The 72089-nt window shown below is 44.6% G+C and overlaps 2 protein-coding genes across 2 annotated transcripts; one reads left to right on the plus strand and one right to left on the minus strand.

Annotated features, from left to right (window-relative positions):
* The first annotated feature begins 954 nt into the window (after window positions 1-954).
* On the plus strand, window positions 955-9202 carry Gzf1 (GDNF inducible zinc finger protein 1). The gene is given in 8 exon segments (XM_051144793.1): window positions 955-2182; window positions 2184-2485; window positions 4645-4655; window positions 4658-4684; window positions 4687-4765; window positions 6074-6240; window positions 7973-8130; window positions 8657-9202. Coding segments are annotated over 8 exon segments (2193 nt in total). The 5' UTR covers window positions 955-1075; the 3' UTR covers window positions 8999-9202.
* A 5721-nt stretch (window positions 9203-14923) lies between these two features.
* Window positions 14924-59075, minus strand: Napb (NSF attachment protein beta). Its single transcript, XM_051144794.1, has 11 exons — window positions 58966-59075; window positions 38968-39047; window positions 34730-34846; window positions 32907-32953; window positions 32696-32773; window positions 27471-27526; window positions 27254-27338; window positions 18706-18810; window positions 17229-17297; window positions 16495-16545; window positions 14924-15361 (listed from the first exon to the last, which is right to left on the minus strand). The coding sequence occupies exons 1-11, from the start codon at window positions 59061-59063 to the stop codon at window positions 15251-15253; spliced, it is 897 nt and encodes a 298-aa protein (XP_051000751.1). The 5' UTR covers window positions 59064-59075; the 3' UTR covers window positions 14924-15250.
* Between the last annotated feature and the right edge of the window lie 13014 nt (window positions 59076-72089).

Raw genomic sequence — 72089 nt, forward strand, 5'->3', positions numbered from 1 at the left:
CAGCTGGAAGTATTTACTATCTTGCTCTCCTTAAAGCCTCAGGCTAACTGGGCCTTCCAAGAGGAGGCAGTGAGTGTTCAGAGAGGCTCTAACCTGCTCAAGGTAACACAGTTTGACAGTTTGTAGAAGCTCTGGGATTTGAATTATTTCAGGAGAGTAACACCATCTACCAGGTGTTTAAGGATATTGCAAATGAGGATGAGGTTTTGAACTATTTTTCCAGGAAGCACTCACTGTTTTCAGAGGTAGAAGTGATTATCAAATGACTTTTCTTGCTTAAAAAGCAAAAAACAAAAATAAAAAACCAAACCAAAGCAACAACAAAAAAAACTTAGACATAAAATTTCCTCTATCTTTAGAATGTATTTGAGTAGATTAGGAAATGACCTTGATAAGCAAATTATTGCCTTAATGAATTTTGCTAAAGGTAAATTAATAATTTGTGCTTATCACTGGGGAAGTCTTGCCAGTATTGTTTTCATGAGAGTATTTCTTCCAAAAGCCTTTCTGGAACTTTTGGAACTGCTAAGAAATGAACTGGAATTTGACTCCGTGTATCTATGTGTGGTTTTTTGTTTTGTTTTGTTTTTTAGATTCATTTTGTTTTTAATAATGTGCATGCGCCTTCGTTAGGGTATGTGCACGTGAGTACAGTGTCTGAGAAGTCAGACCCCCTAGAACTGTAGTTAGAGACAGTGAGTCACCCAGTGCGGGTGCTGGGAATTAAGCTTGGGTCCTCTGCAAGAGCAGTATGTTGTCTAAACTGCTGAGCCATCTCTCCCTCCCTGCCTTCTTGTTTTGTTTGCTTTTGTTGTTTTGAGATAGGATCCCCTATAGTTCATGCTGGCCTCAAAGTTGCCATGTGGCTGAGATCGGTTTTGAACTCCTGATCTTCCTGTCTCTGCCCTCTAAGTGCTGGCTTTGTACCTGGCAGTGTTGGGGCTATAGATGCTACCACATCCAGCTGTGATTTGAATCTTTCAATGGGAAAAGTTGGGTTTTTAGTTACTACTTATCTTCTCAAGAACTAGTGTAACCCTCATAATTTCAAGTCCTTTTTCTTCAGAGATTCTTCATGCATGAGCTAATTAGTTCCTGTTTTTGTTCCAAAGCTGTTTATAGAAGGAAGATGGAAAGCGGCACCGTTTTGCTGGAATCCAAATCTTCACCGTTGAACCTTCTGCACGAGATGCACGAGCTCCAGCTCCTGGGCCACCTGTGTGACGTCACAGTCAGCGTAGAGTACCAAGGTGTCCGTGAAGACTTCATGGCCCATAAAGCAGTGCTGGCAGCAACCAGCAAGTTTTTTAAGGAGGTGTTCCTGAACGACAACAGCACAGATGGCACCAGGACTAATGTCCACTTAAAAGAAGTTCAGGTCGTTGACTTTGCTTCGTTTTTGGAGTTTGTCTACACCGCCAGGGTGCAGGTGGAAGAAGACCGTGTGCAGCGCATGCTGGAAGTGGCTGACAAGCTCAAGTGTTTGGACCTGTCTGAGACATGCTTTCAGCTGAAGAAGCAGATGCTGGAGTCGGTCCTTTTGGAATTGCAGAGTTTCTCTGAGTCTCAGGAGGTGGAGGCCAGCAGTGGCCCCCAGGAGAGTGTGACCCCCAGCTCCAAAGCAAGCGTACCAGGGGAGGATGCTCACGCCAATGGCCTTGTGGATTCCTTTGACTGCCCAATAGAGAGACTTGGCAATAGCCTTTCACCAGAAATGCCGTCCAAGAAGTGCAAGGACAAACTGGACAAGAAGAAAGACGTGGCTAAGCCTCCCTACCCTAAACTCAGAAGAGCCAGCGGGAGACTGGCTGGAAAAAAGGTGTTTGTGGAAATCCCTAAAAAGAAGTATACACGAAGGCTCCGAGAACAGCAGAAAAGTGCTGAGGAAGCCGTAGAGAATGACAGCTGTGTCCAGGACCCGGACAATGAGAGGATGGAGTCCGAGCCGGCGTCTAAAAGTGCAGCTTGCCCTGCTAGTGTGGAACAGGAGGAAGGCCTGCAGAAAGAGGAAGGAGAGAAGGAGGAGGAGGAAGGGAAGGATGGGGAGGAGAAGAAGAAGAAGAATAACTTCCAGTGCACAGTCTGTGAGAAGGCCTTCCTGTATGAGAAGAGCTTCTTGAAACATGTCAGGTACCACCACGGTGTGGCCACTGAGGTGGTGTACCGCTGTGACACCTGTGGCCCAGACCTTTGCCAACCGCTGCAACCTGAAGAGCCACCAGCGCCATGTGCACAGCAGTGAGCGCCACTTCCCGTGTGAAATGTGTGCCAAAAAGTTCAAGCGCAAGAAGGACGTGAAACGGCATGTGCTGCAGGTGCATGAGGGTGGCGGCGAGCGGCACCACTGTGACCAGTGTGGCAAGGGCCTGAGCTCTAAGACTGCCCTGCGGCTGCACGAGCGCACACACACAGGCGACAAGCCCTACGGCTGCACCAAGTGTGATGCCAAGTTCTCACAGCCCTCAGCGCTCAAGACCCACATGAGGTGCGGCTGCCTGGGAAGGTTGCTATGTGGAGCAGGGCTAGCCTGCATGCAGGGACGTGGATTCCCAGTGCTGACGTGCACTGACCAGTTGGAGGTGGCTTTAGGACTTGGACCAACAATGTCTATGTCTATAGCTCTTTGTTTCCCCACTGGTACCTTCGAGGACTTGGGAAACTGAGGCAATTTTGAATCTTCTTTGAAGGTGGAAGTCAGGGAAATGGCTCTTCAACTTCTCAGAGACCCGTTGGCCCCGCCTCCCCTGTATAGAGGCCAGTGCACGGCAGAGCCATCCAAAACTCTGGGTGCTGTGTGCCTGGCCTCTGGGCGGCCTGAGGTCTCATGGTACTCTGTACTTGAGCAGGCTGGGCGTTTCCTGCCACAGCAGTATTGAGGTTGTGTGAGGTGATATGTACTGCTGCAGGACTCTTCCCTATGGTCTGTCAGTTCTCGGGGCTTGGAAGTGCCATTCATTGGCTGATCTAAGAATTAGAATCTAAGAATCAGGCAACAGTTGCTATGCTTTTTAAAGATGTATTTATTTATTTATTTATTTATTTTTGTATATGATGTTTTGCCTGGATGTATGTATGTTTACCGTGCCTGGTGCCCTAAGAGATCGGAATGTAAATGTCAGATACCCTGGAACTGAAGTAACCAATGGTTGTGAGCCACTTAGGGATGCTGGGAGCCAAATGCTGGTCCTCTGCAAAAGCAGCAAGTGCTCTTAACCACTGAGCCATCCCTCCAGCCTCTGCATGATGCTTTCTAATTATTTTCAGACTGTAAGAGAGTAGCAACTTTTCTTTCTTTCTTTCCTTCTTTCTTTTTCTTCTTTTCCTTCTTTCTTCTTCTCATCCTCCTTTCTTTCTTTCTTTCTTTCTTTCTTTCTTTCTTTCTTTCTTTCTTTCTTTCTTTCTAAGTCAGGGTTTCTCTGTGTAGTTTGGCTGTCTTGGAACTTACTTTATAGACCAGGCTGGCCTTGAATTCACAGAGCTCCACCTGCCTCTGCCTCTTGAGTGCTGGGATTGGAGGCGTGTGCCACCACACAGTTTTCATCCTGTGAATTGGGACCATTTTGGGGGTTGAACGACCCTTTCACAGGGGTCACAGGTCGGATATCTTGCTTATCAGATAGTCACATTATACTTCATAACAGTAGCAAAATTACACTTATGAAGTAGCAGCAAAACTAAGGGTTGGGGCACCACAGCATGCGAAACTGCATTAAAGGGCCGCAGGGTTAGGAAGGCTGAGAATCACTGTGTCAGGCAGTGGCTCACTGTGTAGTCCCTGTTGGTCTTTGGCAGTATAGGCTGTGCTTGCTTTGCATTTTCCGAGATGTGCCTGCCTCTGCCTCCCAAGTGCTGGCATCCAAGGCATGTGTCATGTTGTAATTTTTTGGTATATATGTTGTCATTCCAGACAAGCAGTTGCATTTTCTACTGTATTCTACCTTTGCCCTCTAAGACTGGGGAGAGAACATGGTGGTAGTCATCTTTCAGTTTACCTGAGTTCAAAGTATTTGTGCAGGAAGCACTCAGCAGACATGGCTGATGGCTGCATCATGCTGGTTGTGAAGCTGAAATACTCTTGTGTGGTCCTCAGCAATTTAAGAGCAGATTTCTCTCAGACTGACTGGTCATGTTAGGAAGTGACAGTAAAATGTTTGGTGACATGGTACTTTGACTGTAAATTCCTAAGGTTATTCAAATGAGGAAGCTTTTTCAAATATTAAATGATGCCCTTTAATATTAAAATACATGAAGGCCCAGTCTGGCCCAGGAGAGATGTAGGACCTCTCAGTGGCCAATTCCGTTGCGGTGTGTGGAACTGGGTGGAGATATCAATCATTGGGTCTCACACAGAAACTCCATTTGTGGTGGGGCGAACCCTGGCCATGAGCAGGGTCTCTCTCTGTTTATCTCTGGCCATCTTGGAACTTGCTCTGTAGACCAGACTGGTAATATTTCACCCCCCTCTGCCTTCCAAGTGGGTCACCACTGCCTGGGCTGTGGTAACTCTTGATCTGTCCCATTAGTCCTTTTCCCAGCACTCTTGGAGTAAATGGTTTTTGCACAATACAGAGGAATTTGGAAATTGTATTGCAAAGTGACCTTTGAAATATACCCTGAGTTATCATCTGAATGTTGTACTTTCAGAGTTCATACAGGGAAAGACCTTTTGTCTGTGATGAATGTGGTGCAGATTCACTCAGAACCACATGCTGATTTATCATAAAAGGTGCCACACAGGTAAATACCCACACTCTTGTGATTGACTGTCTTTCCTAGCTATAGGAGAAAACTGCAGTTGCATCATTAGAAGTTGGATCCTCCACAGCAGTGAGTGCAGGTTATGGCCAGGGTTTCAGCTTTCCATCTAGTAAGAGCAGATTACAGACGCACCTGCTGTCTGCAGTGCTTCTGTACAAATGGCCACCGTCTGGGACCACTGGGCACTAAAACAGGGCACATAGGGCTTAGATATCTAGAGGTATAAAACAGTTGCTACTGTTGTAACCCTAAGTCTATTTTCAGGAGTCCTAAAGAAATTATCTGAAATCTGAGAAAAGCTGTGTGATCAGCTTTCTTCTTGCTGTGTTTAATAACAGAATCAGGAGTGGCATGATGGGCCAACCACAGGGCGTGCTTCAGTAGGCTGGAAATCCACACCCCAGCTCATGGTGTGGCCCTTTGGAGGAAGGACTCTAGAATTGCATGGGCACATCTGTGCTTGAATGAACAATTAGGCATGGTCAGTGCCAACTGTTGAAAACCTGGACAGTAACCAGGAGCAAATACTCACATGAGAAATAATGATATTTAGATATGAGCTTATCTCTACTTCTAAAAATATTTGTGATAGTTTTCCATGAGAGGGAAAGTTAAAGGTGGCTGTATTCTGGTACAGCATTACACTCCTGTGGTTGAAACCTTTGATGTAAACAATACAGGATATGGAGCCTGTATAGTGCACTGTACTCACTCACCCAGGTCTTCCTTTGCTTATGTATTTTACCTCTAAACACTCACACAGGCCCAAGGATCAAGTATAGTCCAGATAGATGAGGTATGGACCATTTGTTACTGGAACGCAGAGCTCCAGAGGATCTCTGGGGAGGCAGTACCATAGACTTAGAGTTGGTCTTTGCACATGACTATTACTGTATTAAAATTTTATGAAAGCCGTATTTTTAATGTGTGTAAAATTGGGGATCACACCAGTTGACTATATGAGTGAGTTGGGAGAATCAACAAAGAACTTAAAACAACAAAAAGTGAGGCTTTGAAATTGCCCTGCAGCCCAGTGAAGTTGGCTGGTGCCACTAGCCTAGAAGTTACTTAATTTGCAATACTAAATTTCTTGAATTAATCAGGACAGTAGTCATTGATTCTTGTTCGATGGAATGCTGTTTGGATTTTCCAGGATATTCACCCCTTTTATCAAGTAGCAAGTAGGTATGTTTGATGTTTAATTAGAAAGTGTTTGGCTGCTGCTTTCAAAGGTGTAGAAAGAAGAGCAGCTCTTCCTCTTCCAGTTTTTTTAATGCCGCTGTTGTTTGTATTTTTGTGTCATCTTTTCATGTAGTGAAAGGCCTTTTATGTGCGAGACATGTGGCAAGAGTTTTGCTTCTAAGGAGTACTTAAAACATCACAATAGAATCCACACTGGATCTAAACCCTTTAAATGTGAAGTGTGTTTTCGGACCTTTGCCCAGCGGAATTCCCTTTACCAGCATGCTAAAGTCCACACAGGTATGGCAGCATACTTCAATCTGGCGAGGAAAACAGTTCAGTTTTAGTTCTATTAAAAAGTCTTTTGGAGAATGTTTTTGGTGTCACCACGACTATGATAACTTCCCAGGGATGGCTCATAGTGGCTCCGTATTTCATAGGGTTCATTTTCTCACTGGTGGGGAAAGCACGTCCAGGTCCATGGCAGCAGGAACTTACAGAAGTTCTTCACACTCTGGTAAACCAGAGAGGGCTAGCAGGAACCAGGGGCTGCTATAATCTTAAGGGTCTGCTCTACTAACCTACTTCAAGCACACTAGGAAGTAGCCAGTTCCAGAAAGATTCCAAAGCCTTCAAAATAGCGAGCAGCTTGAGCGTTAAGAATGTGACCCTGAACCGGGTACAGTGGCGCACGCCTGTAATCCCAGCACTTGGGGAGGCAGAGGCAGGCGGATCTCTGTGAGTTCAAGGCTAGCCTGGTCTACAAAGTGGGTCCAGGACAGCCAAGGCTACACAGAGAAAAAAACCCTGTCTCGAAAAACAAAAAGGATGTGACCCTGTGAGGTGCATTTCAAATTCATTCTGAACCAGAAGCTTTAGGAGGAAAAAAAAATGATCAAACTTATTATAGTAGCATTTTAAAAGTAGTTTTAAAGTTAAAATGATACTATTTTTAAACCTTTTTACCTACTCCAGGGCTTTTGATTGAACATACAGCCTTGTGCGTGCTGTGTGAATGCTGTAACATTCGTTAATTCGTGGACCCTATTGTTGTTTTCTTTTCTGAGAGAAGATTTTCATATAGTCCTTGAACTTGCTATGTAGCCCAGGATGCTCCTCTCTCTACATCTCAAATGCTAGGAACCAGTCTAGCTTCCTACCCAGTTTTGATACTTTTGAGTTTGTAGTTTATTTTTAATTACATTTATTTATTAATCACATTTATTTGTTTGTTTGTTTGGAATTTTTCAAGACAGAGTTGTATAGCCAAGAATGTCCTGGAATTCACTCTGTAGACCAGGCTGACCTTGAACTCAGAGATCTACCTACCTCTGCCTCCTCAGTGCTGGGACTAAAGGCTTAAGTCACTGCTGCCTGGCTAATGACATATATTTTAATTAGTTAGGCTTATTTTGTGCATGTATGTGCATGGGTGACTAGGTGCACTGACGTGTGTGGAGGTCAGAGGACAGCTTGTGGGAGTTGGTTCTCACCTGTTCCATGTGGGTCCTGGAGACTGAATTCAGATCCTCAGGCTGGTGGCAGGCGCCTTTACTCACTGAGCCACCCTGTAGGCCCAGTTTCTGATTTTGACAAAATGAAAAGTGAGAACACTTTAGTATGCAAGAGGGGAAGTCTGTTCGCAGCATGGGGCTTACTGAAAGGACACATAACTTCCTGTGGTGTGACGGCTTGAGTATGGATGTTTGTATGGATCCACATCTTTCCGATATACACAGGGATAAAGAATGGAATGGTAGTGTACATATGTGCACACACATGGTATGCTATTAGGACAGTCTATTACTATGGATAGGAGGTTTGTATTTCAGATACAGTGTCAGCTGCACACACAGAATTGACCTATTTTTAGTACACTCGGTGCCTCTGCAGGTAGCCCTTGAGTCATTGGAATGTAACTTTTCCTTTTGGGGAGTGCTCAGACTATGCTGGGTGTGCAGATGTGTATCGAGAGTTAAATAAAGTGGACTGAAGATGTCATTGAGTAGTTTCCTTCTCTTTCTTTGTTCAGGAGAGAGGCCTTATTGTTGTGACCAGTGTGGGAAGCAGTTCACCCAGATAAACGCCCTCCAGCGCCATCATCGAATCCACACAGGAGAGAAGCCGTTCATGTGCAATGCGTGTGGACGGACATTTACTGACAAGTCCACTCTCCGGAGGCACACCTCAGTAAGCGATAAGTAGTCTGCTTGAAAACAAAGCCCTTCTGGCCTGTAGGTTGCTAACCCTGAATACCTGTCATTATTTTAGTCCGGGTCAGAGGTGGTAGCAGGTCTGTCCTGGGCGTCCTGCAGTGACACCCAGCAAATAAAGTGAAGCCTCCTATAGCCAAGTCTGTTAAACCCTTGCACACAGTGGCTACTGTTCAAGGCAGATATTTGGTAATTAGTACAGGGGTGACTCATTAGAAAGAAGATTTAAAAGGCAGGGAGATCTTTTGTTTCTTTTTTTTTAATATTTACTTTTTGATTGAGACACATTCTGGCTCTGTAGTGCAGGCTGACCTTGGACCTGTGACCCTCCCATCTCTGCCTCCTATGTGCTAGGATTATGGGTTTTTTAGTGGTTGTATGCTATGGTGCCTGGCCTTGAGGAGAACCTGTTCTTTTAAAAGATCCATGTGTTATTAATAAGTATCTATAAATTGGGAAACTTAGAGACACATGCAGTGACTCGTGTTTTGTTTTATTTGTAGATACATGATAAGAATACGCCATGGAAGTCTTTCCTTGTCATTGTAGATGGCTCACTCAAGAATGATGAAGGGCATAAGACAGAACACCCCGATGATGAATACGCATCGACCAAACTTTCAGATAGATTACTATCTTTTGGTGAAAATAGCCATTTTAACAACCTACTGGAAGTCCAAGGCAATGTGCCTGCCATGCAGGAGAACGGTTCCACAGATGCTGCTTGCAAAGCAGTGCTGTCTCAGGATGCTCTGCTTAGCACTTCCATCAGTGAGCTTGGTGAGCTGGCGCCACAGACAGGCTCAGTGCCTGCACACCTTCCCTCGCTGACCACCATGGAGTGAGAACTTGACGTTGTGTGTCAAGAAGCATGTGTGACTGCTATATTTCAAGTGATGCCAGGGCCTAAGGAAAAAAAGTTGTCTGTGCGAGGATGGAGGCAAGACTGGCCTTCCAGATTTCCCTAAACTTCCATGAGCTTGCACGTCTATATCACACTTAATCGTTTTCCCGTTAACATTTTGATCTGCATGATCTCAACTACATTTCATCAGCCAAACATGGCAGTTAGCATAGCTCACTTAACCCTGGTGTAACCGTACATGTCAATCACACGAATGCTTGATTCTCTTGCCGTCTAAGCCACTGCTTGTCTTAATCAGAGTACACAGCATTGACCCGACTTGGGAAGGTGCTTTTCGTGGTCTCCTGGTCTCACCCTGCCTTATATTTCCATGTGTGTTTACTTCATCTGGTCCTTTTAGGGCATTTTTCTACAAAGTTAAAGTACAAGTGGGGCCACTTGTTTTTAGCCGTTTCTTCCTTACTGAGATAAAGGCAAATCAGATTTGTTCTGGGGAACCTAGAATGGGACTGAAGAAGTAGATGATTCCATTTGTTTCTCCCTCACCTCTTTTCAGAGGCACGAAAAGGAATGGTACATTTTCAGTATAGTACCTCAGCTTGTGTCCAGGTAAGGAGTTGTCATACAATTCAATCTGGGATGAGATGTGGCTGTTCAGTTTCATTCCCTAAATCAGATTAAGTCAAAGCTGTCCTACCAAAGAATCTAGCAAACAGTTTTCTCTTTTGCAAAAGTGTGAGAAATAAAGCGGAGGTGTCAGAGCATTTAGCTGACTGCATTTTCACAAACGGCATGATCAGGGAGTCTAGCAAACCTCTGCCAGGCTTCTACCACGTCCACAGCCCCCAAAGCACCCATTTCCAAAGCAGAAGGTGACAAGAGTTAGTAACTGCTGCCACGCCACCTCCTTAGGAGCATGTAAGAATCTAGAGCAGCGGTTCTCAATGGCCTTTTCACAGGGGTTGCCTGAGAGCATCAGAAAACAGACATTTAATTACAATTCATAACAGTAGCAGGATAGTTATAAAGTAGCAATGAAAATAACTTTGTGGTCGGAGTTACCACAACACGAGGTATCAAAGGGTCACAGCATTACGAAGGTTGAGAACCACTGATCCAGAGGGGACCAGAAGCCTTGGCATGCTCAACTTCTATGCCTTAACAAGTGGATCATAAAGAAGCAGGAATGTTGTCTCAAATGTTCCTTTGGCTTTCTCATGCTGAATTTAATTACTGCTCAACAAACTCATATGAAAAAATGCATTTAGTGGCACTTGCTATTTCTGATGTATGGTTGCAGGGCCGTGGGTATGTGGACACTGCCACCCGTGACCCTTAAGCATTAATTTTTATGAGCGCCTTAAAAGGAGAATTCTTACGCCTTCTAGTGCTGGTTTCTAAGAGGAAGGCACCTTACGTTCAGGGTGAAGACAGATGGCACTATGGTGGAAACTGAGGGCGCTTCCTCAGCACTCACTTTGTGGTGACACCTTCAAGTAGTTGGTGAAGCCATCAAAAGGAGTTCTAGGCGCTGGTAATATTTCCCACTTGCTCTTGAAGGTTCAGGGCTGAATTCTTTCATTCGGTTGTGACCTGGCAGCCTAGTTTTGTTTACAGACAAAAACTAACAAAGCAAAAGCCTAGTGACTGGCACATGACCATTTCAATTGGAAGAGCAAACCTGCTCAGCTGACATACTGTGTTATGGAATAAAGTCATCTTGATGAGAAGGTATTTAAACAATAGATTATTTTGTTACCTACTGGAAGAATTGTCTTGAATTTGTTTCTTTAGAAGTTCTAAATAAAATTGTCTAATGTGTTAATAAATGTCTGCTTTGTAAAATTTCTGCAGTTCTAAATTTATTTACATCATAATTTAGGGTTTGTGAAAAAGATTCTTAACTGAAATTAGTCTAACTTTAGTAGTATAAATCTTGAAACTTAAAACCAGGTTTATAAACCTTTATGCAGTTACCACAGGTGGCTTAAATTCTTGAAATCCACAGTGGCATGACCTCTGCTCAGCAGTGGCCAATGTTGATCTGGGGCATGTGCACCATAAGGGCATTCCGCTCTTCTCTGCAATGCAAAGTCACGGCAGGCATCAGTGACCCCTTTGCTATATACATTGTTGTCTCTTCCCAGTAGAAGACAGTGTCCCTTAAGGACATAAACTCTGGAATTATCACCGCTTTGTGGTGTCTCCCATACTTCTAATACACACACAGTTATGCTGTGAGAAAGCAAGTCTGATACCAGTCAGTTTGTCCCAGGTGTGTTCTGGCAGCACACTACTCTGAGGGCATTGATAAGGGATACTGAACAGGAGACCTGCTGCCATCCCAACCATTCTGTTTCACAACATAGTCCAAACAATGGAAGGCTCCATAACCTTTGGTTTTACTAAGGTTTTCTGTAGTTTAAAAAGTGGGCCAAGAAGTAGTGAGAACCTTTGCATTTTTGCTGTTGGTAATTACCTAAACAAGTGTGGAGATTATAGTTGTTTAACTTTCTAAAGATTTTTACATGTATGGGAATTTTCACTGCATGTTTGTATGTCTGTGTACTACATGCATGCCTGGTGCCCAAGGAGACATCGGATACACTGGAACTGGAGTTACACAGTTGTGAGCCACCATGTGGATGCTAGGATTTCAACCAGGGTCCTCCAGAAGAGGAGCCAGTCCCCTTAATCACCAAGCCTTGCCTCCAGCCACAACCTTAACTTGTTAAATGTCACACCCCTTGAGCAGAGCTGTCAGGTGAGCTTGGGGTAAAGAACCTTGCCACAGTAAGATCAGTGCTGTGAACCTTGTGGGAACCACTTGAAGGCGGCCAGTTCTGACCTGAGTCAATTTCCCTAGCAAAGACTGGTCAAAATATTACCGATAATTTCCACTTTATTTACTGTACAAGTTCACATAAAACAAACATTCTTTCAGCTAAGGTAGATTTATTGTTACATGGTTTTTATAATGTACTCCCTTGCCTGAGAGCCACTCAGGACTTCACAGGGGCCTGCTACTGGTCACAGCTCACACCGCAGCAGGCAGGTCACGGGCATGCTGTGCTGCCAGATCCTCCACAGTCACAAAGGTTTGTATTTGGACATTTTAAGTGCAGAATACCAGAGGGACAATAAATGCACAAGGGCTGGTGCAGATGCTTTGGTTACAGTGACACCACCACACATGGTTACAACTGTGCAAAAATACTGTTTTATGTCATTAAATAAAAAAGGAATTCACACAAGCTATCAAAATGTTGCCACAAAAGGAAAGCTTTTCTGTAAGAAATTTCGACTGACATAACTATCAACTATCACCAGATGCACACAAACATGAGAACTATAACAAAGGATCACTGTGTCCTGTTCATAATATTCTAGAGACTGAAAGCCTAAAGCCTACAATGCACTGCCCCGTGTCCACAGGACATTTGGAGGAAGTAAGCTTGCATATGACATTTTCTTCATTCTTTTATCTTCTAGGTCTGTTCTTGACAGTTTTTATTTGGAATCCTACCATGTAGCTCAGACTATTCTGAACATGCTCCTCCTGCCTCAGCCGCCCAAGTGCTGGGACAAAAATAACCCAAGCACTGAGTTATCTCAGCCTTCTTTTTTTTTTCCTTCTTCTTCTGGTTGGTTGGTTGGTTGGTTTGATTTTTGAGATAGAGGCTCACATTGTGACCTTGGCTGGCCTGGAATTCACTAGGTTGCCCAGGCTGGCCTCTAGCTCACAGCAACCCTTCTGCATTAACCTCCTAAATACTATAGGATTACAAGTGTTCACGGTCCTGGCTCCAGGACTTAACTTCAGTAAAAGCAAACAACTGATTGAAGGAAACAGCAAAGAAATACACTACTTTAAAAACCCAAGGTGTTGGATATCATGATGAAAGGTAAACCCAAGTGTCCTACAAGACACCATGTGGGTTTCATTTCAAATGGGCACACCAGAAGACTGAATTAGTGACGGCAGAGTACAGAGGCTGTCTATGAAGAAAACAGAAACTCACTTTTCTATAAACCAGAGTCTTACATTTTTAAGTGTGTGTGTTTTGTCTGCATGTATGTTTGTGCAACACATACATGCTTGGTGTAAGTGGAGGCAAAAAGATGATGGTGGATCCCTTTGGACTGGAGTTACAGGAAGCTGTGAGCCCCCTCCCAAGTGCTGGGACTTTAACCCTGGGTCTTCTGGAAGAGCAGACGAGGCATCTCTCCAGCCGTAATAACTCCCTGTTCTCTGTTCACTTTTACATCAGAGATTCTAATGGAGTCAAGAAGACTCGATTAGGCTCCGTGGCAAAATTTACCTTTGGTACAGCCAGCTATCATTCAGAAACCAAAAGGCATTGAAGGACAAAGGGACTCATCAGATTCTAGGGCACATTCCCTCTTTTCCAGACATGCAGAGGCCTCTGGGCTTATACACACCCTGTTACCACCATGCCAGGGGCCTGACAGACACCTTCCACTTGTCCTCAAGGAACTAGTTTTAACATCATCTCCTTTTTCTCTTTTTAAAAAAATAATAAAAAGATTATTTTACATCTCTGAGTGTCATGCCTGCATGTATGTATATATTCATTTGCCTGTGTTTATCTGTATGCATGTGCTTGTGGAGAGCAGAAGAGGCCCCTGAACTCCTTGGGGAACTGGAGTTAAAGGTGCTCTGGAGCCACCCAACATGGGTGCCGGGAATCAAACCGAGTCCCCCGGAAGAGGAACCATCTCTCTAGCCCCTCCTGCTACTTCCTTTCTCTTCTGAAAGATCTGACTTTCTCATCAGTCCCCAAACTCTCCTCATTCAGCCCTGGGCCTGGGCACAGCCACTCTATGGCACAGTAAGAGCCACCAACCCTAGTCTAGGGCCATCCGAAGATGAAAACATGTTAGAACTAGGAGATACATCTAGTAACTCATGCTTTTCAAGCACAAATCATCTCAGCATAAAAGTATGCACAAGAGACTCAGGAAGCAAGGCCATGTCTACAGTACTGTATCAGCACATAAGGTAGCAGCAGGGAGGGTCAAAATCTGAAATAACAAAGCATACATCGTGCGTAAACCAAATAGAACAACAGAGTTTATACATACAAGTGAAATCACTTTACCACTTAGGAAATACACCAGGGGCCCTCAGACACAGGTGAGGTTCTCATCTGACCAGGTATAACATAAACCCTTATGCCACACTGACACCACGTACCCAACACCACGTCCAACTGACACCACTAACCCAACACCACGTCCAACTGACACCACATATCCAACACCACGTCCAACAAATGGACGCTTAGCCACACACAGTCTCAAGCTTCAGCTGGGATTTTCTGTCCAGCTCCGCTCAAGCTCGGCATGACTGGGACCCGGAAGACAGTGTGAGGAGTGTATAAATGTATGAATCAGAGAGATGCCAGTTAAGTCACTTTTATACAAATATGAAGGGGTTCCCATTGCAACTAAAAATGGTGACTCTAAAGAAGGGGAATATTCTGTTTCTTATAGGTTGTATGTGAGTGTAAGTTCAAAAAACCAAAAACAAAAACAAAACCCAAACCCAATGAAATCCGCCTTGACATCCATTCACACAAGACACGGGACCACAGGGCCCGCCAGCAAGTCTCTTCCCCTTATGATGCAAGTGATGCCAACAGATCTCGGCTCTTCTCAGTGTCTGCCATGCACATGGGAACATATGCAGCAAAATAAAAAGCAAAGGAATTCATTGCTAGCACCATCAAAATAACTATAAAAGAAAGCCAAACATTTTCTACTAAATTACAAACTTATCCCTAATAACCACCCTAAACGAAGCCACTTGTACAAAAGGTCCATCCAGATACCAACACATATGGTCTTTGCTAAGCATCTATAAAACTGGGTTGAGTACCAGAGTTCGAGAAAAAAGAAAACACAAAACATGTGGCAACATTAAACACAGGCCTTGAAAACGTCAAAAGAATAGGACTAGGATTCGGCAGTACTTCTCAGAAAGCTGAGGACTCGGATAAGCATGATATGCTTTGGTTGTCATAACCACAAACTGAATAGATGCCTCCCATTCTCACAGTGGCACAGACATGGCGAGCTAAAACAATACATAAACTGTGTGGCTTATTTACAACAAAACTAAGTCAGTAAATGGGCATCCCAGAAAGACAGTCTTGCCCGAGGACAAAACTAAAAAGAACGAGCTGCATGCCACAAAGATGTCAACGCTTCACTTGAGGTCTCCATCTCCTTCTCCATCCCCTTGGATAGACTTCTTGATACGAAGCAACATGGTGGTCAGCCACTGATCCAAGCGGGATATTGAGTCAAACTCCTTCACCTGGTTTAAGGAACAAAGAACAGGAATTATACCAAAAAATACTGAAAACACAAGGCGATAGTGACCTAAGCTTTTGAAGATGTTACTATAATAACCCACTGTGATTAGAAATTATTCATTCTAATTTATAACTTCTCTTACTAAGATAGTTTTTCTTTTCCTTTATCCCATAATCTTGTACATTTAATTTTTCTATGTAGGTGAACATATGTATGACAAAACTCCAGAAAAACCATTATAAATGAAAAAGTGAATTCTATGTGACAGAGGACAAGTGGGTATGGTAAAGAATTAGTAAGGCATAAGAAAATCACTATTTAGTATGGGGAAAAGATACACTCAAATAGGGAATGGGGAGCAGAATCCCCTCGACTGATTTCAGCACATGCAATGACGTCAGTGGCATTTGGGAAAGCAGTTTTGAGAATAAAAATTAAGACATTCCCTTTCGCTGTCACTCTAGGGCTGTAGCTGAACTCACTCCAGGCTACTCAAAAGTCTGCTTGACTCTAAACACAAGATTTTGAAAGATTAAAAATAAAAATAGAAATAAGGTAAGAGAGTAACCTGTGTCATGAACACACCAATGGCCTAGTTTTGACACTTCAATTGTAATCATGAACCCTGCTTTACGCTTTGGGGTCAGACTGTTTTCAGAACACCAAAACTGCATGCCACAACTCTTGCCAATTCTCTTCTCACAGGAAATCAAGAATCAGGGCTCAGTACAGCTAGGGTTTCTGCACGGTGACTGCTTAATGGAACTAACTTAAAAAAAAAAACCCAGGCTGATTTATTTTATGTGTATGAATGCATGTGCACAATGTGTATGCCTGGTGCTCTTGGAGGTCAGGAGAGGGCGCTGATCCCCTGAAACTCGAGTTACAGATGGTCCTGAGCTGTGGAGCGCTGGGAACCCAACTGTGGTCCTCTGCAAATGTTCGAAACCACAGAGCCATCTTTCCAAAGCTTAATGGAACTAATCTGTGGGACACGCAAGACATTGTCTTTGAAAAATACAAGCAAGTTGAACCACATTCAAATAAATGTTCAGAATTTATCAATGCAAAGAAAAAGAAATTTTTATACTGTCAACCTTTAAAAATGCAACATGTCTTAAAGGTGTAACTTACTGCTTCAGTGTAAGCTTCACTGTTCTGTTCTTCATGAGCTTCTAGAAGTTTCTAGTAGCATTAAAAATAAAATCAAGAAAACACTTTAGACTAGAAAGTCCTATTCCTGAAGGAATACTTGAAACACAAATCACCATAGTATCTCATGAACTGATGGTGCTTGTATCTCATAAAACAAGATATACCCAAATACAAGAATTACCCAAGAAAAGGCTTGCTCTGTATCACTATTCAGAGGCTGCCTTCCTCAGAACAGTGTTAAAGACACTAACCCTCTTGGCATACGGGTATCTATAATGAAAAAGTAGCCAAGTCCAAGGTACACATGAGATGACTAGACTTCACTGTCAAGTGGACAGATTTGGAATCACTATTCAATCACAGGCTTAACTGAAGAAGGAAGAACTAAAGGAAGGCCCACCACCACCTCTCGGGTCCTGGACTGAATGAGAGGAAGGAACAAGTGGGCACCAGGACTCCTTTCTCTCGCCGTAGACACACATGACCAGTTGCCTCATGCCCCTGGACAGAATGACTGTCCAACGAAACTGTAGCCAAAGCATGCTTCCTCTATTAGGTTGTCTATGGTTGGACAATTTTGTTGCAGCAATTAATCCAGTAACCAAGACACCCTCAGAATATTTACTGATTAAAAATTCACCATCACTAGCCTCATGTGGGTGCTGTCACCCAAAAGAAAAGGCTTTTGTCATCAAAGTTGTTTCAGTACTTACTTTCAATAATTTGCATTCTCTGGAGTCAGTAAATGCTGGAAACATTTCCTCATATTTTTCAAGAGCAAGCTGAGGGAGAGAAAACAACCAGTCACTGAGAAACATAATGAACCAGGAAAGTTGTCCATGTTCTATTTGTTCAAAAAATTTATTTCCATTCCACTTAACTGTTGAAGAAATATAATGTTAAACTCCATATCATAACATAGGAAACCTATTTATTTTGAATATTCAATTTCAATTGAGAATAAAATTTCTAAAATATTATATTTTAGGTTGTGCTGAAGAGAAGAAATGGAATAAAATCTAATTTACCGCCAGGATCTATGCATATCTGGTTAACGGAGAAGACCTCCATTCATACCCCCAAATGTTAAACGCCCATGGGGTAGGATGAACTCTAGAGCAGTGTTTCTTTCTGGCTCTTTGATCTCCAGACGGCCAGTGCCCAGTCTGCGCAGGTTCCATCTTACTTTCTGTCATCATCTTGCTCTGCATCCTTCTTGACTTTCATCCTATTCTAACTCCGCTGCCGAGGCTTGTTGTTTGCGCTTTTTTTTTTAAGACTGAGAAGCTGGGTATGGTGGTCCACACCTGTATAATCCCCCAACTCGGGAGGCAGAGGCAGGTAGAGCTCTGTGAGTTTGAGGTTATCCTAGTCTACACAGCAAGTATCAGGACAACCAGGGCCACATAGTGACGCTCTGTCTCAAAAGTGTCACAGAAAGAACAGAATGCACTGCTTGCGCTGTGTCTCTTCGTTCCCTACTCTATCTGAAGCAACCAGTGAAGGAAATTTGAACAGGACAGCACTGCAGATGTCTAAAGACTCAAACTCACACATCATGGAAGAACTATTACTTTTAGTTTGTATGTGTTGGGGGCAAATAAGTGTGTGTTCATGTGGCTGTGTGCTCAAGTAAGTTACAGAGTGTGAATAAGGCGGCCAGAGGTCAATATCAAATATCTCTCTCAATCATCTTCTACCTCATTTGCGTGCGTGTGTGCGTGTGTGTGTGTATGTGTTTACAGACAGGCCTTCTCTGTGTAGCCTTGGCTGCTGTAGGTTTGCTTTGTAGACTAGGCTGGCTTTGAACTCACAGCGATCTGCCTGCCTCTGCCTCCTCCTGAGTGGTGGGATTACAGGCCTGTGCTACCATGCCTGGCTCTGAACCTTGTTTTTTAGATGGGTCCTCTCCCTGAACCTGAAGCCCATCACTTGGCTAGACTGGCTGGCCAGTGAGCTCCAGGGATTTGTTTATCTCTGCTTTGCTCCTCAATGCTGGAGTTAGAGATGTGGGCCACTGCAAGTGGCTTTTACATGGTGCTGGGCATCTGAACTCAGGTCTAACGGTCTGTGAGATGCTTTATCAACTGAGCCACTTCCACAACTCTTAACACCCGCATGAAAAGACATCAGTGATGACAAAGCATCTCTTCTCAGTGGTAAAGTCATCGGAAAGGAGCATGTTCTCACCTTGGCATTCAGCTCATCCACTATAAAGTGACAGAGCGCTGCCTTGAAGAAGTAATCCTTCGCACTGTACTTCAGCAAGGGGTTATCCATAGTGTTTGTTCCTACCTAGGCAGAGAAGACAGCGAGTTACTACCGTAGGCAAAGTAAATCTACTCCCTGTTTTACCCTTGACTTTTCAGCACCTCCTGCTGATGGACTTAATACCAAGTAGTGTAAGGTTTGACTAGAGAAGAAATAGTTATTAGACACGTAAACTGTTGGAAATGGAGCCTGATGCCTGGAAGAGGACAGAGAGGAGCCTGATCTCCCCCAGTTCCTCCGACAAAGTACAGCTAGAGATTTGCTGTTTTAAGGAAAACCAGTGTCTGTGCAGAGAGGGCGCAGGAGAGCCAGTCAGGCAGGGCTTTCAGATCCAGGAAAATCACCCAGGATGAGGGAGGGGGCTACTGGGTTTGATTCTCTTTTTTTTGGTTTTTCGAGACAGGGTTTCTCTGTGCAGCCTTGGCTGTCCTGGACTCACTTTGTAGACGAGGCTGGCCTCAAACTCACAGAGATCTGTCTGCCTCTGCCTTTCAAGTTTATTCTTTTTATTTTATCCCCAACATGAAAATAAGCCAGCATCCAGAAGTTCCATGAGGAGCCAATTAAAAGAGAAGAGCAAAAGTCACAAGAGGCCTAACAGGGGTGGGCCTTCCATACCATAATGGTAATGCTGCCCTCTTCTCACCAGCAAGCATGTCCTTCCCAAGTATTAACAAAGGCCAAAGGGGAACCTGAGCCTCTTGACCAATGCCCCTCGCTTTCCAGTTATTAAAGAGGGGCCATTTAACAGATGCAGCCCTGGAGTACAGTGTAAAAGTCACCAATCAGGGCACGGTCGGGAGCTGAGCACAGAAGCAGCAGGCAGCTTCCGGTGACAGAAATAACAGACCCATCTAAGTTTGCTTAAAGGAGCTCTCTCAGAAAAAAAAAAATTCCTCAACAGCTTACAAAAATGCTTGACACACACACACACACACACACACACACACACACACAAAAAAAAAAAAAAAAAAAAAAAAAAAAAAAAAAAAAAAGAAAGAAAAAAGAAAAGAAAAACCAGGGACAGTGATAAAATGTAGTGATGGAACTTTAGTGGCAGTGTTTATGACTCTGGGTTCAAGCCCCAGAATCACAGAAAAAAAAAAAAAATCAATAATGAACCACTTGGAGCTAGAGAGATGGCTCAGCACTTAGGAGCCCCAGAGCACCCAAGGTCAGCTGCCAGCACTAACATCAGGCGGCTCACAACCATGGGGAACTCCAGTAAACCCCTCTAATCTAGGAATCTGGGACTTTCCCATGGCCTCCCTGACACCTGCACACAATACACATACACACAGGTATACACATAATAAAAATACATCTTAAAAAAGAAAAAAAGAAATTCACAAAACAAAGATGTGAAAGAAAAAACAAAATGAAGGAATGGTTTGGGGGTCCTGGGGAGATTGCTCAGCTGGTAAAGCACTGGCTGTGCAGGCTCAAGGGCCTGAGTCAGGACTGGGACTAGACTCCACAGACACACACAGACCCATGCATAGACACACGTCACATACACAAAAGAATGAAAAACACAAATGGAGGACTACTCTGTGTGTATTGAGTGAGCTTAAGGGCAGGGAGGATAGGACACAAGGAAGCAGTGAACTGGATGGCAGAAGAACAGGAGTTTCTCAGATGGAGCAACAGAGAAGCAACAGGGCTATCCTTCATGCCGTCTGCTGGAAGTGCAGGGCGAAAAAAGTGCTGGAAAGTACTTGAAGATATGACAAACTAACACTCAGCCAATCTGGGGAAAAAACAAACCACAGATTCAGTAAAGCAAAAATAAAACAGTAGATCCAAGCAGCATTGGAGTTAAACTTCATACATCTGAAGACAAGGAATTATCAACCCATGGTCTTACCTTCAGGAAAAATGTTTCCAGAATGGAGGGGGGAAAATCAAATATTACCAGATAGACAGAAATTAAGATAATTTGTTAGGAGCCGGGCGTGGAGGTGCACGCCTTTAATCCCAGCACTTGGAAGGCAGAGGTGGGCAGATCTCTGTAAGTTTGAGGCCAGCCTGGTCTACAAAGTGAGTCCGAGACAGCTAGGGCTACACGGAGAATCCTGCCTCAGAAAAAAACAAAAACAAAAAACAAAAAACAAACAAACAAACAAAAACAACCCCAAAAACAAAAACAAAAAGGACAAATTGTTAGCAACAGAGCTGCCTTAAAAAATGGCACAAGTAGGCAGTGTACATAGAACAGGGTTGGGAAGGAAGACACGGTCAGGACAAACCTCACAGACTGTCCTTCTTCCTGCCTCTGAACTATGTTTGATGGCGGCTAATGACAAATCCCAGCATTGCTGAGTGAGGGCCTAACACATCCATAGCAAACAGTCAATTCAATTACAAATCAGGGAGCATCAAATGAGGCAAGATTTTATATTTCAACAGGGCTCATAAGATCATGACTCTAATAGTCTGTGACATGTAAACGTCATGACACCCAGAGGGCACCTGATTAAGAAAATGCCATTGGAAGAAACATATCTTAAAAACATAACAGCTAAGCAAGTAATCCACATGAGGTCAGGGACGAGAAAATGAAAACAAAAACTAGTCACAGTTAGAAAACAAAATATAAAATAGTAGAATTAAGCTCTAATATCCCAATAATTACATTAAACATGTAAGCTATAAGCACAACAATGAAAGGACAGATTTGGGCTGGGAAAATAATTCATGCCTTGTAACCATGAGGTCTGGAGTTCAATTCTCAGGCCTTGAGGGGGGAAAAAGGACAGATTGCAGAGCAGATTTAAAAATTTATCCCAATTATAAGAAACTCAAAAAAACTTACTTGCATTATAATGATAGGGAAGGAGGGGAAATGTATAAACATCAACCGAAAGAAAAATAGAAAGGAAACAGAAGAGGATAAGGTATTACCAAAGATATTGGGTGATACGGAACGGAAACAGGGTTGATGTGCTGAGAACCGTGACTTAGGCACACAGAAGCCAAGGAGGACATAGTGAGAAGAGTGCTGGGTAAGGCCACACCGACAGCTGAAGCCTTCAGTAATACAGCTCACACAATGTGCAGAACTAGACAGAAAACCAGCAAGCCATGGAACCCACTGATTCTATTAGCCAACAACATCTCATCCACACAGACTGCAGGCCACACAGCTAGGGCAGAACCGCAAAGCACAAGCCAAGCCAGGCCACGACCTGCATCCTTCAACAAATTTCTAAAGGAAAGCACACATAGCATGTTCTCCAGTTTCAATAGAATCGAAGAGAAAGATTGATTTCAGGAAAATGTGCAAACACTTAGTATTAAATACTTCTGAAAGGCTATGGGTCAGCAAAGTCTCAAGGGAAAGTTATAGGTACAATGAGTTGAATTAGAAAGAAAACACAACAAAGCTATCATGAGACACCTTTAAGAAATCCATGAAGAGATAATCCCATCAGGAGAAACACACATACCATATAGGAAAACCAGTAAGCATCTATGATTCCATCTCAAATGTCCAGGAAGAAAGACACACAGAGAGGAATACATTTGAAGAAACCAGAGAGGATACACAGAAATACATAAACATGAAAATGTAAAAACAAAAGAGAAAAACGGTTCAATAATTAAAACCAATCATCAAATACTTCCAAAACCAAGAAAGACTGGCTGGAGCAATGGCTTTGTGGTTGAGCACTCTAGCTGATCTTCAGGGGACCTGGGTTTGATGTGCAGTGCTACATGTGGCTCACAGGCATCTACAACCATCAGGCTCTGGGAACTGCCCTGGCTGGCAAGAGCAAGGCTCACTTCCACGCCTCTGGAAGTGGAAGTGGAGAGACAACAGGACACTCTGACCTGGCCTCCCAGGCCGCCTTACGTCCAAGCAACTCTTGCTGCTGTCAGCTGTGTCCCCAGGCGTGGTAAGTGGCAGCTATCAGTGTTAGTGGGGTTAGAGTCTCTTTAGTAAATTGCCAAAGTGAATGAACGCTTAGAGGCCCTGAAACTTTTCAATGATCAAGTAGGATTTATCCTAGATTGAATGATTGACTTAAAACACACTTTATTAATGGAGTAGAGAACAAAGCTGTATGCTATTTTTAATAGATGTGCAAAAGGACCTAACAAAATCCAACATCCTTTGACAGAAAATGCACTGAATTAAAAAAAGGAGCCGAGCGTGGTGGCACTCACCTTTAATCCCAGCACTTGGGAGGCAGAGGCAGGCAGATCGATGTGAGTTCAATGCCAGCCTGGTCTACAAAGTAAGTCCACGACAGCCAAGACTGTCAGGTTTACACAGAAAAACCCTGTCTCGAAAAACAAAACAAAACAAAAAAACAAAAAACAAAAAAAGAAAGAGACAAGATCTTGCTTAGATTGATATAAAGCGTTAACAGCACCTGGCAGCACACTTAAGGAGAGACCAGAGTGCGTCCTCTGCAATCAGGAACAAGAAAGACAAGCATTTCTATATCAAGTGCAGTAATGGAGATTCCAATCAGAGTAATTGACAAGAAATGGTATAAAAGATATTGGGGAGGAAAAACTAAATATCTTGTATATAGAAAATTCTATGAAATCAATAAAATAATTAGAGGTAATAAATGAGCACAGCACAGTGACAGCATAAAAAATAAACAAGCAAAACACCAACTGTCTGAACAATCTGAGGAGGATATTTAACTATAAAACATAACTGAACAAAGTTACAAAAGTATCCTGTGTGAATACTGTGATGGTTAATATGATTGTCAACTTGGGACTAGAGCAATGGCTTGGTATCTTAGAGTTCCTGCTGCTCTTGCAGAGGACCAGCATTCAATTCTCAGCATCCACATGGCAGCTCACAACCACCTGTAATTCTAGTTCCTGGGAAGCCTATGCCCTTTTCTATGGGAATAAATACCAGGTATGCATGTGGTACACATATATACAGTCAGCCAAAGCATTCATATACATAAAATAGGTAGATAGATAGATAAATAGATAGATGATAGATTAGATAGATAGATAGATAGATAAAAATATGACTTTCTACTTGACAGGATCCATAATTATCTAGGCAGCACGCCCTTGGCCTTGCCTGTGATAGATTACCTAGCTTAGCCTAGTCTCTGAGCATGTCTATGAGACTTTCTAAATTAGGTGAACTGACATTGGTAAACCCACCCTATGTGACATAAATAAAGAGGAAGTGAGTTGACTATGAGCCTTCAGTGCTCTCTGCCTCCTGATTGTGGACACCACGTGACCAGCTGTGTCAAATCCTGCTGCCGTGAGTTCCCAACCATAGAATTCTCCTGAAGTATAAGCCGAAATAAACCTTCCCTCCTCTTCTTTCTTAATTTTTTTTTTGGGGGGAGGGAGATTGTTTGTTTGATTTTGGTTTTTTTGAGACAGGGTTTCTCTGTGTAGGCCTTGCTGTCCTGAATCTCTGTCTGTAGACCAGGCTGGCCTCAAATTCAGAGATCTGCCTGCCTCTGTCTCCCAAGTGCTGGAACTAAAGGCATGTATCACCAACATCTGGTTAAACCTTTCCTTCTTTAAATTATTTTTGCCAGGCATTTACTCACAGCAACACAAAAAGTAAGTAATTTATGTCTAGACCGAAGACTACATATTCACAATTGACAATGTTCTCTGAGGATGCTGAATAGACCATGGGTGCCAATACCACCCTGAATGTTTTTGAATAAGATTAGCAGCATTTCAATCGCAGAGGAGAAAAGCAGACTTCCCTCCCCCAACAGAGACAGGCCTCAGTCCAGACCAATTACAAGGCTAAGCAGCGAGGCTAGTGAGATGGGTGGCTCAGAGGGAAAAGGTACTTGTCACCAAGCCTGGCAGCATGCTCATTTCCTGGATTCACAGGGTGGAGGGAACTGACTTCTGTAAGTTGTCCTGGCATTTGACAATCTGCCCCAATAAAGAAATTAATGTATTAAAAAGATTTTTGTTTTTTAAGTTTAAGCAGAGGACGGCTGATTCTCCTCATCTGGCATGGCAGACCTAGATCCAAAACACTGCCCGTCTGTATTTGGGCTCACACCATCTGTTCTCATGACAGATCTGGGCCATGTCAACCTCTACCACTGAGAGTGAACCCATAAAAATCATCCCTCTCTTTTTTTCTTGTACCCCAATCTGTTGGCTCTATCTCTCTAGAGAACTTTGTGATTTGAATTGTTCTACACACTCAGCTCAAGTCCTGCTAATGGAGAAGCTAGCCACACACTGATCTGCAGTTGTTACTTTGAGGCGCCCAGCAGAAGAACAGTCTGGAGAAAGAAGAGTCAACTGCAAGACTGAGAGTCCGTGATTTCAAATTTCCCTATAAAGACATAGTTGTTAGAACACCGTGATACTGGCATAAAGCTAAACAGATGGATGGAGTACAGAGCCCAGAATTAATTCCTCTGTATCAGTGAGAAAACTTCCAGCAGGAGTCCCAGACCAGTCATTTGCAAGATGCCAATGAGAAAAGTGATGTCCCTGTGTCAGAGGGAGGGGTATCTCTGCCTAACATGCACTCAATGGCTTAACTCAGAATGGATAAGACTTAACCCTAAGTTTTGGCTATTCCGGCTGACTCTGACTCGGGCACCTCGCTGTGAAGCCACTGCACCTGAGGAGCGCCAACAGGCAGGCCCCGACCATTAGACTTCCCTAGCAGACAGTGGTAACTGTCACTCACAGCCCCGAGGTGGGAGAGTATACAGATCCTGCCCCACAAGAAAAGAATCGCACCAATGCTGAACAGGAAAACCCACCAGTCCCTGGGCTCCCACAGACTTCAGGACGCGAAATCCCACCAATTCTCACCTTAAAAAAATCTCCACCCCCCTAAAAAAATCCTGTATAAGCCCCACCTGCTTTTCAGTTCTCATTCTCCCTGAGCAGAGGCACCTGCCCCTAGAATGGGCCCTCCCAATAAATCTCTTGTTATGAGATTTGACTCTCATTGGAAGAAGCAAAGAAGAAAGAAAAAAGGGAAGAAGCAAAGAAGTGGAGCAGGGCTGAGGCCTGTATAAGTCCCACCTGCTTTTCAGTTCTGCATTCTCCCGGAGCAGAGGCAGCCACCCCTAGGGAAGAAGCAGCTGGGGAGAGCCTCCCCTGGGAGTTGCAATGCCCCTCAGAGATGTGGCTCCTGGGCTCCCAGCTCCCAGGACACCTTTCCATGCAAGCAGGGCCGCCAACACTAAGGGCAAAAATCTCAAGAGTCTTAGAAAAAAATCACAGGTTAAAAAGATTCATGATGTTCAATTTGGCTATACATAGACATGATACCAAAAGCACAGAGAGCAAAAAGGGTAAGACAAAGGAGAGCTCATAAAGATTAAACATGTAGAGGCTGGCACAATGGCTCACTTGGTAAAGTCCTCGTTGCTAAGCCTTAAGACCAGAGTTTGGCCAGGTGGTGGTGGTGCACGCCAATAATGCCCAGCTCACTGTGAGTTTGAAGCCCGTCTGGTCTACCGAGCTAGTTCCAGGAGATCCAGGCTTAAACACAGAGAAACCCTATCTCAAAAAAACAAAAAACAGAACACCTGAGTCTGGTCCCTGAGACCCACATAGTAAGGGGAGAGAACCAACTCCTTCCAGCTGTTCTCTGTTTACAACAGGTGGCACTCACATACTTACACACAATAAATAAATGCAAGATTTTATCTTAAAAACTGAAAAAACGACGTCAAGGGACACAACAGAATGAAAAGGAAATCCATAAAATGGAGGGGGGGCGATGCTTGAAAGTAAATTTATTCCTAACCATAAAGGACTTGTATCCTAAGGTCTAAGAATAAAGAACACCTAAATCTCAAAATAAAGAAGTACTCAGAAATTTTGCCAGAGATGCAAAGTGGCGGTGAGCACATTCAAATGAATATCACTCATCATGAGAGGAAGAACTTATGACCCTGCACCTTCATTAGGGATCACAGAAAGATGCTGCGAGGTCTGGAGAGGCTGAGCCCTGGGTCCGGAGCTGGGAATATTCAATGATCCTGCTCTCTGTGAGGGTCTGGTAGCTCCTCAGCAAGGTGGGCGTGGCTATACCAATGTGGGCGTGGCTATGCCAATGTGGGCGTGGCTATACCAAGAAGCCCAACAATCCTGATTCCACGTACATGCATGTGGCCAAGACAACTGAGAACACACTCCCACACGCGTCAAGTACAAATGCTCACAGCAGTTTACCCTCAGTAGCCCCCAAGTGGAAGCTCCCCAAATGCCTATCAACAGATGAACATATAAGCCGGAGTATTATTCAGTCATGAAGTCAATGAAACACTGACATATGTTACAATATGAAGAACCAAGTCAGTCAAATGTGCGGTATCCCATATATGTGAAAGCATCATGAACGGCAAGTCAGGGAAAGAGGATGCTGGCTGTGTTTCCAAGCCTCTCTTGGGAGTGAGGGGCAGGCTCTGGCAGTAGGTAGTGGTGATGGTTACAAACTTTGCCAAGGTGACAACAGTGTCCTCACCTGCTCGTAGATCTCGATGGCTTTCTGGTACTGCTCCAGCTGTGCAGCGTAGGCTGCCACCTTCAGCAGACACTTGTTAGCAGAGCTGAAAGTAGGACAGTGCAGAGTAAGTGACAGTACTGAGGGGACACGGCCTGAGAACACTTGCTTCTGGCAGAGATGTTCAGACGACATAGGCTTGTCCTTTATCACTACTGATATGAAGAGCAGCACTTACCTGTTAGATTCCTCTCCTTTGTAATAATCAGCAGATTGTTCATAATGTGCAATAGCCTGAAAGAACACACCCTTACTTTACAAACAATTCATTCAAAGGATTGCATTAAAAACTACGTGCGGGGCTGGTAGGGTGGCTGCAGGGGCTGGTAGGGGGCTGGTAGGGGGCTGGTAGGGTGGCTGGTAGGGGGCTGGTAGGGTGGCTGCGGGGGCTGGTAGGGGGCTGGTAGGGGGCTGGTAGGGTGGCTGGTAGAGGGCTGGTAGGGGGCTGGTAGGGGGCTGGTAGGGGGCTGGTAGGGTGGCTGCTTTACCCTGGCTTACATGCTCATCTGTTGACAGGCATTTGGGGAGCTTCCACTTGGGGCATACTGAGGGTAAACTGCTGTGACCAACTGCACTTGACAAGTGTGGTAGCGTGCTCTCAGCAGTAGGTAAGGCACCTGCCACCAAGCCTGACAATCCCAGTTTGATTCCTGGGACTCTCACAGTGGAAGGAAGAAGGATTTCCACAAGGTGTCCCCTGACCTTCACAAGTGTGTCATGGCACACATGTGCACATACAAAATAAATGAATGAATGTAAACCATAATTTAAAACTACATGTACACAATTTTCCCCCTGTTGGTTAAGCTCATTCCAGTGACAAATCTTTCAGAATTTGGCCTCCTCAGTAAATACAGTAAAGCCTATAGCCTTAAAGCCCCCTGCAGACAGAATGCTTGGATCCATCAGAATCCATCTGTGGTGGATTGAATGAGAAATGTCCCTCTTAGGCTCACGTATTCAACAACTTGGTCCTGGTTGGTGGTGCTGTAGGCGAGGTTATGGGGAAGTACAGGTGTGCTGGAGGAAGCACATCACTGGGGTGCTCCGTGAGTTTATGGCCTCACCCCACTTCTAGTTGCTTCTCCTCTGTGTGAGGTTGAGGATGTGGTCTCTTGGCTTATTGCTTCTGCCACAGTGCCTGTCGTTTGCGCTCATGTCTTCCTGACATGGTGGACTCTATCCTGTAGACCTCTAAGCCAAAATAAGTTCTTTGTTTCAAAAATTGCTTTTGGCCATGCTGTTTTATTTAGACAAACAAAAAGAAACCAATAGCTTCCCCCACTCACAGCAAACAGACCGGCTTCCACTGCAGGACCAGTTCTCTGATGGACTATGAACAACCTGATGTCTTATTCAGTACTCTTCTCTTTTCCATTTCCCCAAAGCTAAAAGGCATGGCGAGTCTGGGGTGACTGATACCTCAACTGAAGACAACAGAATTCTGTCAACTTGCTTCCTAACCGACCTCTTACCCCAACATACTCACCACTTAGCGAACTCTGAAGCAGTTAGTCTACAACTTAACTGCAGCAGCTTCGACTGCGCCTACAAGTGTCACCTGACAAAGTGTTCCTTCCATTTAAAATGTGGGATGCCCATACCACACTCAAACGGAGAAAGCAGAAAGCAGAAGCTAGAACCCATGAGGGTGTGACAGGATTAGGGAAATCAGAACGCAGGACACTTCAGAAGGCTCTATAGCTCTCTTAGGGACCCAAACAACGCAAAGCAGCTCCCAGAGCAGGAGGCCACATACCGCTCTGCTCTAAGAAGCCTGATGAGGGCATGTTCTGGGAACAATTGGCGGCTTTGTAGGCAGGTGTGGGGGAAACAGAGCCCGCACACAGGTAAGGCCTGTAAACCAACGGAGTCTACCACCCAAGTGGCAGCAGGTAGTCTGAGGAGGCTTTAAGGCAGGGATGAGGCAAGCATTTTCAGTAGTGCCTCAAACCATAGTTTGGGGTGTAGGAGCTGATCGAGCTCTCCTGGCAAGCACTCAGAGATCCCGGAACAACAAGGGTACCAACAATGTAGGAATGAGTGCTGTGTGTCCAGGAGACTGACAGCAAACTTCAGGTTTGCATGATTTAAACACTTTAAAATTTTGTTTCTTTGGGGAGGAGGGCTACAAGCACGAAGAAGTAAGTGGACACTTGGTGGAGTTGGTTTTCTCCTCTGCTTTGTCTTGGTTCTGGGGATCTGACTAGTTCTTCATGCTGTATAAGTGCTTTACCCCTGAGCCGTCCCACTGCCCGATTTCATGATTTTTATGTGCCACGGTGATTTTTCTTCTGATGGTTAAACAGTGAAACACTGCCGTTGGCTTGCCAACATACAGAAGCAAGCAGTCCTTTGCCTTAATTTACAAAGTTTTCCCAATAAGCTCAAAAGACACAACTAGTGGCATATAAAAATCAGACTAAAGGTGCTAGGCATAGAAATAAGAAAACAAATAGAACATAACAGGCCTGGGAAATATAGTTGACTATCCTTTTAAAGCCCATGGCCTATGCCTATCTATAATGCAGTGATCACACCAAAGCCAATGCTACTGAGGTCTTTGGGTTGCGGAGAAACCCATGAACACACAACTTAAGCAATTCTGCAATAAGACATCTCTACAGTGTGTTTCATCCACACTGCCTGCCTACCTGATATGCCCCACAAATAGATTTCCTTTTAACAGGAAAAGATAAAAACAACTTCACTGGTTAACCATGTGAGGGACAATTAGAGGTAATGAGTACAAGCACCAAGACAGAAGACCAACAGGTGCACTATGAGCGCTTTTAACAAATATGAAACTCCATACAGAAAGCAGCAGGACAAGACAATCCTTTGGAATCCTTCTCAGCACGGTCACACACATGGTTCCGTCTCTCACAGAAAGGGGAGGACCAGGACTGCTGTCAATCATAGCATCCCTGAACCCAGGATAATGGCTACCAAATGACAGGTGCTCAGTAAACTGAAGCAAATGAACAAAAGTACGGCATAAACAAATGCCCCTAATACACCACTGGCAATATTCCAAGTAATACAAAGGACCAAAGAACAAGATTTTCAGCAAATTTATCATTGGAAGAGAAAACAAAAAGCTCTTGGGACTGGGGTGTAGCCAGATGGAGCCGCTACCTCAGACAGGAGTGGGAGAGGTGTTAACAATTTGTTCTAGCTTAATATTTATTGGGAGCATATCCATTATAAGCTGGGGTTTTTTTTGTTTGTTTTATTTTTATATTTGTGGCTTTGTTTTTGACAAGGTCACTGGAATTGGCCTGAAACTTGCTATGTAGACCAGTATGGCTGTGAACTTACAAAGATTTCATTGCTTCTGCCTCCTGAATGCTGAGACAAAGTCACATCTAGCAGTAAGGTTTAATTATGTATTTTTTGAGAGTATAATTACATCATTCTCCCCATCCCTTCTTTTCCTCCAGACCCTCTCTGCTCTCTTTCAAATCCATGGTCTATTTTTTGATTAATTGTTGTTACACATATATTCCTAAATACATAAATACAAGCTGCTCACGGTCTAGCAAGGCCGATGTTTTGGTATTGATAACTAATTGATGTGATTGTCCCCGGGGAGACTATTGCTCCTGCTCTCGGCATCCTTTTGCTGCCAGCAGTTCTCCGTCTAGGGCTGAGGCCTCCTGGGCTTTTCCTCGCTCCATGCTCGCATACCTATTGCTGCCGCCCCTGTTCAGCTCATGTTTGAGCACTCCTGGTGGCAAGGGTTTATGGACGTATCCTCCAGGGAGACACAACCTCACAGCAACCTCCCTGTTCCCCTGACTCTCACATTTTTCCACTTTCTCTTTTGAAAAGACCTTAGTGCTAAAGTTGCATCATAAGTTTTTTTTGTTTTTGTTTTTTTGACAATGCTAATCAAACCAAATGCCTGACTTGATGTTTCTCCAAGTTTGAGCAGAGAGACTCAGGAAAGGAGAGCAGTTAGTTAGCAATGGATCTTCATTCCAGTGGCATTTTAACTTACCAGGCACTTGCAGGCCCTGGTGCTGAACGGGAGCCCACTGTGTCTCATCATTTCAACCCTGAGAGTTCATTCTGCAGATGGAACTGCTAATGAACCTTACGATAGGCTCACTTCCCTTAGAACAGGTGGCCTCGAGCCCAAGACAAAGCTACTGGTATGTGCCCATCCTACGCTGTAAGCAACACTGTTACATCAGGTTTTTCAGCAGACAAACCAGAAACAACCCATGTCTCCCTGGGCCGTGTAGGACCACCTATGTGTGTAGGACCTGTTTACATGTAGGTGAGTATTTTACCTCAGGGAGCTACGCGACCTCATGTGGATGCATGATGGCACGTCTCTCGCAGCCTAATGGCTGAAATATGTGAATTAATCAAGAGAATGAATAGGCATCTGTCATATGACAGTAAATAATATCTGGGACAAACCAGTACTTTGGGTTAATTGATTTCTCAAACGTAAATTTCACACTTCACTGACCATTACCCTGTGAATCCAATCGGGGAAGAGAAGACAAGGATGGCTCATAAGATGTAAGAGCCTCAAAGTCAGGGAGTGTGACAAGCTAGCTCTCTCTCTCGTGTGTGTGTGTGTGTGTGTGTGTGTAAAATATATATAACTTTTTATTTTGAGACAGTGCTTTGTTAGGCAGCCATACTGGCATCCTACATGCAGACAAAACACCCATACATATAAAAACGAATCTTTAAAAAAAAAAAAAACAAACCAAAAACTCAAAGCAGTGGATACAGACTGACTCACTAGCATCAAGGCTCACTGTGGCTGCTCTACTCCTTGAGAGTCTGAGACGAGGGGATGAGGAAGCAAATGTGGGAGACCAACTGGGGGCTCTGGCACTAATCACATGAAACTGGGGACAAGGAACTGAGAAAGGCTGAGACACAGGAGTAGTGAGAACAGTACCCAAAGAAACTCTTCACCAGCTGGGTGGCACTAGAGAAAGCACAGGGACACCTGCTGACCAGAGTGGGGTGTGGGAGATCGGGGTGGCAAGTGAAAAGAGAATCCAGTCTAAGACCCGCTGGCTCAGAGATAATGAAGAAAAGCTGGCAAGCAGGCCAGATGAGAGCAGCGACATTGAGTGAGCGATGCTGACTGAGGGCGCAGGGTTTGCCTTCAGCTTCTCCAGAGCCTTAGAGAACTTCACAAGCAGGTGGGAAGTCTTCTCACCACTCTGACACCCACAGGTGAGCTAAGTAAATCTCAGGCGCTCCAGCAAAAAGCCACTTTACTCAGCTAACCAAGTGGAGGCAGTTTCCTCCAGGGCTCCTGTAATGATTCTGGACCCCTCAAGTCAGCTGAGAAAGGGGAGGAGAGGATTCCTAAGAGGCCACATGTCCACCTTCTGCACCAAGCTCATGGGCATGGTCAGTGCTCACCTTCTCAATGTCCACAAGCTCAGTCTCATAGATCTCAGCAATGGTGATGTGATGCTTGGCTGCGATTGTAAACCTTCCCTAGGGGAGAAAACAGAGTTGTACGCCTGTTTTACCTATGCAAACACCATCTGTTAGGGAACAGGAAGAAATACAACTGTCAAGCAGCTCCAGGCCTCCACCCCACAGCCACTCAAGCAATGCAAGGTCTTACCATGTCTGTGTAAATGTCGATGGCTGCGTTTAAGCAGTTGATAGCCTCTGAAGCGTGGGCATTTAAGAAAAACAACGAGAAGTCCATTCAGTGAAAGAGGGTTCAGCTGAGCCTGATCCCTGGCTGCTACTGGTGGTAAGGAGGTACAGTTTGGGGTGGAGGGCGGGCAGGCTGGTTAGGAGGAGCGGACACAATCATGCAGGGTCCAGATTCATTAGTGTGGCATCATTCCCAGCAGCTGCACCAGTATTTAAAGCAGTGTGGCTGCAGTAACGCTGGTTCCGCAACTCTCGGCGGGTCCGCCCTGAGGCAGAGTGTACTAACAAATGAAACAAGACCACAGGGATTGCCACCAACATTGATAAATCACACTTGCACTATGCAAGGTAAATGCAGTCTTCATTAATATTATGCATATCTATATTAATTTTGGAAAATATCACTTCTTCACGAGATAAAGACCATTTCAGCAGTCTCTACTCTTCAGGCGGCCAACATCTAAAGCACTTTAAAATGCTCGCTCACCTCCTAAGCCAAATGTAGAAATGTGTATGCGGCTCAAAGTGTAACTTTTGGTAGACTAACATTAAGAAAATGGGATTGGTATTCCATGTAACAAAGGGAAACTTTACAACGCCAATGCCAAACGATGTCTGCTTCCTATAACCGAGAGCCAGGAAGTTTCCTTCCACACAACGGAATGGCTGGCAGTGCCAAGCTTGCTTTCAGTTTGAAAGAGGGAGCAAGGAGGCAAAGCCTAATGGAGGAAACAGAAATATGACCAGAACAGCAAACATGGGAAGTGAGTTCTCCCTAAGTGCCTTCACCTTACAGATTACAGGAAGACAGGCAGAGCACGTCTGTCTCACCACTCAGGAACACGCAGCCTTCCTGCGGCAGCACTTTCTTTTCCAGTGTTTTAGATGTGTTTCCACAGGCACAAACGTTTTTTATCAGAAATTGTAGCCTTACCATTCAGCTCCTTAATTTAATTAGCAAGTGAGCATTTAACAGGTCAACAAACAATCTATTAAGGTACAGAATGTCACTCCGTATAGCCCAGGCTGGACTGCAACTCCCAAGGGCTGGGACCACAGGTGTACATCACCACAACCAGCCCCAAGCCAGCACCTGGGATGCCTGTGTGGTCCTCTCCACACGAAGGCACCGTGATCTACCGCGCTGCCTGTTCAACTCATACCTGCTACACTCAGATTAATCTTTATACAAAAAAGCTTGAAGTTTAAATTTGTGTGTTAAACAAATAGACTACAAAAGATAAGAAGACTCAAAGACTCCTATGTGTATGGAATTTTATTACCCTTAATACTTCTCCAAAAAGAAGTAACATTTGCAAAATTTAACTAATTTAAAGTCCAATATTCTTTCTTCAAAAAGAGAATGCTTTGAAAACAGTGAAAAGTAGTACAGTGTGGTTAAAACACCTTTTACCTGCCTGGCAAAGTGAAACACCCCCAGGAGGACAGGAACAGCAAGACTTCCTTCTTAGTTCAAGAATATATTCCATGAAGCTGAGATAAGGCGCCCGTAATCTCACACTTGGGAAGCAGAGATGGGAGAGGGCAGAGCTGCGAGTCTGAGGCCAGCTTTAGCTATATGGTAAAAACTAAAAACAAAAAATCCCCCCCAAAAAACTGTCTCAAATATCCCTTAACCCCTCCAAGTTGATGTGCTGATGATTAAAGAGTTGACATTATTAAATACACCAAAATTTCTTTTTTAAAATCCCACAATGCAAGAATTCTTAGCACAGGCCTTGGCGTGGCACACCGGCCAGTCACAGAGCTGCCTGGTGGCCTTACCTTGAGGGTCCGCCTTCTTGTAAGCATTCCCAGCATCCACAAAGCTGGTAGCCGAGTCGTGTTTGCTCTGAAGCTGCATGTGGAGTTTGGCGGCTTGACAAAATGCATTTCCTGCAGCTGAAGAAGATACCACAGTTAAGGGTGAGGAACAGTTGCCCAAAGAAGAGTCCCACACAGAAGAGGTCCAGGTCTCTAAAGAGAAGGCCTGCAGCCAGAGACAAGTACAGCTGGGTGTTGTTCGCTCTTCCCTGACTGTCCTAGAGGGCCTGCCAAGCATCCCGGACACTGAGCCTCCTTTCTCTGGCCCCCACTCAACGACAGGTAGCAAGCAGTTAGGCTCTTGAGCTCTATCACACACCATAAGATCAGCCAACAAGGGGTGCCCCAGCCTCAAGGCAAAGCACTGAAGCCAAGGGAATTCATCTATTAATTTCTCAATCCCAGTACCCATAGTGTCACTGTGGAATCTGCTCCATGAGGAAAAACATGACTTAGAATAGCAAAGAGCCTTAGGGTTTAAAATACTTGCAGGGAAGTGGAGGTTTGCTAAGATAGGATCCTACATCCCCCGAAGCTGAGCTTACAGTCCTCTCCTGCCTCAGCCTCCCAAGACTCAGGACCACAGGCGTGCAATGCCGTGCCCAGGCCCATGTTCTGAATGCTAAGTCGCCAGATGGTGGAGTTATTTGGTTAGTTCTAGACGCTTCAAGAGGTGTGCCTAGATGAGGCCTGGGGACTAAGGCTTGTCAGGGCCACCTTCCTTTCCTTGCTCTTGTTTCCTGTCCACATAAGGTGAAGAAGCCCCTCTACCACCATCACCCCTCCACCCCCCATCCCCCACCTCTCCCACCCCTTCACCTCCCCCACCCTTCCACTGCCATGACATTCTGCCTATGCACATGGGGTCAAACAAGCCCTGACTGAGCCCTGAAGCCTCTGGCTAATGAGCCTCTCCCCCTTCACACCGTCCTGGGTGCTCTGCTCACAGTGAGGGGCAGTCCTAACAAGCACACAGCAGTGTGCTCTGCTAAACAGCCACTTGTTTTACATTTACTCTTAAGAAACAAAACATCCAATTCCGTGAAAGCTTTAGCTGTTGCCCTCATCTCAAATACCCTCTCTCTCCACAGGTATTAGCCTAATTCCTACATGGACTTATGATAATCACTCAAGGAAAGGAAGCCATGCAAACCCTGTCGCCTGCTGCAGTTCCATTCTTGTCCTGGGCCTCTGTTTTTGACACAAGAGCACACATAAAATTTAGAAAGCATTTACTACCAAGCACAACATGCGTGCTCCTGTGGTCTAATGCAGGTGTCCTCTACCCTTCATATTTGGAATCCAATACCCATTGGAATAAGATCGCCCACTGGGGCCTTTGAAGAAGTGGTCAATCCATGAGTGCTCCACACTTACGAGTGGAATTAGTACCCTTGTACAAGGTATTGAAAAGCCGCCTTGCTCCCTCTGTCATGTGGGATGAAGCAAGAAAACGCCATCGTGGAAGCCAAGAAGGGTCCTCACCAGATACAGAATCTGCTGGCACCTCAGATCTTTGACCCTTCGGCTTCTGAAGTTGTAAGCGATGTACTTCTGTATTTATAAATTACTCAGATAAAGGTATTTTGTTCTAGCAGCATAAAAAGACTAAAGGAAACGCCAACCAACGAGAACTGGCCTCAGGGTTAGAGCTGAATCAGAATGATCCCAGCTGGCAATCGGGAGCCACATCCGAGGTACAAGACTCTGAGAAGCGCCAAGGCCCAGCTGGCTGCAGACTTGACAGGCTCTGCTTGAAGCATGCAGTGGCCGGGACCTGCCATGAAGCGCCTGGGAGGGCCTGGCTCTGGAAGCACAGGTGCTGGCCATGTTCACGACCGCAGTCAACCCCCTCTCCTCAGCACACCCTGTGCTCCAACACAGCCCTTGCTTCTTTACAGCTCCACCACCATTTCACTTTCGATTGCATTCACCTTCCCCGAACCAATCAGGACCTCTCCTTTTCCTGCTGGGGGTACAGGACCTCTCCTTTTCCTGCTGGGGGCACAGCACAACAGCTGGCTCCTTAGGGCTACCTCCATCTTCAAGATGACAGTTGGCGCTGGTTTTACGTTTTCATGCCACCACTTTATCCCTTGGAACACACATTCCCGTCACGGCTAACAGCAGTGTCTTTAAAGGAGGATGGCCTCGGGGAAGTTTCCCAAGTTGTCAGGCTGAGTCTGAATAGTGGCTGAAAAGCATCAGCTTAATCATTATAAAAGAACTTTTAAAATTATAAAATGACAAAACGGTGTCACCACTGCTTTAGCTTCAGAGCCTTGTATTTATTCAATTAACAAATAATATATTGAATATCTACCACATCAGAGATACAATGTGGACCCTGGAGATGCAATCAGAATGCAAACACGTAAACACTCTGGCCGTCCAAGGTAGATGCTAGTGAGGGCCACCATATGACGATACATGCAAATATAAATACCTAAAACACCACGTAGCTTCCATGTTTTTGCTAGGTGCTAAGGTGGCAGTGGGGAAGATAGTGTTTCCAGGAAGGAAATTATTGTCTATGTGGGGTAGTCAAAAGAGAAGTGGCTGAGAAGATAACATTTGAGGATGAACTAGAAGAAAGCAGCAAGCAAGGGCAAAAGTGAGTAGACGGAGGTCAGAGCGCATGCCAAGGCTCTGGGGCAGGAGCCAGGGGTGTGAACAGAGGAGGTCAGTCAGAGAAAGGAAGAAGACAGTCCTGGAAGGTCAGTGTACAGACACAATTTATGACCTGCCTTATTGAGCCTCTTTCAGACTGACTGGGAGCTAGGCACGGGGGCACGTGCCTACTATCACAGCACCTGGGGGACTGGGGCAGGATGGCTAGGCACGGGGACACGTGCCTACTATCATAGCACCTGGGGACTGGGGCAGGATGGCTAGGCACGGGGACACGTGCCTACTATCACAGCACCTGGGGGACTGGGGCAGGATGATGCTCCAAGTACAAGATCTACCTGGGCTGACGAGTTCCAGGACAACCTGGGCAACGGTCAGCAGATATTGTTTCAAGACAAAACTGAGAAAGAGCAGAACATGAGGGCATTGGGGGGCTACCTGGAGACCACCACTCTGCAACAGACAGAGGCGGGTTACATGGAAGGCCTCCACAGGCGCATAGAGGACAGGGGCCTTTCCAAGTGAATTTCCAGGGATCTGACCTTCGGAAAAAGCAGGTAACACTCCCAGGTAAGATCAGTTTTCACCTGTGATTATAGGACTTGAATAGAAAAGATGGGCTGCTGGGAGGAATTCTGCTTGTACTCCAGTAAAATACAATGTGGGCATAAGTGCTTTTAAAACCCTTCCATCTCCCTTTTAACTAAAGTGCTACTGCAAACTAAGCTGATAAATGAACTTCAGAGGCAGATGCAGCCTTTCAGATCCACCCAGCTCAAAAGCATCTTCTCCTTTGAAACAACAAAATGCCTGCCTTCAAGGCAATAGGAAACACAGCTAGTGAGAGGCAGGAGCCACTCTGCATCTTACAACAGTTGTCTGCCAAGTGGGAGATGCACATTCTCTCTGGCCCAAGGCTGCCTCTCAGTTCACTTACATAAGGACACTGTCACCATCTGAGCTATAGAAGTCTCTTCACCCAGGGAAGAAGATGTCTTTTTCTCTCCAATTAGTATTAGCAAGGGCAATCCCCTCAGACAGGGGGAAGCAGGATCTGACTGACCTGCTCCCGGTGAGGGCTTACCTTAAAGAATGTGCTCACAACAGAGCAGAGCTCTCCCACTGTCACTCAGTTCTCAGTGGATTCAGAGCAGAGAATACTCTGACGTTCTTAACTCATCTAAGGCATTTTTATCTATCTACCTTGTTAGTTCTCAAGTTCGCAATGTCTTTTCCTATAATTATGGCACTGTTTTTACTGGAATACAATTCTAAGAAGCAAAAGATCACTACCTACCTTCCTAGTCTATGGCATTCTTGCTTTCAAGCCCCACAAGCCTACTGCACTGGATGGCTTACAGAAATGGAGGCGGATATTGTCCCAGTGCCCAACCTTGAAACCAGGTTAGTGCCTGAGATGAGGATCCTTTCAGCACCAGTGCCTGTCTCACTCTTTATTTTATTTTATTTTATTTTTGTCTCACTCTTTAAAGGGAATACACAGCCCTGTCTTTCTACAAAAGTTTTTAAAGCATTTGCCTGGTAAATAAACAGAAAGTTGTACGTACCACTCCAGTTCTTGGCCATCTTGAACATATTTGCAGCTCTGGTATACATTTCACAGGCCTCTTCTATTCTCGTGTTTCCTCTAAGAAAAATGTAAACACGAGGTTACGCTTCTGTTCTTGTTAATAACCATCCACACTCGCCCACACTGAAATATCAGTGAGAATATTTTATTTATTATGTAATTATTATTATATTATTATAACCCTGAAATACTTATTGAGATCTTCTGTGCATGAGATAAACTATAGACTCGTAGCAACTGTTCAAAACGACAGCTACTCGGTGGTGGTTTGAATAGGTATAGCCCACAGACTCATGTGTTTGAATGCTTGGCTCATGGGAATGGCGCTATTAGGAGGTGAGTCACTGCAGGGGTAGGACTTTGAGGTCTCCTATGTTCAAGCTCCACCCAGTGTGGCACACAGTCTCCTCCTGCTGCCTGCAGATGAAGATGTAGAACTCTCAGCTCCTCCAGCACCATGTCTGCCTGCACGCTGCCATGCTTCCCGCCATGATAAAGAACTAAGCCTCTGAAACTGTAAGCCAGCCCCAGTGAAATGTTTGCATTTATAAGTGCTGGCCTGGTCATAGGGATGCTGGTTATAAGGGATGCTGGTCTGGCAAAGGAAACCCAAACTAAGAGAGACTCTTCTTGATCCCAAATTCTAGCTGAGGAAGCTGAGAAATGCAGTGCTGGAGTTCCTGCCCTGGCCACACAGTAGATAAAAATGGCACCTAGACAAAGATCTGGTAAATCCAGAGTCTACAGCTCTAACTACAGTGTTCTATTTATAATTAATGCACATTTTTTTTTATTGTTTTCAATTTACATCCTGATCGTAGGACCCTCCCTCCTCTCCTCCCAGCCCCACCCTCCTTCCCACTTGCACATATCTCCTCCCCTCCATTCCCTCAGAAAAGGGGAGTCACTCCCTACCAATCCACCCCAGCATATCATGATTGAATGCATCTTCTTCCTCTGTGGCCTGGCGAGGCAGCTCCACCAGGGGGAAGTGATCAAAAATCAGGCAGCAGAGTCCATGTCAGAGACAGCCCCCACGCCCCTTACTAGGGGTCCCACATGAAGCCTGAGCTGCCCATCAGCTACATCTGTGCAGGGGGCCTAGGTCCAGTCTACGTCTAGTCCTTGATTGGTGCTTCAGTCTCCACACACCCCTCTGGGCCCTGGTTAGTTGGCTCTGTTTGCCTTTTTGTGGAGCTCCTGTCTGTCCAGGCCCTTCTATTCTCCCCTCCACTTTCCACAAGACTCCCTACACTTTGCCCAATATTTGGCTATGACTCTCAGCATCTGTTTCGATCTGGGGCTGGGAGGAACCTCTCAGAGGACAGCTATGCTAGTCTCTAATCTGCAAGCATAGCACTGGTCACAGTGGCAGGGGTAGGCTCTCTCCCAGGGGTGGACCTCAGGTTAGGCCAGGCACTGGCTGGATATTCACTCAGTCTCTGCTCTGTCTTTATCCTTGCACATCTTGCAGACAGGGCAAATTTAAAAAGCAAATGCAAGTATTAGGCTCAGTAGTTAAGAACACTTGTTTTTGAAGGAGACCTGGGTTCAGTTCCTATCATTTATATGGAGGCTCACAACCATCTGTGACTCTCGTAGCAGAAGGATCTGATATCTTCTTCTGACCCCCATGAGCAGCAGGCATGCATGTAGCAAAACACTCATACACATAAAAACAAATATATCTAAAACTTTTTTCTTAATGTAGTTTTCTATCAGGCTGGGTAAACAGATTTCTCTATATTATAATCTCAAAGATTATAGCCTGAAGGATGAACATATTTTATCTTGCCATTCTTTAAGAGTTTAGTACAACACCTAAAAGCCAGATGTAGTGGCTCAGGTAGTTCTGGAACATTCTTCACTAGGTAGCTAATTCTACTGATGGGTGGTTTGTTTTTGTTTTTTTCAAGACAGGGTTTGTCTGTGTACACTCTGTGCTCACTTTGTAGACCAGGCTGGCCTCGAACTCACAGAGATCACCTGCCTTTGCCTCCCAGGGTGTGTGACTGCACGTGGCTGAATAGTTTAATGTTTATTTTTAATTATAAAATTATTTTATGTGTATGAGTGTTTTGTTCACATGTATGTTTGTGCTGCACTTATATGCAAGAGCCCAGAGGGCACAGAAGGGGCACCAGAGCTCCTTGAACTGGAATACAGATGGTTCTGAGCCACCGCGTAGATTTGAGCCGGGTCCTTTGAAAGAGCAGCCAGTGCTCTTAACCACTGCATGATCTCTCCAGCCTCTAAAGCAGAGCTTTATGCTGTCAGCAATTTCCTCATACATAAAGCCAAATTCACCTTTGTTTATCTTTCAGTTTCTAAATTCAACTCGGCTTCTATTTAACACACGTCCTACCACTGTCTACCCTACCTGTCTACACTATAAACATGAAACCAGAGGAAAACCAAGGCCAGGAGACCCTGATTGTGTAGCACATACAATAGGGACCTCAGAGTGGAGTGTGGAAATGCGACTTGACAGCGAAGGAAGACAAAGGAAGGCAAGCACATGTCTGGGGAGCCTGAGTAAGTTATGATCAGTGAACTAGTACAGCTGAAGCAAGGGCTTGTGGGGTACAGCCACTCCCCCTTGCTCCTCTGCCAAGCAAGTACACATGTGGGCCCGCCCTACAGACTTCCACCATGTGCGGACTGTCACGGCTCACAGCAGATGCCAGTATCTTGACTTTGTAAGTTCTACTGTCCAGAATTGAGACATACACTCCTGTTCCTCCTGCTAAATTACTCAGCCTTAGGGTTGTTGTGATGTCACAGACCACACCTAAGACATCTGAAGCCAAGAGTGCCAGGGAAAAGCAGGAAGGGGTGTCACAGGCAAAGGGTGTGCTGTTTCATTTGGGTGGTTATTGTTAAGGTTTCACAGCTCTAACATGCAAGGAGTTTTAAAAATCAGTGAACACTTTAGACAGGTAAATTATCTGTTAGGTTAAATGTGTATCAGTAAAACTGCTACTCCTGGCTGCCAAATGAAGTGAGCTGGGCCATGTCACACAAGGAATAACAGGATGTCATCAAGCTGTTCCAAAAAGGAAGAGCCAAAGCAAGCAACCCTTTCAACCTCAGCCTTCAGGCCCCTACTTTAAAGGATTTGTTTTCCTTTATGTATATGAGTTTTTGTCTCCATTTTATGAATGTGCACTACTTGTGTGTCTGGTATCAGATCCCCTGAAACTGGAATTATAGATGTGTGCGAGCTGCCATGTAAGTGCTAGGAACTGAACCCAGGATCTCCGGAAGAACAGCCAGTGGTCTTAACCTCTGAGTCATCTCTCCAACTCATCTAAATTTCATTTTTCAAAACAATAAACTAATAGGCCTCTCTAGTAGAAAACTCTTTACATGAGAAGATTCTCACTTCTAGTCACAACTCCACAGATTTAACATGATCTAGCCTTTTCTTGTGTCTTGTTTTTCTGTCAAGTACCAGGAATCTTGAACTGTAATTACAGTGCAGTGCAGTCATTCTCACTAACTTTCTAAATAAAACCAGCTTAATTAAAATGTACCTTTCCTACTTTCAAAGAGAGATGTCAACAACAAAACTGCTGTACTGTGCTAAGTTCACACCAGACCGTGCCACATCAGGTCATTTTTTAAATCATTGTAATAACCAGAGAGGACACTGCTTTTATCTCACAGAAGAGACACTGGCTTCTGGAGGCTAGTGGTCCACAGGCTTGCCCTGGTCACTCAGTGCAGGCCAGTGGTGCAGCTGACTCCTGACTTCAGATTTCGAGGTCTCTGTGAGAAGGCTGAATCAGGAGGCACTTACCAGTCCCGAACAGAGTTACCCCCGAACACTCTCAACGCTATAGAAAGGGACTGGAGTGATGGCTCAGGGTTAAGAACACATACTGCTCTTGCAGAAGGCCTGAGTGTGGTTCCCAGCACCCGAACTGGGTGGCTCACAACAGTCTGTAACTCTAGATGCAGATCCTATCTCTGACTCATATGCACATACCATACACAGACAGAGCACACATAAAAATCAATCTTAAAAACAAACAGAAGGAGGAAGAAGAGGAGAAAGAGGAGGAGAAGAACAGGAGGCAGGATTGTAGCGTATGGGCTGTAGCCCAAAACTTGGAAGGTAGAGGTCATCCTCAGTGAGTTTCAGGCCAGACCGTGATACATGAGAACCTATCTCAAAACAAACAAGTGAACACATAGACAGTAAACCATATAAGGAAAATTCATCATCAAAAAACAAAACAAAACAACAACAAAAACCAGAATATAGGCTAGGGATCTAGCTCAGCTGGTAGCGAGTTTGCCTCTCATGCACAAAGCCCTGGGTTCGGTACACACACAACCACATAAACTGTACATGGAGGCCCATGCCTGTAACACCAGCACTTGGGAATCGTAGGTAGGAGGACCAAGTTCAAGGTTATTATCCACAACACAGTGAGTCTGAGGCTAGCCTGGGGTACATGAGCCTTTGTCCCCCAGTGGGGTGGGCACTTCAGGAAGTCATATAAAAACAAAAGGTAGCTGCTGATGGGGTAAAGATTATTATCTCTGGCAGTCCAAGTTCAATTTCCAAACCCATATAGAGATGGAACAACAGAATCCACAAACAAACATAGCTGTACAGCTGTTGGAAAATGTCTTTGAAAGTACTTCAATTGCTTACTTTATGTTCATGAACATTAAATATTACAGGTTTTAAAGATCAATACTCAGAATTTACATTAAAATAATTAAGCTGATGGCTCCCTGAGCTCCACAGGGAGCAGAATATTCTGGGAAACACAAAAGAGTTTGGAAAGAGTCTCTGCTTTGAGGTAACATGGTGTCAGCACACGGCACTTAAGTGGCATGAAGAAAGCTAAACTGACCTAAAGCCAGCATTCTTTGGTATCAGGGTTTTCTGACCTTGAACAAGGAAACACCTTCTCCACCCAGAAAGGAAACTGCAGCAGGCATAAGACCTGTTTCTACCTGGACGCCTGTCTGACGCCCCTTCATTTTGGAGGCAGGAGCTTCTTAGCCACTTACTGAGCAAACAGCTTCTGAGGTTAGTCAGTATGTGCAGACAACACTAAGGTCAGAGTGCTCACAAAACCTCACACTTTGGGGATGAAGACGCCTGTAACAGCAGCTCCAGACCCACTCTGTTCACTGTGGTAAAAGCCCCAAGGAACAGCAAACACTGTCAAAAGCCAATCAATCCCCAAATCTTCAGGAGTCCCAGTCTTTCCCCAGCCCAAACCATCACTGTTTGGAGCACAGAGCACACTGGCAACCATAATACATACTATTTTAACACTGTGGGTGGGAGGAGGGAGGTATCAGACTCGTGGGAATTAATGGCACACACATCATGAGATGTACCCGAAAAGAAAAGGTGACAACTGCAGAGGCAGAAATAAAGCTGCTTCTAAAATCACAAGATATTAGAGTAGAAATATCTCAAATGAAAGCTTCCATGCTAATTGCTGGGACCACGGTGAGGGGAGTGTGTGTGTGTGTGTGTGTGTGTGTGTGTGTGTGTGTGTGTGTGTGTGTGTGTGTGTGTGTAGTCTGTCACGTGTGTGTGTGTGTGTGTAGTCTGTCACGTGTGTGTGGGGGGGAGTCTGTCATGTGTGGGGGGGGGAGTTTGTCACGTGTGTGGGGGGGAGTCTGTCACGTGGGGGGGGTCTGTCACGTATGTGGGGGGGGGAGTCTGTCGCAAGGACAGTGCTTCTCTTCACCAGCAGCTTAGCCTGAGCTGCAGGAGAGGTCAGCACAGGTGCTGGCACACAGGCTACAATGACAACACTGGCTGCTGAGTGTGTGGATGAAAGAATCTGTCTACATCACTGTTTTGCTGCTGGTGGTGCAGGTTTTAGTGTTGTTTGGTTTGTTTTTGTTGTTTTGGGGGGGTTGCTACTGATGTTTGTTTTGACACAGGTCTTGCTATCTCTAACCTAAGCAAGCCTCAGATTCAAGATTGCTCTGCTTCTTTTCCAGTCCTGGGAATCCAGACATGGAAGTAGTGAACCCAGCTCCACATGGCAATTTTTAATAAGTTTTCTATGTGTCTCTCAAGGTAGCAAACAAAAATAGAAGATATCAAGAAAAGAGAGACAAATCCACCCTCTGCTTAAAAGTATCTCTGCCATAAATATGTAAAAGAAGAAAAAGGATAAAATAACAGTAAGGAGATCTGAAAAGGTCACAAGGAATCATACTATTAACTATCTACCTTTTAAAAAACTTTAAGGCACATAGTCTATATAAATATACATATATTGTTTACATGAAAATTTCTGGGTTGAAAATGCTCCCTCCAAGAGCCAAAGACCACTTAACCAAAACCCTAGTACCAGGCATGAAAAGCTCTCTTTTGAGCTGCTGGTTGATCAGGGTCTCAAACATTATAGGCTACTGATATTACCATTGATTGTCCCAGGGGGCAAAAGGAAAGCCTCTACTGTTGAAGACACCATAAAGACACCAGAGCTGGAACTGACCTGAATGCCTCCTCCAAAGGAAGGAGGCAGCCAACAGACCTACTCAGCTCTGATGCCTAGGACCATATGATGAGCCAGCATGGCGGCATAACGCTAAGGGTGCCGTAGGAGCACTCATACCTTGGCACTAACCAACATCTCTCTAATTAGACTTAAGACCGGCTCAACAAGAAGGATGTCTGCCAACTCCCCAGGGCTGATGATGCCAGGGATCTTGAAGGAGAACCTACAACTTCCATTTTAGTAAACAGCATCAAACATAACTCCTACATTGCACATTGCCCTTATACCCACAGATAAGCCTAGTGTTCACCCCTCTTCAAGGAAACCTCTCTTTGCAACAAGATGGGGACCAGTACAGAAAACCACAGCCAATCAGAACACAGAGCTGTGGAGCCCAGTCTCAATGTTTACATCTACAAACAATTCCTATGAGGCTGGAGGAAGGCTGAGGAAGGCTGGAGGAAGGCTGAGGAAGACTGAGGAAGGGGGCAGAGATTTTAAGAACCAGACAGCAGGGAGTCTGTGTGAGATTACTATCTCCTAGGAATGTCAGAAGCTATACACATAAACTCTCAGCAACATGGCAGCCTAAACACGAGCTGAACGGAAGGTAACAACAGCCATACCACAGCAGATGGGGGTGGAGTCCACACAGCCTTAGCCCTTCACAAAGAGCTACAGGCAACTAAGGAATGGTCGGTCAGTGTGGGAAAAATAGCCTTCCCTGGGGAAGAGCTACCAATCGGTTTCCAATTTTAAATGGTCAGTCCTACATGCATACATACATACAAGTAACATTATACAGACTAAGCAGGTTATATTTAGGAATGAGTGTGTGAGTGTGTGTGTGAGGTGTGTGACAGAGAGAGAGAGAGAGAGAGAGAGAGAGAGAGAACAATTAATGAAAGGTTGTGGAATCTTTGGCAGCTTAGCAGGTTGAACCTTAATGAAGGCAGTGGGTCACCTGAGTGGCCTTGAGATTCACAGCTGGACCCTGCTTCCTGTATGGACTCTGCTTCCTGCTCCAGAGCTGAGGAGACCCAGGCACTTGAAACCACCTACGATCACACTCCACCATGGGACTTCTCTCAAACTTCGAGTCAAATAAATCCTTCCTTAAGTTGCTTTTGCCAGATAGCCTGTCACAGCAGTAAGTACGTAACACACACATCAGTACCCAAAGTGGGCTACTGCAATGATAAGCCTGATCGTGTGGCTGATTTGCAGGAGAAATACAGAGGGATTGGAGACACGGACTGACAGAGCCCTAGAGCGCTGTGAAGAGCTTACTGTGCTACTGCAGTGGGGGTAGAGGAGGCCAGAAGGCTGACATAAATGCCAACAGTGAAGGCATGACTCACCAGGTTTCAGGGAGAAACAAGGACTCCACCAGGAACAGGGCTATTTGTGGCATATTCTGGCAAAGAATCTGGCTGTGTTCTGCCCCTGTCCAGAAAACTCGAGTGAGGGTGAATTAAAAAGTAATGGACTATGTACTTTGTAGAATTCCAAGACACAATAGCATCCAGGCTATAGAATGGTTACTGCTTGATGCTCTCAACCAGATTTAGGTGGGAAGTAGAGCAGAAAGAAATAAAAATACTTTCTAATAGAAAGGAATATGAGCAGTTTAAAAGCCATAGGCAAAATTAATTAATTAATTTTTAAAAAGCTGTAGGCAGCTGGGTGGTGGTGGCAGTAGCAGTGGTAGCGCACAACTTTCATCCCAGCACTTAGGGAGGCAAAGGCGGGTAGATCTGTTAGTTCCAGGCCAGCCTGATCTACAGACCAAGTTCCAAAAAGGCCAGGGCTACACACAAACAAACAAAAGAATAAAAGCTGTGGATAACACGGGCTTAGGGAAAGTAGCTGCAAGTGTGTAAGAGACCAGTGCCAAGAAAGAGAAACCAGACACTGACTAGAATAAGAAAAGTGCCTGGGGGTGGGGGTAGGTATGTCCACACATACCAAGAAATCCCAAATGTGTTTTTAAAACCCGTGTTTTAAAATTATCTTTTATTCTGTATAAAAGTTTACTGAGATTTATAGACCTTTTAGGTCTAGCGCATCTTGCTGCACATTCCCACCCACCCACCCACCCACAGGTGCTTTACAATAAAACTTTAATAAAATAATTTTATTACATGTGTATTGTGTGTATGAGAGTGTAGGTGAGTGTGTAGTGGTCGGAGGACAACTTTCAGGCATTGGCTCTCCCCTTTCACCTCGCTGAAGTGGGATCTCTCTTATGTTTGCTGCTAGGCTGCATGCTCCAGGCTTGCTGGCCTGAGAGCTTCCGACTGGTTCTCTTCTTTCATGTCTGCATCCCACACCCAACTCATAGGAGTGCTGGGATTACAGATGCATGCCACCACAGCCTCAAGGCCATTGTGGGCTACACGGTACCTTGTCTTAGAAAGAAAGACGAGGTGGGTAGAAGAGGAGAGGGGAGGGGAAGAGAGGAGAGGGAAGAGGAGGTGAGAGGCTTTGACAGAGAACCTGCAGGGCATCTTGTGCTAAGAGACCCACATACAGAAGTGTTCTCCTATGCATAGACCATGGCAGAAATGGTCCAAGGGGGCAGGCTAATTCTCACACTGACAGAATCTGGCACCTGTCGACATGACAATGGTTTTGGAGGCATGAAAAATGCAAGTAACGGGGTCACAGGAGCTTGCACTAAGGTCTCAGAATATGCTGCAACAAGGCAGCTTATGGCTAGATTCCTGGCAAGAAGGCTCTGAGAAGCTATGAAGGTGAAACCTGAGTTATAATGAGGATATCAGAAAGATGGGCTATTCACCAATAAAACCAGAGACGACTACTGTGGGGTGACTCTTAATGTTTGGGAAGCAGCCTCAAGCAGCTCGGTGTGACTTCAGTGTTTTCACCTGCCTCTGTTTCCCTGAGTGCTGGGATTAAAAGCCTGCACCACCACACTCAGCTGTTATTACTATTTTTAAAGGTCACTTAATAAATTCTGATTTTTGTCCCTAGCTTCTGGTGCTGCAGAGAACCTGACTGAAACAGAAGTACAGAATAGGCTTGTAGTTTCCAAGGCATGGGAAGGTTATGGGGCAGGAGAGGGCAGAGAGGATGAAGAAGAGGGTGTGGGTGAACAGTCAGCACAGCAGGATAAATACTGTTGACATTTCAAAATAGCCACATGAGAGGATGCTGAGCAGGCCCCAGAGAGATTAGAGAATTAGTTTTCAGAATGATCGTTAGAATAACTACTCTGGTCTGTACTACACAGTTAACATATATTGAAATGTTTATTAGAAATGTAGCAGGAGGGAGACACTCTTCAGAATGCAAATGTGACGTCTTAACGCCAAAGGCAGGGGTAGAGGGGAGGCAGCAATCAAAAGTGATGACAGGGTTCAGCGTTCAGCAGGAAGAACTAAAGTCTGGGCGGGGTCTTGCTCAGACCACCTGTAGATAAGGCCACACACAGCCCTATCACAGAGCAGTCAGGCCAAGAGATAAAGAGAAGCAGCCGGGTTGGGCACTAGCATGTGCCAACAAATTAACTCCCCAAAGCTCTCTCCCTGCATTTAGATTCAACTTCCTGAGACCTTTCTGCGTATTTAAGTGGAGCTCGGACAACATGGATTCTCAAACAGATCACTCCATGCTTAACAACTGGCTAATAAAAGTATTAGTTGGGTTTAATTTCCTGATTAAAGGTAATGGGACAGGAATGCGTGACAGGGAAGGCTAACTGGGCTTCTGGCAATGTTCTGAAGTTCCCCCTTGATAGGCAGAGTAGGCACCAACAAGAGCCAACAACAGATCAGACTCAAGATAGGAAAATATCTAACAAAGTGAAGAACAGCATACAAACCAGTTACACACAACCTGACCTGACTGGTGGTGTTTTAAGTGCATTTTTGCCAGGTGTGATGGCACATGCCTTTAACCCCAGCACTCAGGAGGCAGAAGCATAAGTGTGAATTTAATGCCAGTCTCATCTATATAGTGAATTACAGCTGAGCCTTTATACAAATGCAATTGTTGAACTGATTTTCAATCTTTATAAAATATAAAATAGCAGCTGTAATCCCCAAAGGATAATGTTGCCTAAATACAAACTTACAAACATACCTTGTATATAGTAAACCTCCACTGAAATGAAGCTGGGGAGAAACAAAGCCAGTGTGGACAGCTCCTGCAGGAGTCAGGAGCGGATCTGTAGGCCAAAGAGCCAAGATTCAGAGACCACATTCCTCAGCAGGAAGCCCTACCTGACCCAGGAATTCCAAGGCCAGACATAAAACCTGAAAGGTCAGGTCAGGTCAGGACACTGAAACCTAGTGCCTTGGACAGAGCCAGTCTCTAGAAGGCTGCCTTTGGGGAAGGGAGGAAACTCCTTACCAGGTGGCAGAGCAAGGAAAGAAGGCTAGCAGTGCAGATCTGTTCTAGTTTTCCCAAGGGAAAGGGACCCTAAGGACTGCTCCACAGTGCCACTCCTTCCAGATACTGTACCCAGCTCTACAGGAGCAAGGCTCCACATCCCTCCTGTCCTCCCACAGAAGCCTGTGCAGCCACCACTCCTGCTGCTGGCTGTGGGAGCCAAGGACGCCTTGAGTGAATGTGTAATGAGCAGATGAAGTCCTGGGTGGATGCGTACTGTTGACGTGGGCTTGGCCGTGTCAAGGATCCAACATCTCTGATCCAGGGAACTGGCAAAGAAAGCCTTCCTACAGCCTGAGACGGTCACCCACAGAGACCTCCTTCCTACAGCCTAAGACGGTCACCCACAGAGACCTCCTACCAAGACTAGCAAACCCCCTGCCATGTGCTGTAAGTAACAATTACACTGAGGTTCTGGACGGCTGTCTAGTTGGTACTCCCCATCAGAGCAAGGACAGCTCACCTGACCGCACCTTTCCTGGAGGCCTGTCTGTCCTTTCTTCATTCCTTGCTGCTCCTTAGCAGGGCCAAGGGCAAGCCCTGCTGAACTCAGGGGCAGGCCGTCAGGAGACTGGTTCCATGTACTCAGAGTCCTCCAAAGAGGGAGGAGAAAACAAGCACTTTACCCAGTACCTCAGAAAAATTCCCAGGACACAAAGATCACCTGAATCTAAACACTGAACTGGCCAACCATCTCTCTACTAAGGTCCACTGAGAAATCCTGATAAACTATCCAATTCTATAAGTAAAAGAAATCTCTTGGCTCCTACATCAAAAGGCAAAGGTGCTTACAAACCTAAGAAATCAAGTTAGGAGTGGATTTTTGTTCTAGCATACACAGCTGACACAAGTGGGCATTTTCCAAGAACTCAAAAAGGGAAGAAAATCACACTGCTATCAAACAGCTAGTCAAGTTATCCATCAACTGACACGAACCAAACTTCAGGAAGACTAAGAGGGGACCAGAGAATGTCATGGGGCAGGCAGCATTGGATACATTTATTACAGATCTAAGACTAAAGGACATAATGAGAAAGGTTAAACAAACTAAAATGCACGGGGATATTTTTCTCTAAATACAAATAGCAAAAACGCCACACCAAACCAACGAAAGTGGACAATGGAGGAAGGAGAAGGTGCACACGATGTTTTCCAGAACAAATGAAATAACAGAGGCCTGAGTAAGGCACAGAGAGCGACTATTTTTAAAAGCTTTGTGTCGTGAATGTAACAGCTGAATTATGAACATTTCCAGATAAAAAAAGAGATCACAAAAAGTACCAGATAAAATATAAAATAGTAAATATATCAAAGTGCTCCAACAGTTTACAACCAGTCACATCAGTATCACTTTCAGGTTTGCTCACAGAACAGAGCCACAGAAGTCGGAGCTAATATGAGACTCTTCTGAAAGGCTTAGGATATTGAGCCAGAAATGCACCAGTGAGCTGGAAAGCTGCCTCGGCTGCTCTTACAGAGGGCCCAGGTTCAATTCCCAGCACCTGTAAGGTGGCTCATGATTGCCTGTAATTCCAGTTCCAGAACATCCTCTTCTGGCCTCCTTTGCACCAGGCACACATGTGGTGCAGACATACATGCAGGCTAAACACTTATATGTGTAAAATAAACAAATAAGATTTTTTTTTTTTAAGTTTTAAAAATGCACCAGAAGTTTGAAGCCAGCTTGGTCTACATAAATGAGTTCTAGGCCAGTGAGAGCTATTCAGTAAGACTTGTCTTAAAAATAAAACAACAAAACCAGCACACATCAGCTAACTCTGATTAGCTGTGTCCCAACCTCAAATAGCCCTGACATCCTGCCACGGCTTCTGCAGGTGGGCTGTGATGTTGATCCTTTCTGAAGGGCTTCTCTACCCTGGGATGCCCCCTTCTTAATTTCTCAAGAGATAAAGATTCAGCAGAAGCACTGGGTAGCCCTGCATTTCCAGGAGGGAGTGTATGTCCTTTCTATTTAAGGTCCCCAGAGTCGGCCATGAAGCCACCACAGGCTCCTGGGGAAGCGGAACGGGATTACACTGGGCACATGGCCACTGGATAAACGCGTAATCTTCCTTATATAATACACAGTTCCAGTGCAGGAAATGCACACAGTGGAAAACACGGACCTGTATCCTAGTACTCTGGAGGGACACGGTAGAATTTGGACTCAAAAAGCATCACAGAAGACAAAATAAGTTCACTCTATAATACTAAAGCTAAAGTTGTATTATCTGTGAGTATCTTTTATGAAGCAAGTCACCTTCTTAAAGCGGAGACTACAGGAGAGCCACAGAAACGCAGGGAGAGAAGACATTAACACACTTCTCTCAGTCCCAGGCAGATCAAATAGATAGACACAAGTCCAGTCCTTATTACATAGTCAGCAGCTAGACAGTACGGCTCTCTATCAAACCGAGGAGCAAGCTCCCACCTTCATCTGTGCTCACAAGGACCATTCATGAACACTAATAATAGCAGAGAAAAGCTGGCTTTCTAATCATAAGGCAATAAGACAGACACTTAACAGATACACACAGAACGGCTCTTCCCTCTCGAAGGCACCCAAACAACTCCTAGGTCAAAGAGCAAATGAACAAGACAGAAGCAGGCCCTACACACGCAATTAAAGTGGTTTAAAGATTCACACCTGAACCAGATTCAGGTAAGTAAAATAGAGACAGCAAACTAATACTCCTTGCAAAAAAAGGAGCCAGAGGGAAAAATAAATGATAAGGAAAATCAGAAAGTAATAAAGGTAAAACCAGAAATAAGGCAGAAGACAAGCCAGCAGTGGAGAATGAAGGATCAAAAAAAAAACAAAACAACCCAAGGGAAAAAGGAGGTGGAGCATAATACAAAATTAAGTAGCAAGAAGCAAAGAAAAAACACCAAAACAGAATGTTTTTGGAAAACATAAAAGGCATCGGAAAACTCTGCAAATCAATTTTTTTTTGCAAATCAATTTTTAAACTTTAGAAATGAATGATTTTATGAGAAAATATAATTTACTAAAATTGACTTTAATACAAATAGTATATCTAAACATTGCAAATTCAAAAACAAAACAAAACAAAAGAGATGTTGGTGTGTTTGTGTAGAAAAGTTGGAAGTGTCAACAGACACACTCATAATCCCAGCACTGTGCAGGAGAGGGGATAGGGCTGCTGGTGGGGGTGTGTGTGTGTGCATGTGTGTGTGTGTGTGCGCGCGCGTCTTGGTCCAGATTCAGTGCGATGTACACCCATTTCTCAAGAGAATCAGGCAGAAATGTCAGGGGAAGGATATTTGCCATTCTCCTCTGGCCTCTGCGTGTGTGCACACATAGCACACACACTGAAAACAAACAAAGAAAAATGAAAATACACATTCGGAAACCCAATAGTCTCACTAAAAGTGTAGCTACACACTTCATAAAAAAAAAAAAAAAATAGTAAGAAAGAAACACCTAAATTCTTTTCAGAGGCACCTGCAGCATCAACATTTGAACCTGATAAAGGCTATACACAAAGAATCCTAAGTTAAGCAATTCCTAATAAAAATGTGTAAAAACAGAACCCAACAGAGCTTGTTAAAAAAAGGAAAGAAAAAAACTGAACAGAGTCTGTTACTTTAACTCTGGGTGGTTCAGGAAGATTGATCACAAATTTGAGACCAGCCTGGGCTACAATAAGACACTACCTCAAATCTAAGAATGCAAGGATAGTTCAACAGAAACCCACCCACTAATCAACAAATTAATAATTTGAAGGAGAAAAATACTTTTTATCTCTACAGCTATTGATAAAGCTTTCCAAACAGTGGCCCATGATAAAAGTACCCAGCAAAGCAGGAATTCCCTACCATGAGAAGCATGCCTTAATTCAAACAGTATTAAGTACATTTCAAGGTTTTAATTGTTTTGATAAGTTCTACTTGAAAACAAAAAAGTTAACATGTAAGAGTTTATCTAATAAAGCAACAGTTTTCTTTAAACCCTCCACTAGCTTCCAAAACAACTGACACAGAGACTATGATTTATTTTACAAGCTTAAGCACTGGGGTTGGGCAGATTTCAACCTCTAAGTTATTTAGCTGTCTCTCAGGTACACAACCTGTTACTTGCCATAAGCTGTCCTTTCTGGGCTGGATCTGCTCCACCAGGCTGCGTCCTCCCAGTCCGCCTTCTGTCCTTCCCTCTCTCTCCCCCTGCCTTGTGGCCTCCAGACGCCAGCCCTGGGAACCTCAAACTCTGTCTCCCTCTCTTCTGCCAAATCCCAACAAGCCTCAGCAATCAACTCTAAATTAGGTAGAGCAAGATTTACACAAGGACGGGTGCACATGAGAACGTGCTCTTCTGGGCAGTAACCACAGTTTGGGGGCTGGTAATTAGCATTAGAGCACATAGCACCAAACCAACCCCCAACATTAACATTCTGAAATTCTAAATCCAAGTTTCAACTTCCTATGAAACCGTGTGAGTTGCTGACATTTTTGAATGTAGTGCTAATTTTATCATCAATCAAATAAACACAGTTATGAAGGTATAACCGGGTGTAAGGTCTCCTTTAAGTAGGATGACGCTGTGGTCTGATGACATGGACACTCTTTGCTTTACCCCCCAATTTTCTTGATATTTCAAAAAGGCCACTTTGGGGACATCTTACTTAGGGTGACATTGTTGTGATACTTGGGAAGGGAAAGGTTTATTTTGGCTCACATGTCCCAGTCACAGTCCACTGAAAGAAGCCAGGCAGGAACCTGGAGGCAGAAACTAAAGCAAAAGCCACGGAAGACTGCAGGTTACTGGCTTGCTCCTTGTGGCCTTCTCAGCCTGCTTCTTATCTAACTTATGGCCCTCCCACTCCACTCAAGGGTGAAATCAAGAAAATGCCTACAGACTTGCCTACAGGGCAATCTAGGGAGACATTTTAGCAACTGCAATTTATCTTCCCAGATAATGCTTGCTTGTGTCACGCTGACATAAACAATCAGCCAAGATGGGGGCAATATTATTTACAGCTACTCAGGAGTGGTTCTCAGAAATAACTATTTGAGGAAATAAAAATACAAAATCCTAGAATCCCAGATTTAAATGCCATGTATTATTATTTCTCTTATATATACACACAATTATCTATATGTTAGTTGTTTCATTATAAGAAACATACACATATACTCCCATGCTCCCTACACTGTAACCTATGTCACTGTAAATAACCGAGTCCACATTTACTGTCTTGTTTTTGAGATGGGCTGGTACAAAATGCAGGACCTTCTCGCTTCAGCCTCTTGACTGCTGGCTTTAAAGGCATGAGCGAGCACATTTCTCAACATAGCCCTACATGTCCTGGGACTTACCATGTACACCAGGCTGGCCTCAAACTCACAGAAATCTACCTGCCTCTGCTTCTCTAGTGCTGGGATTAAAGGTGTGTGCCACCACATCCAGCTGATTAATGACTTTTAAAAAGTTGAATCCACATTTAATAGTATAATCGTAACCGAGAAAGACGTAAATGTTCTCAAAGCTATCGCCTAACTGTGCTAAATATGGAAACAGAATCTTCACGGAAATAAAAACAAGTAAACCATATGGACGTAGGCCTACAATATCTGAATTTTCACAGATATTAAGTAGACTCATTATTAGTTGCAATAACCCAAAAGGATTCTTCATTAGATTACACCAATCCACCAAATATATATAGCTCTTTAAATTAGCCCTGATGTTGAGGAACACTGCAAAGGAACCATCAGGGGGCTGGAAATATAGCTCAGTGACAGGAAAAATGCTTGCCTAGCATGTCCAAGGCCTGGGGTTGCATCCCGGCACTGCAATGCGAACAAACAAACAAATGGAGCTAAGAAACATTTTCCCATCATCCCCTAAGTATGTTTTTCTTCATGTCCACTGTGCAAGACACCCTCAATCCATGCCCCCCTAGCAACAAAATGAAGACAGCAAGCAGGTCTTTGCAATGTGAAAGTAGCCGACTGGCAGTCTGGTCAGCTTAAGATCGCTTTAACAGTTCACTGAGATTCTAAATTAGACTTTGAAATTAACTACAAATTTCTGCAGTTCCTCTCTGGCAACTCACTAAGTGAAAATTTGTTCCCCACCCCCCCCAGTGGTGGTTTTACACTGTGCTCTTCAGAAAAAGTGAGAATTAGCCGGGCAGTAGTGGCACATGCCTTTAATCCCAGCACTCGGGAGGCAGAGCAGGCGGATCGCTTAGAGTTCGAGGACAGCTGGTCTACAAAGCGAGTCCAGGAGAGCCAAGGCTACACAGAGAAACCCTGTCTCAAAAATAAAAAATAAATAAAAAATAAAAAAGAAAGAAAAAGTGAGAATTAATCTGGGTCCACAGCTACAGAGAAAAGAAACATCACTCGTTAACTGGGACAGAAAACCAAACAGAAGTAACATTGGCTGCAAACATGTCCGCATCCTTCCTCAACTGTTTCCCTGTAGGGAAGATGCAGGGGGCTTTGCTGGGGAAAAATGCACTGATGTGCCGCACACACACATATACAACCTCCAGCTACCAAGCTGAAGGAACATCCAATGGACCCATTCTTGTGAATATTCATGCATAGTGCCATCTAAAGCAACAACAGAAAAGTAGACTTATGGAATAATACTGAGAACATAGTGTTGCCACAAAAGCAGTGTATAGCATCCAGGAGATAAAGTCAAGCTAGGCTTTAATCTGCAGTTAGGAGATTAACAGCCGGTGACGTGAAACATCTGCAATAAGCCAAATGCCTTTTTTAAATGTCTGCCACATCCTCAAAACTGCCAACTGTCCATCTCTTAAACAGGAACTCTGATGACACTTGCCGTTACTAATTCTGTTAACTCCAGAGTCTCACATGGGTATAGATGACACTATCATAATGAGGGACAAAAACCGAAGGGAGGTGGGCAGGGCGACATGTAGGGTGATGACAGAGCACGAATGTCACACCGGTAGTACCTGAAACATCTAAAACTGATACAAAACCTTAGTCTTCCCATTGTAACTCAAAGAGAAACAGGTCTGGTTTGGGAGTTTCAAATACTTACGTACTTACAGCTACTATATAGCACTGTGATGCTCTACATGGTCTTCCCCCTCTGAGCTTTCCAGGATCCAATGTCACTGGAAACCTCCCAGTCCACATAGTACGAAGGACACTTGACCTGGCTAAAAGTCTTGAGGTATTTACTCATTATGACTAGGGACCCACACTGAAATCCTGCAAAGCTCAATCCGTCTGTCCCTACACTTCCGTGGTAAGGAGTTGACAGCTTTGATGAATGTGTGGAAAATCATCTCACAGCCATTTCCAGCATCCATAGGTCTAAGTATTTTACAAGCATAAACTCAGTGATCACTAATCATGAGACACACTGTTACAGCAGAAGAAACCAAAGCATCAAAAGTAACCCGTTTCAGCTACCTGAGTAGGATGCAGTGACTCTATGCAAACTGAGTGTCAACGATGGAAAACAAAGGTCTTCTACATGGCCTGTCACTGACAGGGCAGCAACAGCCAAAAAGATGTTTCTTCCTAGTAAGTGCCTCAAGATTTGACCTAGTTTCCTCAAAGCATTGTGCCTCTTGACCAAAAGCAATGTCCACAGCTGGCTCAGGGAAGCACTTTCTGACCATGCATTAACATCGTCGTCTCCCAAGGTGAGGTACTGTGCCACTAAATTTCACACGAATTTGATGAATCTTGTGTGATTCACAGACAAGAATTAGTCCCTGGCACCTGAATGCCCCTTGTCCCTTTTAAAGAGGAAACGGTACCCGTAACTTCCAGCCATGGTTTCAAGCTGCATATACAAGAGAAATTTAGGACCTAGCAGTGACAAATGCCCTTAGAGGTCTCCAAGGATAAGTCTTTTCTTCTATACCTTGGCAGACCATGCTACCATGCACTGTATCAAAGTGACCCTGAGCATTTCCTGGAGATGAAAACATAATAGTTAATAGAATTAGTAATCAAACGAATGAAGTTAAAAAAAAAAAAAAAAGCCAAGGCTCATTGGGTGTGTATTCAGAAACAGTTGTCCAGACTGAATTTTTACAGAAGTAAAATTAACTGATGCAGCAGTTAAGTTACCACTAGTCCTTTCTGATAATTAAAATCTGTTTTTGGTACAGACCTTTCACTTTCAAGTGGGAAAAAAAAGAAAATGAGGCACACACGTAATTTCTGCTGCTGTCATAAACAGCTGAATCATTCGCATAATCAACAGCCGAGGAGAATTCTTCCACGAGCTCTCACGCAGGTTAAGATTTTTGAAAGCTCAGAAGGTAAAGTCTTCCAGCACGGAAGAATCATAGGAAATCACAGGACTTCCAAAAGATACTGACTTTAAACAGAAGCAATGGGACAGTTCAGCAAATGGGAGGCCCGGGCAACCTATACAAATTGCTCTCGCAAAGGAAAAACACACCACCTAAGAAATATTTCAAGGCCATTGGCCGAGGTCAGCGGGCAAGTGCCCGGGATAGGGGAGCCCACCTCGCGCTCCCCATAAACCGCCAGCAGATGCCAAGCTCCCAGGCTGAATTTCAGGACCTCATCGTCCTAGCTTACCCGTTTTTTTTTTAAGACCCTGACCAGGGGAAATCAAAGAATCGGATCCTCCAGGAGGGGTGGCGCTCCTCCGGGGCGGGGCGGGGGGGAGCAGCTCCGCGCGGGACCATGACACCAGCACCGGACCACGGGCGACGCGAGGGGCGTGGGGGGACACATAAGGCGCGTAGGCGTTCTGGGTGCCTGAGGATTGAGAGCTAGGGGTCTTCTGGGAGCTGGTGAGGGGTGCCCAAAGTCTGGGGGTCCCCGAAAGGTTCTGGGACTTGCAGCGTGTGCAGACTGGAAACCCTCCCAGGCACAGCCCAAAGGATGTGACGAACCCCTGGGGGCTGCGGGACCCTAGACGCAGCGTGGGTCACCTGGATGTGCTCCGAAGGCCACTGGGAACCCAGGAACCCTGGAACCCTAAGCAGTTGCGCGGGGTACTCTGCGGTGGCAGCCAGCTGGGCAGGGGATCGGGCACCAAAACCTCTAAGGGCAAGACCTCTGGCACTCACCCGAACAACCCTCGGAGGAAGGAGTGGGAAGCCTTCACACGCTTCTCGGCCTCCGCCATAAGCTGGACCGCTTCTCGCTCTTTCCCAGCGTTGTCCATGTCGCCGCCAAAGCCTCCCTCTGCCAACTAGCAACGCTACCCGGGCGACTTTAGCACTCCCTCTAGCAGGTGCTGACACGCAGGCGCGGCGCGCGTGGCCTGTCGGGATCTGCAGTCCTCGACTCCACCTTAGTGGTTGCTGTGTCAGAGGCCACAACTACAATTCCCAGATGGCTGCTGGGCAGGGCCGGGCAGAAACCTGGAGGTCGTCGCCGCAGCCCCCATCCGGCCTCTGCCCGTCCCCCCAGCCCGGGAGGAGGGAGAAGGGGCGTGGCCTTAGGAGGGGTCTTTTGCCAAGGTGGACTCCAAGGTTTTGAGGAAAGCAGAATTAAAATATGACCCGTGGCTTTTAGAGGAGATAACCTAAAATACGCAGCATCAGGATCATTGGCCATGACTGAGACGTGGCGATGGATAGACGGATACCAGGATATGTTAAATTAAAAAAAAAAAAAAAAAAAAAAGAAGGAAAGATACAGAGGGAGGAAAGAAGGGAGGGAGGAGAGAGAGATGCAGCAGCATTTAAACCTTGTGGTTTCTCACCTCTCAACTCCCCCAGAAAAAGAGCAACAGCTGGCCGAAAGAGCTATTTTTATTTTCTGAGAGCAAGACGTTTAAAATGTATCATCTTCTCCAATATAAATTCAGAGCTGTTTTTAAGAGTCCCCAAACTGCAACTGTCTGTTTAGTCCTCTTGCTTACAAATGAATTGCATGTCATTCATATAGGCATAATCCACTCTTTTTATTGACCAAATTCTATTAAATGGCTATGAGCCAGGGAACTCTCTTATCCTTTACATAATGTTGGCCACAGTAGGTGGATCTTCACAAAATTCCTGTCTGCCAGGAAGACTTCTAATCTACTTAATATCCATAGAGAGATGCAATCTAGTGCCAATGACTTCTAGGCCTGTCCCAGAGGGAGTTCTTTCTTTCTTTCTTTCTCTTTCTTTCTTTTTTTTTAAATACAATGTCTAGACCATTTATGCTTGGCAGTGCTAACTCAGAGGTGGCGCAGCAAATAGAATCATTGCCAAACGAGAGTTTCTGATGATTTAAAACTGCTCATGAGTGCACTGTGGGAACTTGCAAGCAGAGCAGATAGAAGACAATGAAGTCTGTCCTCAGAGAACAAAACAAGAGGCTTCAGACTCCTGGAAACAAGTTACTAAAGCTGATGTCACAGTGTAACCAGATACAACCCCGGCAATACAGGACATAGGGGATTACCAGCTCCTGGTGTACAGTTTTATTTACAAGCCCTGTGCACGTGATTCTCATTTGGACAAAACTGATTTGTATGTTTGGAGCAGGAGGGTAGATGGAGCCAGGAAATTGGAGGTGGCAGTAGATGTTGGATTGAAGAGAGAAAAACAGCAAAAAGTGGACAACCTTGGCATTTGTAGAGGAGGCGGTTGGGCATTTGGTGGAGTGAGCCAACTCACAACTCATGTGTAGCAGCAGCATGTGGATCAGAGCAATTCCCAAACCTGGCTCGAAAGAACAGCTTTGCAGGATAGTCAAGAAATATCGATTCCTCTGCCATTAGTCTCTGGTGTCCAGATCTCCACTCTACCCTATTGTAGGGCTCAGCATTCTAAATTCTGTAGTTTTAGCTGAAAGGGACCCAGAATAGATTCTCCCAAAGCACACTGCAAAGACCAGACATTTCACACGTCAGCTTTGATGGATACTTGTGGCAGGGTTTTTGATCCCACTGTGAACCCTGAGACTGTGAACTGTAAGAAGTGTATCTTGTTTGGTATGGTTCAGCCCTAACACACACCTTAATCCAAGAGCTTTCTAACAGGTGATTATGGTGTGGCTCAGCCAGCCCTAGCATACACACATTTTAATCCAAGAGCTTTCTGTACGCAGGATATAATAAATTTAACACTAGGTCAAAGGGTGGAGCAAGTAACCAGATGACAGATTAAGTAGAAAGGAAAGACTTTGAGAGAAGAGTAAGTAAGAAGACCAAGCTCTTGGCTTTTATCTTTTGGCTATTTCCTCCTGGGCTATTGGGTGAGTAGCAGGCCTTTTCCTCCTGTACCCTCAGCTGAGCTACCAAGCGTTTGGCTATCGGTTTTGACTTTTTCCTCTGGGACATGAACTTAGTAGGAACGTCAGCTGGGTGCTTTCTCCACCTCTCTGAGCTAGCAGGTTTTCACCCCAGCATCTGGCTCCTAAGTCTTCATTGGTAAAATGGAACGATTTGGGATTTCCTTTTCTTTTTTTAAACAACAGATACTGACTCAAGCTGTGGCACCTACATCTCAGTGGCTCGGGGCACATCCTATTCAATGAACATTAAGGATACATGGACACTCAGGCTGAGTCAATACAGAGAAGAATAAACTAGAAGGTTAAAGGCCCACCATCCATATTAAATGGTCCACAGAGGCAGGACTGAACCCACTGCAAATCCTCATTATTAACAGAGTAGGGGGTCAGAGAATGACCAATGTGAGTAGAGGATGTGGTTGTCTGCATGTTGCCAGAGTTCCAGGTAGACTGGGGCCACCTTTTAGAATCAAGCCTCAAAACTAATAAATGGTATTACACTCTTTTACACTGAAGCAAATAGTAAAGCTAGCCTACAAGCATCTGAGTTAGATGTTATTTCTTGATGGGAGGGACTCAATCTTATTTATTTGTTTTTTTTTTTTTTCAAGCTAAGGTCTCTCAGTGTAGTCTTGGGTGTCCTAGAAATTGCTACATAGGCCAGGCTGGCCTCAAACTTCTGCCTTCCAGGTGCTAGGAGTAAAGATGTATGCTATCATGCCCAGTTTGGTACTCAACTTTTTTCTTTTTTTCAGAGAGTTTCAACCACCACAGGCAAGTTAGAGGAAGTCACCCTACAGCCTGATCCACCCTGGTAGTGCTGACCATGTTGTGTGTCTGGATACCCGAGGTGGACAAACAGATCTGCCTCTAGTATCCTTTTCTACCCTAAGGGGTCAGCTGGGGACTTCAGCTCTCTCTTCCACAACATCCGTCTTAGTTTCTCTTCTGCTTTGATAAAATACTCTGGCAAAAGCAACTTAAGGGAGAAAAGAATCCTGACTCACAATTCAAGGTTGCAATGTATCACAGCGGGAAAGCTAAGGCGGAGGAGCTCCAACAGCTGGTCCCAGTATCTACAATCAGAAAAGAGACACTAAGTGCTATGCTGCTATGAATGCTTCTTCTCTCCCTCTTCCTCTGTTTCTCATATTGTTCAGTATCCTGTCTGGGGAATGGTGCCATCTACAGTGGGTGAGCCTCCCATTTTAATCGGCACAATGAATATAAGCCCCCTGAGGCCACAACACTCCTAAAACGCTGTGCTTTGCTTTAGCAGGCAGCGACAAAAGGAGTGCATTAGAAGGCCTTTTGTCTATATCACTAAAGCAATGCAGTTGTAACTAGAAATTAATTAGCAATGTCTCTTATTAATTTTCAAAAGCCATTGAAAGCGACATAAGTTTGTGGGAATGGTGAATTTGTGTGGCGGGGATGGGGGGAGTGTGTGTGCGTGTGTGTGTGTGTGTGTGTGTGTGTGTGTGTGTGTGTGTGTTGGGGAGATGTAACATTTCATACTAAGTCACACATGCTATAAATATCCATCAAGATAACTTTAAAGATATAATTAACAGTTTCCTTAATAAATAACTCTATCAAGCTGGGTGTGACGGCATGCATCTTTAATCCCAGTACTCGGGAGGCAGAGATAAGCAAATCTCCATGAATTCCAGGGTAGCCTGATCTACATAGTGATACTTTGTCTCAAAAGAAAGAAAAGAAAATGTTCTATAAAACCAAGAGCCACAAACTAAGAAAGATAAAATTAAATATTAGTAATTGTCTTTAGTTGGTATAAAATTGATCCAAGTTTTGAAATTAATTGGTGAGGTTTTTTTGTTGTTTTTTTTTGTTTTGTTTTTTAAGACAAGGTGTTGTGTAGCTCAGACTGACTTACTATGTAGCCCAGGGTGACCATGAACTTCTGCTCCTCTTGCCTCTCTCTATTTCCCCCATGCTGGTGGTGCACACCACCATACACTGTACAACTTTATGCTATGTTAAGGATCAAGCCTGGGGCTTCACGAATGCTTGGAAACACCCTAGCAACTGAGCTATGCCCCCAGCCCTACTCACTGTTTTTAATGTGGCAAGTGAGTAAACAGCAAAGATGACAAGTTAATGGGGTGGGGAGGAGGCTCTGCAATTAAGAGAGCACTTACTACCCTTGCAGAAAACCTGGGTGCAGTTCCCAATACCCACATGCCAGCTGTAACTCCAGTTCCAGAGGGTGTGGTGCCCTCTTGTGACATCTTTCAATACTGCATACATGTAATATACTTTAATACATGAAGGCAAAACATTTAAGAGATAAAATAAAAATGAATTCATTTAAAAGTGTTATATGCTAAGATCTTTCTCATCCTTGCTTAAAATAAGATGTCTGACGATGATGGTTCTGAACTACAGTTATAATTGCTGAGTTGAAAGGCTTTACTTTCTCTAAGCCCTTTGACTTTCTGAAATGGTATACAATTTAATGTTACAAAAATAAATTTGGGGGTGGGGGGTGGTGGCTCATGCCTTTAATCCCAGCATTCGGGAGGCAGAGGCTGGGGATCACTGTGAGTTTGAGGCCATCCTGGTCTACAAAGTGAGTTCAGGACAGCCAAGGCTACACAGAGAGACCCTGTCTTGAAAAACAAAAACAAAAATTTGGAAAAAAGACTGCTCTCTCTCTCTCTCTCTCTCTCTCTCTCTCTCTCTCTGTGTGTGTGTGTGTGTGTGTGTGTGTGTGTGTATGTGCATTCAGAGGCCAAAGGTTGACACCGGCTGGGTTTTCTCCATCTTGTTTTTTGAGACAAGGTCTCTTACTGAACTAGAACTCACTAGACTATAGGCTGGCCAGCCAGTGATCACGTGAGATCTACCTGTCCTGTCCCTCCCCTGCTCTCTCTTCCTAGCACCAAGGTAACAGATATACGTCTTTGTGCCTGCCTTTGCTATGGGTGCTGCAGGTCCAAACTAATGCCCACGCTCGTACCACAGAGGCCCCCCGCGGCCCCCTTTCACTTTTACCATATGAATTCCCATCTAAACTTAAAAACACATAGACATCATCAAGGCGCAAGTTTGCAGTTTCTATTTTTTTGTGTTAAGGCTTGAAAGCATCAGCTAAGAGGGAGCATTTTCAATGCAATGCACACAGGAGACATGACTGTAATTGTTAACTGCCGACAGTTGAGCACTTTAGAGTTACATAACTCTTTCCCACGAAGCGTAGTTGAGCTATCTGAAATTCGGCTCTTATGGAATTATTCACATCTGTCTTGAAAATGAAGGAAACAGTTCTGATCTGGAACGTCCTGCTCCCAGTTGCTAGCAGCTGTTCACGATCAGTGGGGAAGAGCTGAGTTCTCTTCCACTTGCTTTGCACTGCAGTGACTGGCTTTGAAGATGCAGCCAATCCTTATTACTCCTGGATTCCATGGCCGTAAAGCCACGTACTTGTTAACACTTGTGATGTATTGCAGCCATTGTGAGCACATCCAGAATGGTTAAAAAAAAAAACGTGAATAGACTGACATGCATGTTCCAGCTAGGGTTGACTGCAGCAGCCTGGGACTTCTGGGTCCAGCTCTGTCAATAAGCCTCCCTTTTACAGCCATAACTTTTCATTTTACTCATTTTTATGTTGTGAGATTTCATAGATCTCCAACCTGAAAAGACAGGTTGCTGACCTTCAGCTTTCATAACTACATGAGCCAATCTTGCATGATAAATCTCTCCATATTTGTACATAAATATGCATATACATGTATTTATGTTCCTACTTTTTCTATGTCTCCCAGTTCATCTACTCTCGCCTAGTCTTTCTCCGGGGCTGCATGGATTCCATCAATGAGGTACCTGTGGCTTCTGCTTGAATTCAGCCAACCAATCTTAAGGTATAGGTCATAGGGTGAGTGACAATACAGCATTTATTTCCCATTTCTTTTACAAGGTGGCCATTTGACACTCCCCGACTCTTCCTGGATTGTTCCATTCTCCTCATTGTTCTTGTTTAGGAGTGCTGACATGTGTGGTGCTACCCACAAAAGACTTCTTTGTCCCCTGGTTCCTCTGCATTTTCACCATTGTGTAGACATTATGTTTAGGTCAATCTCTTGCATTTTCTTTCTTCCTTCCTTCCTTCCTTCTTTCCTTCTTTTCTTTCTTTCTTTCTTTCTTTCTTTCTTTCTTTCTTTCTTTCTTTCTTTCTTTCTTTCCTAAGACAAGGCTTGTCTGTGTAACAAAGGCTGCCCTGGAACTCACTCTGTAGAGCAGGTTGGCCTCTAACTCAGAGATCTGTGTGCCTCTGCATCTGCTCACTGTGAAGACCCACACTGACATGTTCCAAATTCATTGTCTCAGGTCCGTATGACCCTGAGCCCCAAATCAGAAGAGGACAGCATGGAAAGGGAGAAGCCTAGGGCAGTCCTGTCTATAACTATAGATACAGACTATGAACCGAGTGAGCATTAGCAAGCATACCAGGCAGAAAATCCAGATGGAGTGAGGGCATCAATAAAAATGCCAAAGTTTAAAATGTTTGAGAGAACATGGAGAAGAGTAGCATTATTAAAGTGTTTAAGTAGCGTTCTGACCTTGACCTCCTAAGGAAGACACCAAAAATGCAAACCAGAAAAGAGAAAATCAATACACTCATTCCATTAAGGTTAAGAACCTTCCTCCTCCATCGTACCATAAATAAAGCGAAAAGGCAAGCCACAAGGCAGAAAAATATTTGCAACCTGTATACCCAAATCAAAGTAAAGAAAAGAATTATGAAGGGTGAGGAGGTCTTCCAAATCAATGGACACAAACAGCCAAATAGCGAGAGGGCCAGAGGCCTTGAATTTTCAGATTTAGAGAATTTCAGAGCATGCTTGGCCTTCTTTAGAGCGGATGCTTTTCTGGTTGATGAGCTTGTCAAGTGCTCATGGAAAAGCAGGAAGGTGGCCACATGCTTTTCCTTTTCTTTCAGTGGGGACTACTGTGCACCGGACAACACATGACTGCAAGCTGTGCTCCTTAGAGTGCTACAGAACCTTAGAATTTACTTTTTCTACCTGTATTTTTATTTTTAAGTTTTGTTTTTTGAGACAAAGTCTCACAGTGAAGCCAAGCTAGCCTTTTACCCTGACTCCTGCCTCAGCCTTCTGAATGCTGTGATTACAGACATGTGCCACCTCACCTGGTAAAAAAAAAGTTTTAGTTAATCATATTTTTTTTTTTGAGACAGGGTTTCTTTGTGTAGCCTTGGCCATCCTGGACTCACTTTGTAGACCAGGCTGGCCTCTAACTCACAGCGATCCGCCTGCTTCTGCCTCCCGAGTGCTGGGATTAAAGGCGTGCGCCACCACGCCCAGCTCTGTTAATCATAATTTTAATTGTACATATTTAATGCACATAGTGTGAGAATTCAATGTGTGTGTGTGTGTGTGTGTGTGTGTGTGTGTTTGTAATGATCAACTCAGGGAAATTAATTTCCATCTCCTTATCATTGTGTTAAATTCCTCTCAGAGTTATTTATAAAATGATAATAAGCTATTGTGACTACAGATCCCACTGTGCTAACAATTTACTATTTCTAACTCCTGGTCTTCTATCCCATTTCTCACTTTACCCTCATTACTATTCCACATTCAGCTTAGTGTGTGTGTGTGTGTGTGTGTGAGACGCATGCATCTGCACTTGTGTATGGGGTGCGTTTGCCTGTATCTGCATGTGTGGAAGCCAGAGGTCAGCATATCTTCTTTCGTTCTTCATCTTTCACTGATTCTGGACACTGCTGTTTTACTAATACTAATGGGGCAGAGTGCCTGCATCTGCCTGTCTCCTCCACCTGACAAACATTAGAATTGTGTGTATGTGCCAGCATGACCAGCTTTACTTGGGCAATGAGGATCCAACTCAGAATCTGATGCTTGTACAGCAAACACTGTAGCCACTAATCCATCTCTCCAGTCCCAATTGTTTAAATTTTAATGAAGGGTCAATGCGTGAGGATGAACACAAGGCATTTGCTCTTCTACAGTTGGCTTTGGTGTGCTGTCCTCTATGGTTTTCATGAAGATGGGTATTATTTTATTAACACTTTTGTTATTTTTAATTATGTGCAGGTGTGTGTATGTGTGTGTGTGTGTGTGTGTGTGTGTGTGTGTGTCTGCATGTGGGTATATGTGCAAGAATGCAGGTTCTCCAGAAGGCCAGAGGCATCAGATCCCGCGGAGCTGGAGGTACAGGTTGCTGTGAACTGCCTGGTACTGGTTCTGGGAGCCGAAGTTGTGTGTTCTGGAAGAACAAGTACTCTTAACTGCCGAGCCATCGCGCCAAGCCATCGCTCCGAGCCATCGCTCCGAGCCTGAATACCAGACCTGTGTAAAGACAGGTCCTTATTCCACTTTTCACGCTGGCCTTGTACTTATGACACTTCTACTCTCAGAGCCCAATAGCACTAGAGTTATAGGCATGCCCCACTACACCTGGCTGCAGGATATTGTGCTTTTTAATGGGTAAATAATATCAATATTTATGTATGTGTGTGTATGTATGTATGTATGTATGTATGTATGTATGTATGTATGTATTATATTCTCTGCATGTACCTGTGTTCCTGTGTGTTCACATGGAGGTCAGAGGAAAACCTCAAGAGCTGGCCCTCATCTTTCACCTTGTTTGAAACACGGTCCCTTGTTTTTTCCACTGCCTGTGCCAAGCTGGCTGGTCCATGAGTCTCTGTGATTCTCCTGTTTCTGCATCCCATCTTCGAGCAGGGATGCAGTGGGATCACAGGTGTTCGTGCTACTGTCTGGTATTTACATGGGTTCTGGCGATCAGAACTCAGGTCCTTAGACTTGAGTGGCAAGTGCTTTCCCCGTTGGGCCACCTCTCTTTTCATGTACTAGGTTCTCTCTACTCACACCCAGGCTCACATGTTGAATGTTTGCCCCCCCACCCTCCACCCCCCAACTAGAAGCACGACTTTGGAAGGTTTTGGAAACTTCCAGTCAGGCCTTGATGGAGGAAGTAGGTCACTGGAGGCATGCCTTTGAAGGTAACACTTGGTTCCCAGACTCACCTCTCTGCTTCCTGTCTATTAAAAGGTGAAGAAGCCCCTCTGATATTCACCCTCATCCTCCTGCTACAGTGCTCTGTCCATCCACCAAGTCACGTCACCGTGGATCAAATTCTCTGAAGTTCTGAACCAAAACAAATTTTTCCTCTTTATGTTATCCATGTATGGTATCTAATTAGCACATCAGTTCATTTGCAGCTGGGCTCCTGTGCTAACGCTGCACATCTGGGCTCCAGCAGATGATGCTATGCTACACATGAGCATGGGCGTGTCCCTGTGTGCTGATTTAATGCTATACTACACATGACCATGGGCGTGTCCCCATGTGCTGATTTAATGCTGTACTACACATGAGCATGGGCGTGTCCCCGTGTGCTGATTAATGCTGTACTACGCATGAGCATGGGCGTGTCCCCGTGTGCTGATTTAATGCTGTACTACACAAAGCATGGGCGTGTCCCATGTGCTGATTTAATGCTGTGTACTACACATGAGCATGGGCGTGTCCCCATGTGCTGATTAATGCTGTACTACACTAAGCATGGGCGTGTCCCCGTGTGCTGTTTAATGCTGTACTACACATGACATGGGCGTTGTCCCCGTGTGCTGATTTAATGCTGTACTACACATGAGCATGGGCGTGTCCCCGTGTGCTGATTTAATGCTGTACTACACATGAGCATGGGCGTGTCCCCGTGTGCTGATTTAATGCTGTACTACGCATGAGCATGGGCGTGTCCCGTGTGCTGATTTAATGCTGTACTACACATGAGCATGGGCGTGTCCCCATGTGCTGATTTTATGCTGTACTACACATGAGCATGGGCGTGTCCCCATGTGCTGATTTTATGCTGTACTACACATAAGCATGGGCGTGTCCCCATGTGCTGATTTAATGCTGTACTACACATGAGCATGGGCGTGTCCCCGTGTGCTGATTTAATGCTGTACTACACATGAGCATGGGTGTGTCCCCATGTGTTGATTTCATTTTCTTAGATGGGATAGCGGAGAGGGGGTCATTCCCTAGGTCTATTTTCCTGAACCCTCCATACTGTGCTCCACAAGGGCGTTACCTTCCCATCAGGGGAATGCTGAGTTTTCTTTGCGGCACCTGTGCTCCATTCATTATTTGATTCATTTACCTGTATTTTGGTGCCTGTTATCAAACTTCCCTCCACTGCTCTACCCTCTGTCCCTTCCCAGTCCCCTGTGGCCTTGCTCTGCCCCTTTTGTGAGTGTGCGGTCTTTGTGTCCTCCTGCAAGGTTTATTTCACTTAACAAAATTTCTTCTGAAATTTTAAATTTTTATATTTATTTACATATTTTTGCTTTTTGTAATTTCTTTCTTTCTTTCTTTCTTTCTTTTCTTTTTTTTTTTGAGACAGGGTTTCTCCGTGTGGCTATGGCTGTCCTGGAATTAGATCAGCCTGGCCTCCAGTCCAGCTTAGAGAGATTTGCTTGCCTCTGCCTCCCAAGTTCTGAGGTTGATTAAAGGTGTGCATCACTACACTTTGACTGGTTTGTATTTTTATTTTTATTGCTTTCAGAAAATTATGAGAAGCCAGGCGTGGTAGTGCACACCTGTAATCCCAGCACCTAGGGAGGCAGAGGCAGGTGGATCGCTGTGAGTTTGAGAACAGCCCAGTCTACAAAGAGAGTCCCAGACAGGGAAGGCTACACAGAGAAGCCCCGTCTTGAAAAGCCAAGAAAAAATTATGAGAGGCCAGGGGACAACATATGGGGATAGCTCTTTTCTTCCATCTTGTGGGTCTTAGGGCTTAAACTCAGATCTTCAGTTTGACAGCAGATGCCCTGCTCTCTGAGTTTAATGTAGGGGTTTCTTTCTTTTGTTCCCTTTTTTGTGTACTAGAGATTGAGCCTAGGGCTTCACATACGCTAGGCAAGTGCTCTAACACTGAACTGTACCCTCAGCCTGGCTTTCTGAACTTTAAATATTCCCAACACAGAGAAATGAAATTTGCAGTTGCATTAGTCAGGATTCTTTAGACTCTAGAGTCTAGAGTAATAGAATAATAGAATGACTCTTTTTTTTCTCTTTATATAGAGGTGATTTATTAGAGTGACTTAAGGCTGTGGTCCAGCTAAGCCAACAATGGCTGGCTGTGAACAGAAAGTCCAAGAATCTAGAAGTTGGCCAGCGCACAAGGCTGGATGTCTCCGCTGGCCCTCAATAGACACCAGAATCCTGTAGAGGCAGGCTCTAGTGCCAGTGAGGGAGTGGACTGCTGGTGAGGAAAGAGAAGCAAAGAACAAAAGCTTCCTCCTTTCAGGTCCATACATAGGTTTCCAACAGAAGGTGTGACCCAGATTAAAAGCATGTCTTCTGAGCCGGGTGCCGGGACACCCACCCTCTAGTCCCAGAACTCGGAGAGGCAGAGGCAGGCAGACCTCTGCGAGTTCAAGGCCAGCGTGGTCTACAAAAGCGAGTTCAGGACAGCCAAGGCTTCATGGAAAAACCCTGTCTCAAACAAACCAACAAACAAAAAGTATGTCTTTCTTCCTCAAGGTCTGGATGAGAAGTGGATCCTTCTATTTCAAATTAAGTAAAAATTTCTCACCGGTATGCCCTTCATTTTAGGATTTTAGTTAACTCCACATGTAGTCAACTTGACAGGCAAGAATAGCCATCACAGAGGTCATGTCAATTGCTCTGCTTTGATCGGTACACATTATACACATTACCAAAATTCATATAAGACCCCAAACATATATAATATGTCAATTAAAATTTTCAAAAGTAAAAGGTAAAAAAAAAGGGGGGAAAGGGGGAAAACGCTGTTTTTTTAGATTGAGAAGTCTGCTTAGGAGCTAATAAATTATTTTTAATATGGAAAACACATGAAGAAAAAAAAAAGGTTTAAGTTTGGGTGAGGAGGACAGGCTGCCACCAGCTCCTCCCCCAGTGTCCTTATCCTGAGGAAGCACTGAGGAACTGAGATAATGCCCTTTCTTGGCCTTGTGACTTCTCAGGTTTCTTAGTCTGGAGGAAAAAAATGTACAGGGCCTTTTGAGGCAATGCCAACTTGAGCCATCTGTAGCACCACTGTGTCCCTCTGTTATTTTGTGTGCCTCCTGCAGGCCTGCTTCTCAGCACCACAGGACATTTCCAGCCAAGGTCAGCCATATCCATCTATGTTAGTTCCAAAGGTGAGGGTCCGGGGCTGTTTGGGGATTATTGCTGGCAGCCTGAGTGGTGCTGTCCTGTAGGCAGCCTAGGATACTTGAGGAGGTAGCAGACTGCTGACTGTTTCTTTCAGGGCCATCTTGGAAAGGTGCCTGGCAACTGGGTGAGTCCTAAATTGATTTCTCTCTGTCTGTGTTATATCCAGGTCAGCATACTGCCCAGAGCAGGACTATTTAGGGTGCAGAAATACCTTCTAAAAAAAAAAAGTCTAGAAAAGAAACCAAATGGTACCAGCCTTCTTGCTTTTAAAGAGTCATTTCTCTACTCACCCTGTGGGAAAGGACTCCAGACATCAGATATAGGTATAGACGTTTATGAGGAGAGTGGCACATTGTGACTCTTCTCACAGCCCTGACACTGTATCTATCAGTGAAAAACAGAGGTCCCTTGGTAGCCATGGAGATTGCTTCTGAGGGCCCCTGCGGCAAAATCTGTGGATGCACCAGCCTTTGTGCATATATAAAACAGCATAGTGTTTGCCTAAGACCTGGGCGTGCTCCTCTATCCTTTTCTTTGCCCCTGAATCTCTTCAAATACCTAATAAGACACAAAGCTTGATGCAAATATTCCTTAGTATCTGACTTTTCAGGGACATGCTTATTCTACACCTAGTTGTTATTCAGGAGTTGTCTATTAAAAGATGGCTGAATCCATAGATGCAGAACTCACAGGTAACGGAAATCTATTGCTCT

The sequence above is a fragment of the Acomys russatus genome, chromosome 4 (genome assembly GCF_903995435.1).
Source record: "Acomys russatus chromosome 4, mAcoRus1.1, whole genome shotgun sequence".
In the NCBI taxonomy this organism is placed as follows: domain Eukaryota; kingdom Metazoa; phylum Chordata; class Mammalia; order Rodentia; family Muridae; genus Acomys; species Acomys russatus.

Bases quoted from the DNA above. Each gene is read 5' to 3' on its own strand.
- Napb (XM_051144794.1), bottom strand. From the start codon at position 59,063: ATGGACAACGCTGGGAAAGAGCGAGAAGCGGTCCAGCTTATGGCGGAG. The intron at 27,527-32,695 runs GTGAGCACTGAC...GTGTTCTTTCAG, and splicing joins AGCTTGTGGACATTGAGAAG to GCTATTGCACATTATGAACA. The intron at 17,298-18,705 runs GTGAGAACATGC...TCTCTCCCTCAG, and splicing joins TGGATGAGCTGAATGCCAAG to CTTGCTCTTGAAAAATATGA.